Source organism: Chiloscyllium punctatum, chromosome 22, assembly GCF_047496795.1.
Source record: "Chiloscyllium punctatum isolate Juve2018m chromosome 22, sChiPun1.3, whole genome shotgun sequence".
In the NCBI taxonomy this organism is placed as follows: Eukaryota; Metazoa; Chordata; class Chondrichthyes; order Orectolobiformes; family Hemiscylliidae; genus Chiloscyllium; species Chiloscyllium punctatum.
In genome coordinates this window covers 51,743,663-51,815,751 of record NC_092760.1, presented here as the reverse complement: position 1 = coordinate 51,815,751, position 72,089 = coordinate 51,743,663, and the positions used below count along the sequence as shown (strand labels likewise).

The 72,089-nt window shown below is 40.7% G+C and overlaps 1 protein-coding gene across 6 annotated transcripts; it reads right to left on the bottom strand.

The window, feature by feature from the left end:
• Nucleotides 1-25,662: 25,662 nt before the first annotated feature.
• sinhcafl (SIN3-HDAC complex associated factor, like) lies at nucleotides 25,663-53,520 on the bottom strand. Of its 6 annotated transcripts, XM_072592292.1 has the most exons (8): nucleotides 52,300-52,598; nucleotides 51,320-51,475; nucleotides 46,178-46,277; nucleotides 43,781-43,904; nucleotides 38,521-38,671; nucleotides 32,825-32,974; nucleotides 28,212-28,271; nucleotides 25,663-26,879 (listed from the first exon to the last, which is right to left on the bottom strand). In XM_072592292.1, exons 2-7 carry the CDS (start codon nucleotides 51,445-51,447, stop codon nucleotides 28,238-28,240), a joined length of 687 nt encoding a protein of 228 aa, XP_072448393.1. In that variant the 5' UTR covers nucleotides 51,448-51,475; nucleotides 52,300-52,598; the 3' UTR covers nucleotides 25,663-26,879; nucleotides 28,212-28,237. The 6 variants fall into 6 exon arrangements, with proteins under 6 accessions (XP_072448393.1, XP_072448389.1, XP_072448390.1 ...); XM_072592288.1 differs by lacking the exon at nucleotides 52,300-52,598 and adding an exon at nucleotides 53,195-53,520 and having other exon boundaries at nucleotides 25,663-28,271; XM_072592289.1 differs by lacking the exon at nucleotides 52,300-52,598 and adding an exon at nucleotides 52,790-52,960 and having other exon boundaries at nucleotides 25,663-28,271.
• Between the last annotated feature and the right edge of the window lie 18,569 nt (nucleotides 53,521-72,089).

The following is a 72,089-nucleotide window of genomic DNA, read 5'->3' as shown; positions in this document are numbered from 1 at the left end:
TGATGGAAATGCTATAACTCTAGTACGGTGGATGGATCAGTTTTTGTCCAATGTGTGCAGGAGGGTTTCCTGACACAGTATGTCGAAGGGCTGACAAAAGGGGAGGCCACGCTGAATGTGGTATTTGGTAATGAACCAGGCTAGGATGTTTGATTTAGTTGTAGGTGAGCACTTTGGAGAGAGTGACCATAATTCAGTTAAGTTTAATTTAGTGATGGAAAAAGATAGGTACATTCCACAGGGGAAGAGTTATCGATGAGTCAAGGGCAATTATAATGTGATTAGGCAAGACTTAGGATGCATAGAATGGGGTAGCAAAATGCAGGGAATGGGCTCTATCAAAATGTGGAGCTGGTTTAAGGAACAGAAATTGTGCATCCTTGATAGGTATGTCCCTGTCAGGCAGGGAGGAAGTGATAAGGTAAGTGAACTGTGGTTTACTAAAGAAATTGCATCTCTTGTAAAGCAGAAGAAGGACGCGTATATGACAATGAGACAAGACGGTTCAGATGAGGCGATGGAGAGTTACAGATTAGCTAGGAAGGATTTAAAGAGAGAGCTAAGAAGAGCAAAGAGAGGACATGAGCAGTCTTTAGCAGGTAGAGTAAAGGAGAACCCGAACACTTTCTATAAGTATGTGAGGAATAAAAGGATGACTAGGGTAGGAATAGGGCCAATCAAAGATAGAAGTGAGAAATTGTGTGTGGAACCTGTGGAGATCGAAAAGGTGCTAAATGAATATTTCTCATCGATTTTCACTCAGGAAAAGGAGAATATTGTAGAGGAGAAAACGGAGATATGAGATATTATACTAGAAAGGATCGAGCTTAGTAAGGAAGAGGCGTTATCAATTCTAGAAGGAGTGAAAGTGGACAAGTCCCCTGGGCTGGAAGGAATTTTTTGAGGATTCTTTAGGAAGCTAGGAAGGAGATGGTGGAGCCTTTGGCTTTGATTTTTGAGGTGTCATTGTCTGCAGGTTTAGTACCAGAGGACTGGAGGATTGCAAATGTTGTGCCCTTGTTCAAGAAGGGCAGTAGAAATGGCCCAGGTAATTATAGACCAGGGAGTCTTACATCTGTAATAGGAAAAGTTTTGGAAAGGATTATAAGAGATAGGATTTATAATCATCTAGCAAGCAACAATTTGATTTCAGATAGTCAAAATGGTTTTGTCAAGGACAGGTCGTGTCTCACAAACCTCATTGAGTTTTTTGAGAAGGTGACCAAGCATGTGGATGAGAGTAGGGCAGTTGACATGGTGTACATGATCTTCAGTAAAGCCTTTGATAAGGTTCCATGTGGTAGGCTATTGGAGAAAATGCAGAGGCATGGGATTCAGGGTGATTTCGCAGTTTGGATTAGAAACTGGCTTTCTAAAAGAAGGCAGCAAGTGGTGGTTGATGGAAAATGTTCAGCCTGGAGTCTGGTTACTCGTGGTGGGCTGCAAGGATCTGTTTTAGGACCACTGTTCTATGTCATTTTTATAAATGACTTGGATGCAGACATAGGTGGATGAGTTAATAAGTTTGCAGATGACACTAAAGTCAGTGGAATAGTGGACAGTGTGGAAGAATGTTGCAAGTTGCAGGGGGACTTGGATGAACTGCAGAATTGGGTTGAGAGGTGGCAAATGGAGTTCAATGAAATGTGAAGTGATTCACTTTGGGAAGAATAACAGGAAGGCAGAATACCAGGTCAATGGAAAGATTCTTGTTAGTGTGGATTTGCAGAGGGATCTTGGAATCCATGTACATAGATCCCTGAAAGTTGCCAGCCAGGTTGATAGTGCTGTTAAGAAGACATATGGTGTGTTAGGTTTTATTGTTAGAGGAATGGAGTCCTGGAGCCATAATGTCATGCTGCAACTGTACAAAGTGCTAGTGCGGACTCACTTGGAATACTGCATCCAGTTCTGGCCGCCCCATTACAGGAAGGATGTGGAAGCATTGGAAAAGGTACAGAGGAGATTTACCAGGATGTTGTCTGGTTTGGAGGGAATCTCTTATGAGGAAAAGCTGAGAGATTTGGGTCCATTCTCATTGGAAAGACGAAGGCTAAGAGGGGATTTGATAGAGACATACAAGATGATCAGAGGATTAGATAGGGTAGACAGTAAAGGTCTTTTTCCTAGGAGGATGACGTCAGTTTGTATGAGGGGGCATAACTACAAATTGAGGGGTGATAGACTTAAAATATTTCAGAGGCAGGTTCTTTATTCAGAGGATGGTAAGGGTGTGGAATGCCCTGCCTGCCAATGTAGTTAACTCAGATACATGAGGGAGATTTAAACAATCCTTCAATAAGCACATACATGATGATGAGATAGTGTAGGGGGATGAGCTTAGATGAGTTCACAGATTGGCACAACATCGAGGGCCAAAAGGCCTGTTGTGTGCTGTATTGTTCTATATTCCATGTCTCAGTTAAGTCACCTCTCAATCTTCTTCTGTCTAATGAAAACAGCCTCAAGTCCCTCAGCCTTTCCTCGTAAGACTTTCCCTCCATACCAGGCAACATCCTTAGTAAATCTCCTCTGAACCCTCTCCAAAGCTTCCACATCCTTCCTATAGTGCGATGAGAAACCATTTCTGACAATTCTACGACCTTCTAAGGTTTAAAGTTAACGTAGAGTCATAGAGATGTACAGCATGGAAACAGACCCTTTGGTCCAACTTGTTCATGCCAACCAGATATCCTAAATAAATCTAGTCTTATTCGCCAGCATTTAGCCGGTATCTCTTTAAATCCTTCCTATTCATATACCCATCCAGATATCTTTTAAATGTTGTAATTGTACCAGCCTCCATCACTTCCTCTGGCAGTTCATTCCATATATACATCACTCTCTGCATGAAAAATCTGCCCTTTAGATCCCTTTTAAATCTTTCCCCTCTCACCTTAAACCAATGCTCTCTAGTTTTGGACTCCACTGCTCTGGGGAAAAGACCTTGACTATTTACCATGTCCATGCCCCTCATGATTTTATAAACCACAATAAGGTCACCCCTCAGCCTCTGACCCTCCACGGAAAGTAGCCCCAGCCTATTCAACCTCTTCCTACGGCTCAAAGCCTCCAATCCTGGCAAGATCCTCGTAAATCTTTTCTGAACCCTTTTAAAATTAATTTACAAAATTGATATTTGATGCATTTTTGTAACATCAAACTGGATTTAATTAGTGAAACTGACTTCTATTTTCCACAAAAATATTCTTATTTATATGACTTCACTTGAAAGACAGAGGCTGAGGGGTGACCTGAGAGTGGTCTACAAAATTATGAGAGGCTTAGACAAGATAGATAGTCAGAGGCTTAGACAAGGTAGATAGTCAGAGGCTTTTGCCCAGGTTGGAAAGTTCAACTACAAGAAGGCACAGATTCAAGGTGAGAGGAGGAAAGCTTAGAGAAGTGCAGGGAAAATCTTTCACTCAGAAGATGGTGGGGGCCTGGAATGCACTGCCATTGGAGGAAGTGGAGGCAGGCACATTAGTAACGTTTAAGGCTCATCTTGATAGACACATGAACGGGAGCCGCATATGGTCAATAAATAGCAGGTCTAAATAAGGATTAGGAATTGGTGCAAGCTTGGTGGGACCAAAGGACCTCCCCTGTGCTGTATTGTATTGTATTATGGAATTGGAATGAATTATCTTGATTTTCAAGTGTTATTTCGACGAAATATTAAGTTTTTCTTTAAAAATGTCCATAATAATTTTCAGTAGATTTTAATAATTTTTCTCATTAAATAGGGTCAACGTGATGTGTACAAATACTGTAGTCCTAAAATATGGTTTAATTAGATGACCAAATACATTAGCACTCAGTCACAGCTAATCTGCAATAATTCTTGCTGAACAAATGTGGCTGGAGCAGCTCAATTGCTCAACACCGCATGTAAATAATGAAAAGTGGTGTAGCATTTGATCGTGTCATACATGTCCATTATTGAATCAGTAAAAATGAGAAAAGTCTTCACTTACAGGGTGGAATCTCTTGTGTTCATGACAGTTCAGAGACAGGAACCGTATTAAATTAAGTGAGATTTGAACACTCCGACTTTCTGCTTCCACCAGGATTAAATTCTGGGCAAAAAAGCCCACAGTCACCCTTTTTGTTCTGCCACCAATTGAGATGCTTAAATGGACAATTAATAATCACTTAAAAGCCTCATCTTGCCTCCACTGGGATTAACCCAGCTGCAATTGGGCATCTTCCCATGCAACGCAAAACTGTGTGGGCTGTTTGTCACCTTGAGGAAATTATGCTGCTATGCACAAGAGCTGCTAGCAAGTGATTTGTCAGCAGCTCTCACTAGGCATGTCTTCTATGCTGGGATATTGTTACCAAGGAAAGAGGTGCCATTGGATCTGCCACTGCCTTATTCACTTATGCTTCAACACACCTTTCCCCAAAAAGAGGCATTGTGGGTCTCTCATTTGTTTTCCAGCTGGCAGACAAAACTTCTGGTGCAAAAACAAGGTTCCATCACAATGCTCAACATTTGCACTTGCATAATATTACTCATATCTGTTCCACCCTCAACCCATCTCTGCTGAAATTCTTAAACATAACACTGAAAATTATTACTGAAAGACAGGCTTAGATGAAAAGATCCAGATGTAGAATCAGTTTGGCTGGAGCTAAGAAAGAGAAAGTGATAGCAAACATTGGTTAGAGTTATTAATTAGCTACCAAACAGTTGCCGTCATGTGGTGCTTGGTACAAATGATTAAAGTAGGGGTGCATGCAACAAGGTGTGGGCTTTTAAAGAAATAAAATGCTTTTCCACAAATATTCATTTTTTGAGGTACAAAAGTGCTATTGAAAAAGTGATCCAATCGTAGCTAACAAGATAAGTTAAGATTGAATTAGGTCAAAGGAAGATATATATATGGTTCACAAAAAATACTAAACCTGAGTGTTAGGAGCATTTTAAAAATCAGTAAAGGATGATCAAGAAACCAATTTAAAAAAGAGAAAATGGAATATGAAAGTAAGCTTGTGAGAAACAGAAAATTAGATTGCAAAATCACTCTGCTGTAGGTTTGTAAAAATGGAAGACATTACTAAAGACAAGTGTGGGCACTTTATTGTTAGAGGCAGGGGAACTTATAATGGGGAATAGAGAGATAGCAGAGACACTAAACATTTTTCTGCTACTTCCCTATTCCCTTTGGCAGTGATTTTTTTTTGGTTAAGTATCAGTTTCATTGAGTTTTTTTTAGGGTTTCTCACTGCAAGGCCCAGCAAAACCTCCAACGAAGCCTCATTAACGACCTACTCCACTGCTTGTCACTCCTTTTGCTTAATTCTAGCATCATCTTAACATGTGCTGTTTGTGGAACAACTCGCCACTGCTGAGATATCCCAGAATTCACAGTCATCCCCAATGCCAGCTCCATCTTTAAAAGATTGCAGTGCGGCTGAACAGACAATCATGGTTCCTAACATTTGCCTTGGATATGGTAGACAAGGGGAATTTGACACCAAACTTTGTGGGCAGGGGCCTGAGGTGGTGCAGAGCTGGGATGTCCTCTTTCCCAGGACCAACAGTGGAGGGCACAATACCAGACCATACCAGCCTGGACTGAGGTTGCTGCCAAGTCAGTGCAGTCTCAGCCACCTTGAAGAATGTGCAGCAGTGTAGGGAGAAGGTCAGTGAACCTCTTCAATCTGCCAGCATTAGTGCCACTATCCTCTCTATGATACCTACATTATTTCTCTGTAACTGTAACCATTTCCCAACAAGGCTTATGCTCTACTGCCTCACCAGGGCTTGCAGCATCTTCACTCACTCCCTCACCTACTACAACCCTTACATGACTCATCCTGAATGCTCTCTGTATTGCTTACTCACTCAGGCCACCTCCGAACCTGCATCAAAAGTAAAAACTGTGTCGCCCACTTTCATTCCCGTAATATCTTCCTCTGTCTCATTCCAGGAGGAAGACAGCCCACAATAGGTCTGGAAGAGTCAAGGCAGATTGTGGGCTGCCCAACATTTGGCCCCTCACCCATTATGAGGAAAGGATCCTGATTCTGATTCTGATTCCAATTCTGACTGCCCGCAGTGACTGACTAGCCATTTACAAGCCCCTGGTTGGGTATCAGAGGCTGTCCTTGACTTACTCTGCTGAGACCCACTGAGCGAAGGCTATCTCTCTTGACTTAAATGGGACTGCTGACAACTATGACAAGCTTCCTGGTTTTGTGTCTGTGCTAAGTGACACAGTAATTCAGCAGTACTGTGAGCCTGGTATAACTCTGGTTGAGGAAGAAAAGCATAAAAGGGCAAGGCAGGATTGCTGAGAGCATCCAGATTGGGTGATGACAATGATAGAAAACAAACTGTCTGGAGATGCAGCCTGATTCAGTTTATAAGCTGCTTGCATGTCCCTGAGTACACAGTGTCCTTGCAGCAGCGTTAAAATGATCACTGCAATTGTGCCCTGAGGTGAAGAAGTGTATTGTAAGTGGGTGGAGATGAGTGTTTAGAGTTCTTAGAGGTTAGAACATTTTGGAAGGCAATGTCCCTACTCATGGGGATCATGGAGCTTGCTCTGAGATAGTAGTGCCTGATGTTCAATGTGGGAGTCCATTGGAAGAAGTGATGAGCAGAGGTCTCCAGACTCTGCCTTCCATGTCAAGAATTTTTGGCATCTAGTCATTGAGTCATAGAGATGTACAGCATGGAAAGAGACCCTTCAGCCCAACTTGTCAAAGCTGACCAGATATCCTAAATTAATCTATCCCATTTGCTTGTATTCAACCCATATCTCTTTAAACACTTCCTTTTCATGTACTCTTCAAGATGCTTTTTAAATGTAATTGTACCAGCCTCCAGCATTTCCTCAGGCAGCTAATTTCATACATGCACCACCCTCTGCATGAGAAAGTTGTCCCTTAGGTCCTTTTTAAAACTTGTCCCTGTCACCTTCAACCTATGCCCCTCATGATTTTATAAACCTCTGTAAGGTCACCCCTCAGCTTCTGACACTCCAGGGAAAACAGCCCCAGCCTATTCAGCCTCTCCCAATAGCTCAAACCTTCCAGTCCTGGCAACACCCTTGTAAATCTTTCCTGCAACCTTTCAGGTTTCACAGCATCTTTCCTATAGTAGGGAGACCAGAATTGAATGCAGTATTCTGAAAGTGGCTTAACCAATGTCCTATACAGTTGCAACATGACATCCCAACTCCTGATCTCAATGCACTGACCAATAAAGGAAAGCATTCCAAACACCTTCTTCACTACCCTATCTACCTGTGACACCACCTTCAAGAAATTATGAACATGCAGCCCAAGGTCTCTTTGTTCAGAAACACTCCCCAGGACCCCACCATTAAGTGTATACGTCCTGCTCTGATTTGCCTTTTCAAAATGCAACACCTCACATTGATGTGGTTTTCCCATGATGGGTGCTAATATACTTCCTTAAATGTCTGCCACTGTTCCTCAATCACCTTTCCAGCTAAACCCCTCTTCTCAGTCCATCCAGCTACTCTGCATCATTTCTTCATAATAACTCTTGTTTAAATTTAGCATTGGTGTCCCCAACCCAAGCTTCTCACTCTCAAACTCATTGTCTCATTTTACTTTGAGATCATTTATTAAATCTGCTTTAATGCACTTTCTTGTGACTATCTCTGCTAATTTGATTTTTCCAATCTAGATGAAGGTTAAAGTCACTCATGATTAGTGTACAGCCATTTTTATATGCTCTTGTTCCTTCCTAAATTATTCTATGTCCAATGGTATAGCCACTGTTCAAGTTCCAATAAACTATTCACCCCAGTGTCTTATTCTGTATGCTGTTTCTCACCACTACTCATATGGATTCTATCTTTCAATACAAGATCATTTCCTGTGATCGTAATTACTCTATCTTTTATTAATAAAGCTATCCCAAAACCCTTTTCTTCCTGCCTGTCCTTTCTAAAGGTCATGTATTCTGGAACCATTAGTTCCTAGCTTTGATCTCCTTCTAATCAATTCTCTGTAATGGCTATAAAATCAAACACTATTTGTGCCGTTAATTCATTTATTTCATTCTGTATACTATGTGCCATTAAGTAAAGAGCCATTAATTTTCTTTTTTTTAACAATTTCCTTTCTCCTTTGGCCCTTTTTGCTGCTTTTATTAACGCTTGTACACTTTGTCTCTTCCTGTCCCAAATCATCAGCTAAGTAGCTGCCTCACAATGCCACCGTATCATTTTGCTTTGTAAATCTTTGCTTTGTATCCTTTCTTCAGAACCCTCTTCACTTCTGTTTCATTTTAAGCGCTCTCTAGTGCCTAATTATTTGATTCACCAGGAGGATGATCCCAGCACGGTCCAAATGGTCCAAATGAAGCCTTTCCAACTGGAACAACTTCTTTCTACTGCAGTACTGATGCCAGTATGTCAAGAACTAGAACCCATTCTTCTCACACTAGCTCACACTGCCCTTGCTCCTTACTAACTGCTGCAGTTTAAAAATCCCTTTCTTATATTGAGCTTTCATGAGTCACTTTTTAACTTTACTTCATGTCTTTGCTAACTTTAGATTTGTAGTGTTTAAGTCACAACCTGTCTTCACTGTTTTGGCAACAGAGTCCAACTTTATTGTTTACTGTTTTGCATTGACTGGACATAATTATTATCAATTTTTATCACTTACATTTCTTCTGAGGTGCAATATTTCTTCATACATTAAATTTCATTTGTCAGTGTTCAGTTTCCTGAAAGATTCATCTAAAAAAATCTACAATTCTTGGGCTAATTCACACAATCACTGTATCTCTCCTATTCTACTACTGTTCGCAGTTTTGACTGCATATAATTATATTTCTTTCTACTGCCAATTAATTCAGTGACCTTTTATAAACTGATGCCGAAAATTCAAAATGAAAATGCAATTATACCAGCAATTTGCAATTATATAACACCTTTAACATGATGAAAATGTCTGGCAAATTAAAAGGTAAAATTCACATATGGGGGGATTAGAGTCGATGGCCAAAGGTATGGTCAAGGTAATAGGTTCTAGCTGTGCTTCAAAGAGGATAAAAATGAGGTAAATAAACTAAAATGTATAGGGAGGGAGTTCCAAACCTTAGGGATTAGTCACCTGAAAGCACAGCCACCTGTGATGGAGTGAGCAAATTCAGGGATGACTGAGACTAAAATAAGACGAGCCCAGAAATCTCAGTGGATTGTGGGCCTTGAGGAGATTGCAAAGGCAAGGAGGGGCAAGGTCATGGATGGTAATGAAAGCATGGATGAGAAATTTAAAATCAAGATCTTGTGAAACTGCAGCCAATATTAGTCAATGAGCACAGTGCTGATTGGTAACTTGGACTTGATGCAAGTAGATCATTGGTAACAGAATTTTGGCTGATCTTAAGTTTACAGAGGATATAATGTAAGAGAACAGCCAGGCATAATACTCAAATCTGGAGTCAGCAAAAGCATGAATGAGGGTTTCAGCAACAAATGAGCTAAGTAGAAGCAAAGTTGGGTAATTTTCAGGAGATAAAAAGAAAGAGATAAATCATTGGTTAAAAATTACCTGTTTGCTTCAGCCTGGAAAGTCAGCAAACAGAAGGATGGGATAAGAAGCTTGTAGAGAGAACTGAAAAAGTGAATTCAGTCGTCAATATTTAAATATTTAATATATATTTATACATATAAAATCTTTGCAAAAGTGCTGTCTTACTTTTCTAACAAACAACATCCTTAAAAAAAAACTCAACACAAATGCAGGCAGTGATATTACTATGTTTCTGCATCATCGAATCTAAGAGATAGTGGGACTGAGAAAGAAAACCATGAAAATCAAAAAATATCCCTTTGGAAAATTTCACAAGAGAAAACCCATCCTGATTCCTGCTTGGGAATGGATGGTCTCCTACTTTCACCGAACACAAAATAAACTGAACCTCAGATTTGGGATGGGAACAGCAAACAGAAGTCCTATCACATCCATGTCTACTGACTTGGGCTTCAGGAGTTTTAGGGCAAAATTTTCTTTGCCATTGAAAAACCGAGTGTACATTGCAAATAGCAAGGTGGTAGCAAAGATCACCACCAAACCTGAGCACCAGTGACTCCTGGCATTTGCAACCTTCATCAAGGCTGGGAATTAGCAATAGGGTAGTGGCAGATCACTGTGATTGCAGGGGGGTATCCTTAGCCTCAACAAACAAAGCTTTGGTTGGCATTGAGGTTGATGTGTAAATAGTCCAGTCCCAGGTCAGGTTTAGTATCAGAAGGAAAGAAAGGTTGCTTGGTGCAAAGGAACAGGCTGCCTCTGGCTCCTTCGAAATGGCTAAGAAAAAAACCCCTGGGCAAGTGGTTAAAAAAAAGATTTCACCAGATGGGAAACAATCAGTGAAGGAAACAGGAGCTAAGAAATAGAAAATTGGAATTATAGAAACCCAAATCCAAAGGCTTTTCTCAGAGCCATCAGTTCTGTCTGAACAGGGCTGATCCCCATCTTGCAGTCACATAGTTAAAAATCACACAACACCAGGTTATAGTCCAACAGGTTTAATTGGAAGCACTAGCTTTTGAAGCGCCACTCCTTCATCAGGTGGTTGTAGGAGGATGATGGAGCGGTGGTCCGAAAGCTAGTGTTTCCAATTCAACCTGTTGGACTATAACCTGGTGTTGTGTGATTTTTAACTTTGTACACCCCAGTCCAACACTGGCAACTCCAAATCATCACAGTCACGTACCATTCTCAACAGAGATCATTTCAAATTAATACAACAGCCAAATGTTGATTTTCACTTGAATTTAACATTTGCTAGAATCCTGGTTTCTCCATTGTAATAAAGGTGTGTGGGAAATATTTAGCTTGATCACCTTTTTGCACATGTGCTCTTTGCACCACCTACAGGTGGCATTTATACAATACACGGTCATGCTAAAATCCCTCAAGCCTATTACAACTAAACACCACCATCTACTGGAAAGGTGCATTTACACAACAGTGAAGAGTGTGGCGCTGGAAAAGACCGCAGGTCAGGCAACATCTGAGGAGCAGGAAAATCAATGCTTCGGGCAAAGGCCTTCATCTTTCCTGATGAAGGGCTTTTGCCCGAAGCGTCGATTCTTCTGCTCCTCGGATGTTGCCTGACCTGCTGTCTTTTCCAGCACCACACTCTTGACTCTGATCTCCAGCATCTGCGGTCTTTACTTTCTCCGCATTTATTCAACAGACCAGGAACTACTTGTGGGAACCAACGAGTCACTACTAAATTAACTCATTGGGCAGAATCCTCCCAGTCCCTGGACAACATGGGCCTTGGAGACTTAGTTTAGAAAGTATGGTGAGATTGGCAGAACATAATTCTCAACATTGAGGAAGCAAAGTCTGATTTTTCAACCAAGTGCTGACCAGTGAGACATGAATCTCAACAGTAAGAAATGAGTGGTCTATTTGCTTTCATTTGAATGAATTAGCAATGCCCAAAATACCTAACCTCACGTCAATAATATTCTCCCAATGGTCAGGTAGAAACTAGATGGCAACAATTCCATCTCACTGCTTATTCTTCAGGGGTGCCATCTTGGACAGTAGACCCCAGCTTCTGAGGACATGCTGCATGGACAGCAACTGCCTGCTCCCCCTGTCCACAAAGGTTGACATCAGATATGTACTAGCCTCAGTATACCTTCTTGGCCCACCTCTCATTTACTTACCATACACCTCCATATCTCAAAGGTACACTTTGGAAGCCACTGTAATCTTTCATTACAATGTTGCTGCTAGGAAACATTACATGTATGAACAGGCAGCCAACACATGGATTCAAACAAGCTGTATCTCAGGACTTCTCAAGGGCTCTCTTAGGGGTCATTTACTTTGTGCCTATTTCACTGTTCATATTACCCCTGCCTTAACTTGTCTTTTTGCCAGTTATTACCTCTGCCATAGCACTTCTGTCTTGCCTTCCTGTTTAACACAGAATCAAAGCTTGTCATAGTTGTCAATAGTCACCAGTCAAGGGGGTGGACATGCTCTACATTTCCATGGTACTATTATCTCACAGCTTCACAGCTGTATCCTTCTAATGCCATCTAGATTGCAAATGCCCAATGGAGATGAAAGTAGCTGCTGTCACACTGAGAGTGGGTGGAGTAAGTGCTTCATTCTCTGAGGGAAGGGGCTCCGCTTTCATGCAATGTGAGACCCTTCAAAGGGCAAGAGCTTTGAGCAACACTAACACAGAAAAGTTGAAAAAGACCTATGATTACTAAATGCTGTATGTGAACCTTGCCCATTGACTTACTGTATCAACTAAAAATCCTGGCCCCCAAGTGCTTTTGACCATTAAATATTACTAATCTGTCCTGCGAATGGTTGTGATGCATAACCCATGGTTTATGATCTGGAAGGATTCAGCCTAGTTGACAAAATAGCAATCAGCTTCAAAGTCCTGTGATCTGCACAAGGTGCAGGAGATGCTCACTTCACCATTACCCTGTATGCCATGTCGCTTTTCTTAGGGACTGGCGGCTAGGGGGAGAGGTCCTCATTCTTGCTGCCACATTGTCTGTGTACCAAAAGGTTTAAGCAACAGATGTCTGAACTGGGACAGTGATGATGCAATGTCCCCGTACAGCAGTAGTCTCCAATGTTTTTAAGTACAAGATAACTTTTCAAATTCAAGAGCAAGACATGGGCTACCTCAAAGAAAATGTAGAAAAATATGTAGTGTACTTTTCATGCTAAACAAATCTAAAACATACATATAAAATTATTCATTTTGTCCTCTACTCACCAATTCTTAATGTGATATCTGTAACTGTAGATTATCTGCCAGTATCTTGAGGTCTGGGTTTTAATTGAGACTGCTAGCTGTATACAGTTCAAATAGATATCTATGAGGCAAGTGTGATATTTGATCTTGACTATCTTCATATGGGAGAATGCTGTCTCTGAGAGGTATTTGCAGTCAAAGTAAGCTTTAACTTTAAAAGCACAGGATGATGGGAGTGCATTTTTTTTCATTTGTGAGTCTCCAAAATTCACTTAACTAGTCTGACTTCCAGCTCCATGTCATTTCAGATAATAATGATCTCCATATCAGTTCCACCTGATAGAATTTGGAAGCCAACCCACCAATGGCTACTTGAAGGAATAGATTTGAGACAAACAAGATGATTTGTTCCATCACATCTATTTTCTGAAATTGCCTGTTGGGTTCCTCCACTAGGAATGCAAAGTTTTCCAGGTGCAACAACCTTTCTTTGTATTTGATATTTTTCTGGTATTTTCTCCAGACTCCAATTTAATTTTCAATTTAAATGCACTCACAGCACTGATCATATGTGTGAGATCTCTGTCCTTTCCCTGCCAACCCCAATTCAGGAGTTGTAAGGAACTCATGTCGAATAAACATACATTAAACTCATTCCATATTTCATTCATTGGCGGAAGAAAAGTGATGATTTCAGGCATCAAATCTAAAACTCTTTGCAGAGACTTTCCCTTACTTAACCATCTCATATCGGCATGAAGGATTAGTTCACCAGAGGCAGCATCAATTAACAATTTAAGCAAGTGGTGCTGAGGGTTCTTGCTCAAATTAAGTTTACAATCTTAATAATAACTTTCATTCGATGAGCGAAGTCCATAACGTTACTCGCTGATACTTGCTGATGGATTACACAGTGATAATTGATAAAAGACAGTAAATCAAGATAATTTCTGCAAAGTACAATAAAGCCCACACTTGGGCCAAGCACAGCTGGTGCATGAACAGCAATGATGGAAATCTTTCTTGATTGGAATGTTTTTCTCCACCATGTACCTTTTGATCTTGTTGTAGATAGCCTCACCCCTTATTCTGTCTTTAAGGGACAAAAGGGTGGTTGTTTTATCTTGTAAAACCATGCAGAAACAAAGAATCACTGTGCTGTGTTGGTCATGTTGATGGATTCATTGAACTGCAGTGAGAAACATTCACAGTCCTACAGACCCTGCTGAAGTTGCTGAAGATGTCTCGACAACATTTCCACCTGTTGTGCTATTGTGGAAGCACCAAATGATATGCTGTGGATTGCTGAAATTATTTCTTCTTTGTCCTTACAGTCTCTGAAGAAAGAGACAATGACCTAGGTCATTGATTCTTTATTTACTTCACCATCTATGAATGATTTCTTGTGGTTTGTCCAGAGATGGCAAACACAAAATGATACTTCAGTGCAGGCCTTACCTTTTGCTCCTGGTTAAGAAAAAAAACAACTGTTGAACTTCCAAAACAGCCATCAACTTGCCAACCTCTCTGGTGCAAAGCGAAAACTATCCTGAATTTACTGGGCATTGCTGTGAGGTGTTATTCCAAATTCCTCTTTTTATTTATTAATACACTTTGGTGACATATAAGACAAATGCTATTTTATAGTTGTGACCATAAATTTATTTTCCCACGCCACGTGGAAGTTCTACATTTTTCTTTTTTTTTTCAGATGGCCCCAGATGCATCACACATCATTATTGTTTCACCTTGTGTCTTGTGTCTGTGATGTCACTCTGCCACGAGCCCCCTCTGGATCCATGCCTCTGAAATGTCAAGAACATTGCTGCTGTTTTCAGGTATGCAGGCACAGGAGGTTACTTCTGTGGTTGTGATTCGTTTCTGGGGCCTCTTGTTGGCTTCTGTTTGTTGCTTAAATGTGGGGACTGAAAGCGTTCCCTGAAATTTTTCTTTTTTTTGTACAAATCTCGTAGATAAGATGCTGCAAAAAAACAGTTTCAAGTCTACAGGCAGAGGAATGCGACCACCTGAGCTTCTCTTGGTGAGAGTCTGCATGGACAGGATGGGCTGAATTGCCTCTTATTCTCAAGTGATGTAGTATACTGGCATCACACATCAGTTACCAGTATATCTTTTATTCAGTCATTTAGATTGTCACCACAAAGCTGTCTTTGCCATGCAATGATAGTCCATCTGCACGATACTGAATCATGATGGAATGATCTGGCAAAGCCCATTAACTGTGACACTGTTCTCTAGCTGAGCAGCTTCCAGAAGTGGAAGTCTTGTAGTGATATGGTAATTGATGTGTGAATGGCCAAGGAATGCAGGTGGACAATGGGATCAACTGCCAAAGACTCTGTGATTGACCAATCGATTGTGATTTACGTGTTGGTGACAATGGGTGTCGAAACATCCTGCTGGCTTCCCATTGACTGTCCTTTTAAATAGTGAAGGAAATAGAAATGATCTCTTGTGCTTTGATTGGAGAAAGGGGGTTACTTACTTAATATATACTCAACATTTTGAGGAAAATGTTTTTTGTGCATGTTGCATCTGCTGAATGACTACATGAGTGAAGGGCTGCTTTGTTTCTGACATTGCCCAGACAGGCTCATTGTGACCATTTCCAATGGCTGTTGTATGAATGGGTGAGGAATACATGTATCCAGCAGATGGGAAACCAATTCCTTCTGTGGAGATTGCAGCATTGTACCCTCATGATGTAACGAGAAGACGCAAGAGCCAGAGTGGCTCACCTTCCATGGAGTGTCATGCAGATGAGACAGACGGTGAGTGGTGCTATACTCTGCCCAGAGATGGAGGTTAAAACCCATCATGATGTCCAGCGTATCTGCAATAAAACACCTTCTTCCACTGGGGTCAACATGAGACACAGATGGCCTCTTGATGTCAGGTTTCCATGCAGCTCACTCGGGCTTTGTATCAGTACTGTCTAGACAAAATATATGACTTGATCCTCGAAATCTCTGCTCCAGACAACCGAAGGATTGATCAATGCTCTGAGATGGATGATGGTGGTCTATGAAAACTGCAGCATTGCAAATTAATGAGACATGTTTCAGACAAAACAGCCGCTTTCTGTAGCATTAGCCACAGCAATGCAGGAAGGACTTCCTTGTGAATCTTGTTCAATGGAACTGAGTTGCATGAAATCATTTTTCTCTGACTGTAAATGTTTGATGCTGCTGAAGCCAGCATTTCCTATGTAGTTTAATGTTTTGATCTTTTCACATGTTCATTTTGTTTAAGAAAAGCCAACGCTACAAACAAATGGAAGTCTTCACAACAGGCAATGATCCTGCACTATAACCTGGTGTTGTGTGAGTTTTAACTTTGTCCACCCCAGGCCAAAACTGGCACCTTCACATTATAATTCAATCATAATAAAGCTTCATACTAGTATGGTCACTACAACCAGGATAGCTGTTGCTCAAACTTTATAAGAACATTGTTTCAAGCAAGGATGGTGAATCGCTCTACACTCATTCTTGGAGTTGTAGCTCAATGACATTCATTCACAGCAGATGATGAAAGGTGAACATACATTTATAATTGATTGTTTGATTGATTGTTGTCACATATACCAAGTTACAATGAAAAGTGTTGCTTTGTATATGGGCAGATCATACCACACAAAGTGCATCTGGGTAGCAGAACAGAGTGCAGAATATAGTGTTACAACTGTGGAGAAAGTGCAGAAAGAGAGATCAGAATTAACATTTGAGAGGTTCACTCAGAAGTTTGATATCAGCAGGGAAGAAGCTGTTCTTGAATATGTTGTACGTGTATTCAAACCTATTGATCATCTGCCTGAAGGAAAAAGGTAGAAGAGAGTATAACCGGGTGGGAGGGATCTTTGATTTGTTGCTTTTCCGAGGTAGTAGGAAGTATAAGTGGAGTCAATGCATGAAAGGCTGGTTTCCATGATGGATTGGGCTGTGTTCATGATTCTCTATAGTTTCTTTCAGTTTTGGGAAGAGCAGTTGTCAAACCACACTGTAATGCATCCAGATAGGATGGTTTCTATGGTACATCTGTACAAATTGCAAATGTGGCATGATTTTTACAATGTCACCTGTGCCATCTATGTGTCTTCAGAAGGTCTTATTCTTCTTTTCCCCCTACTATGTTTAGGTGCAGTCCTAGTCTCCACAGCTGGGATTGGGGGGAGCCTGTGCTATTATGGACCCTGTTAGCCTTGGAGATTTGGCCAGGGATGTTTGTATCTAGAGGGCCCAGATATGCTGAGAATGCCCTGCCGTAATACAAATTCATCGTCCTTACTCTGAACTCCCACAAGGTTGGTGGGGGGTCAGGGTCAGACAGGGTTAAACTGGATGGTCTGGTCACCTCTACAATGCCCTGAAAGGAAATTTCTGGTAGATTCTGTGTATGGTTCCTCCTCTGGTGTGGTCCTGGCATATTGCATCCAAGATCTCTGGTTGGAAAGAGACTGCAATTACCAGTCTCTCATCAAACACCAGCAAATTATCCACAATGGTAAAATACTTCCTTTGCTTATATCAGGTTTTCACCCCCACTTCACTAGAATGCTGTAGTGGTCATACTTCTTTGTAATATTGGTAGACATGGATGAATTCCTCAACCTGAATCTGCACATAATAAATTCCTTGCAGCATTTTGAACTTGCTGGCCTTTGTGGTGTAACTAAATGAGTCTAAGACTGTATCTTAGCTGTTTTATAGCATGGCCAACGCTGGGTCTGAACAATGTATGCATTGTCATTTGCAGTTTCTCTAGAACCTGTACAGCTTTACATATGAATTTTATTAATCGCAACTGAAATCAGCGATTGCCAGAGATCAAAATCATGAAAGTACTGGACAGAATAGACAGGGAGAAACTGGTCCTGCTTTAAGAGGGTTGATAACCAGCAGGCACAGATTTAAACTGTCTTGCAAAGAAAGAAAATGCAAAATCATGTTTTTCACACAGAATGTAGTTAGAGTCTGGAATACAGTGTCAGGAAATGTGGTGGAAAAGGTTCAACTGTGGCATTCAAGAGGGCATTAGGTAATTATTTAAATAGGAGTAATATGCAGGATTGTGGGAAAAAGGCAGGAGATTGTCACTTAACCAAAATTGCTCAGTGAACCAACACAGACTAGATGAACTGAATGGCTTCCTTCTGCACTAAAACAATTCTGTAATTCTTCCAAGTTGAAAGTTAATATTTGATTATTATTGTCCTTAAAATCTAATTGTACCTGGGAAAACATTATCAGTGGTAGAATAAAAACAAAGCACTGCAGATGCTGAAAACCTAATTAACTTTAATTCCAATTCCACTCTTCTCTCTCCTTCCTCAACTCCTCTGTCTCCCTTTCCAGGGGTAGACTGTCTACTTAGGCCCACAGAATCAAACAATTATTTTGATCTCACTTCCTCACATGCTGCTTCCTGTAAGGTCTCACTTCCATTTTCCCAGTTTCTCTCTCTCTGTCACAAAAGTACTGCAGATGCATACCAATCCCTGTTAGTAAACGATTGATTCCCCTTCATCTCTGTGGAAATGCCCATTTAGCAATTGCATTATAAAATGAAGGCTGCACTAAGGTGGTGGTAACACATCTCTGCAATTAAAACTTTCCTTCACATATCAGTTAAGCCATTCACTAAACTGATAACACAGTTTAAGTGTTCTATAACTAAAGGATATATTCCTGTATTTCTTCCCTTATCAAGCTATAGATCTGTATTATCAATTATCAAAATGTGGGCCTTCAGTATTGTCTACAATAAAAATATTTATGAATATACAATGCATGACATTTAATTTTCCATCATAGAGTAGAATATTGAATAAGCTGAAATCTGAAACGTTACTTAATTTTCCAAATGATTTCAGGAATTCCAACGTTTGCTAAGAAGGTGCTGATGATCATATCAATACACAATTACCTTTCTGGATCGCTTCCTAGGTCACCACAGTGTTCCTGTCTTCTCCAGCACTATTCATCAATGTAATATCCAGAGTATTCAGGAAACTGTCCATTCTTATCCTTACATCAAGTTTGAGCTGCACTCCTCAACTTGCATAAATGGCAGCAGCCCAAAGTAAATATTTTCCCATGTTTATTCACTAAAGCTTAGAGAGGAAAAGTTACCTTCCATAATACCTGAATCAGCTGTTTTATTTGCATTTTTAGATTAAAGAGCAAATATGAAAGGAAGAAGGCAGCTGATGCATTTATTGGGGGAATGTTTGGAGTTTATGGAAGGAGCAGCAAAAAAGGTTAGGAAATAGGATGCTGGAAAGTAGAATCAAATCTGGGACTGGAAAAGGGATGGGTAACTGTTTCAGTGACAAGATAGGAAAGTCTTATTCTGAAACTAGTTTATTACTTACTAATTTCATAACTGTTTATAGCTTCTTGCTGTGTACAGATTGCCAGAGATATTTCATAAAAACAATCATTGCAATGCAAAGTAATTGACTGTAAGGTGTCATTTATTAAGGAAAGCATACCAGATATTTTCAGCACTGTAGTTAAAACCTTATTTTTGTTTTCTTGTTTTGAAAGGATCAATCTTCTTTGGCTACTATTGCAATAATTCCTGAGGTGAAAAAAATGACAGCTTTAAAAATAATGAAAAATCATTTTTATTCCCTTTATGAAGAAGAAAACAGAATTGAAATGCTTTTGTGAATACTTGCCTAAGGAGTAGAAAAGAAAGACTGTTATATATAATTTTAAAATGGATTAGTCATGGGCAATCACAACATTTAAAACGCTTTCAGGCTTTTTAACTGAAACCTCTAAGGAATGGAATAATTTTCAACCTATAACTGTGATCATGATTAATAAATTAAAGTGTTGTTTACTAGATATAGAAAAATACCTTCAATTACATACTCAAATCTGATTTAGACAGCTCCCCTTCAGGATCAATAAGAAACAATTTGCTCATCTTCATTTGTTCATTCATACAGGCAAAATGCTATCCTGAAAGCTGTTAACATTCAGAGACAATGTTGCTCCCCACAAAATGGTTCTTAGAAAGACACAAAATTGCATTGGTTTTTCGAATGTGGTTTTGGGACCACAAAGAGTCAGGAAATAGAAAAAAGCCTGGCCCCTATTTTCATCTCTGGCTATATTAAGCAGAATTGGAAAAGGGGTCATTAGAAATGTTCTAGACGTGGGGATTTCAGAATGTCTGTAATTTTTAGCAGGGAAGCTGGGCTGTGGAAATTTTCACAGTCATACATACAGAATGGAGCAGTTTTTGTAGTTCAACATGAAATATCTTAACTAAGTTATATGTATACTAAAATGAGTGATGATAGTGCTGTGACTGGAAATGGTAAATAACCATTAAAAAATGTGGTTGCTAGTTGACACTTCTGACAACTGGTGGGCTGTCAAATGAAGGATCAGCACTGGGTACAATGAATAATACACACCTGGTTATTTGGCCCTTCATTTTAAATGTACCAGAAGTGGATTAATATCCTGTTGGTGTTCAACTGTTACTAGATGCTCTCCTTAAAGTCATTCAACATGGAAACAGACCCTTTGGTTCAATTAGTCCACAATGACTATTTTCTCAAACTAATCCCACTGTCTACATTTGGCCCATATCCCTCCAATCTTTTCCTATTCATGAACTTATTAAAATGTTTTTTAAATGTTGTAACTGTACCTCCATCCATCACTTCCTTTAGCAGTTAATTCCACACACTAACCACTTTCTGTGTAAAAAAGTTGCCCTCATGTCATTTTTGAAATGTTTTAATTTCACCTTAAAAATATACCTCTAGTCTTGAACTCCATCCACCCTAGGGAAAAGGCCTTCACTATTCACTTTATCTATGCTCCTCATGATTTTATAAACCTCTGCCTTCTACATAACACTGCGAAACACATCCCAGCCTATCCAGCCTCTCCTTCTAACTCAATCCCTCCATTCCCTGCAGCATACTCGCAAATCTTTTCTGAATTCTCTCCAGCTTGATAATACCCTTTCTCTTACAAGGTGATCAGAACTGCACACAGTACTCCAGGAGAGGCCTCACCAACGTCCTGTATAACCTCAACATGACATCCTAACTCCTTTATTCAAAGGTCTGGACAATGAAGTTGTTAAACACCTTCTTAACCAGCCTGTCTACTTATAATGCAAATTTCAAAGAATTATATATCTGAACCCCCTAGTTGAAAAAGAACCCTCTACCACCACCAAAAAGCCAATTTTAAATCCAATTGGCAAGCTCACCCTGAATCCCAAATGATCTAACTTTACTAATCACTGGATTAGTGGTGCTGGAAGAGCACAGCAGTTCAGGCAGCATCCAACGAGCAGCGAAATCGACGTTTCGGGCAAAAGCCCTTCATCAGGAATAAAGGCAGTGAGCCTGAAGCGTGGAGAGATAAGCTAGAGGAGGGTGGGGGTGGGGAGAGAGTAGCATAGAGTACAATGGGTGAGTGGGGGAGGAGATGAAGGTGATAGGTCAAGGGTGGAGTGAAGATAGGCAGGTCGGACAAGTCCGGACAAGTCAAGGAGACAGTGCTGAGCTGGAAGTTTGAAACTAGGATGAGGTGGGGGAAGGGGAAATGAGGAAGCTGTTGAAGTCCACATTGATGCCCTGGGGTTGAAGTGTTCCGAGGCGGAAGATGAGGCGTTCTTCCTCCAGGCGTCTGGTGGTGAGGGACCGGCGGTGAAGGAGGCCCAGGACCTCCATGTCCTCGGCAGAGTGGGAGGGGGAGTTGAAATGTTGGGCCATGGGGCGGTTTGGTTGATTGGTGCGGGTGTCTCAGAGATGTTCCATAAAGCGCTCAGTCTACTCTGCGGATCTTTATCAGAGTCCAATTAAACAATGTCTACCTTCTACCCTCATCAATCTTTTTGGTTACTTCCTTAAAAAAACTTAAACAAGTTTGTGAGACACAATTTGCACAAAACTAATCTTTGCAAGGCATGTGGTTTTGAGCAGCAGCAGCCGGGAGGTGGGGAGGGAGACAATAAATCAATAAGCCTATAAATCTAGTGCTGTGCGGATTTGGGCCTGGACTTTACAGGGCACTTATCTTGGAGCAACAGCAGCTGCCAGGAGGGCAGGGGGAGAGGGAGTGGTATTGGTAAAGAAGTTCACTTTTTCAGCTGCAGCCACAACACATTCAGCCTGCACCAGTCGACTGTATTCAACCTCACTGAGCTGCTGCAAAGATCTAGAGGCTGGCTGCTGGGTGGTGAGAGACAGCTGCTTTATATTTGGCTCATCACAGCAATGTACCAGCCAAGTGCACACAGACATCACATTGACATACACATTGATAAACATGCAACCTGTAACGTTGTGGAGCAAAATCATTGACATGCTGAAACAACAATTTTGTTGCCTGGATGAGTGCTCTCCAGCATGAGATGTACTAAGCATATCCATGTTTGTGATGGTCTGTTACATCTTCCACTGGCTGACTCTCATAAGGACATAGCCCTTGCTAGCAGTCTTTCATGGGCCACATCATGGGGGGGATACGAAGAGATACCTGGATCCTTTCACTCAAGACTGGCTGGCTGTGTGTAGATACACACAGCCTAGTTGTTGTGAGATGTCTTTCCCAGATCAGTTGCTCCAATTTTCCTCACCTGTTAATCTACCAGCTACAGATCACCAAAGCCTTCTTCACCAATATCTTGTAATAAAAGCTACCAAGAAAAAGCCATCACATAACTTAATCCAACAATTCCCACAACAAATATGAAACTGAACTATTTGGTACCAGGAGCAGTGTGCCGTAAGTCAGTGTCACTGTGAGGTGGACTGGGAAGAATGTGCAGTTACTCAGCATTGGTATGAAGGAGACTGACCAATTGAGGAGCTGTAATTTTTAACAACACATTACAGGGTACTGACAGCTTCATTGAGACAGAGTCCTAAAGGGTGTGTTGCCTATCTGCAGCCAAGGTACAGGACATCTCTTCCATGTTGGAAAGGAACTTGGTGCAGGAGGGAAGGGATCCAGTTGTCATGTTCCACATAGGTACCAATAGGTTGGTTAGGAAAGAGGTACTGCTAAAGGGTTATGTGCAGCGAGGTACTAAATTAAAAGGCAGAACGACAAAGGTGGTGACCTCCTGTTTACTACCTGAACTGCATACAAGTTGTTGCAGGTCAAGTAAGGTTAAAAGCTTGGCTCAAAGATTGGTATTGGAGAAATGGGTTCTGTTTCTTGGGATGATAGCAGTGATACTAGATTAGGGGAGAGCTGTTCGTTGGAATGAGCCTCACTTGAACAATTTGGAACTAGTGTCCTGATAAATGATATAAGTAGGATTGTAGATAGGGACTTAAACTCATTAATGCATGAAAGAAAGCTCAATTGAAGGTTGAGTTTTAAAACATCAAAAAGAAACAAGTCAATAATGAAAGGGGTAGAAAATATCCACAGAAAAGTGCAGCAGAAATTAGAACTAGGGAGGGTAATATGATAAAAAGTTCAAACCTTAAGGCTCTTTATCTGAATGCATATGCATTTGTAACAAGGTAGATGAGCTGACAGCACAAATAGAGGTATGTAAGTATGACTCGATAGTTGTTCTGGAAACATGCATAAGGCCCTTAGGGATGCCAAGAAGCAAAACCAAACTATGTTAGAGACCCAAACTAACCACATGGACACCCGTCCTTTGTGGTAAGGCCTATATGACATAACGGCTACAAAAATGAAGCAGAACAGAATAGCAGAGAAAAATACAGCCCCCTCTCATCCACTCAATGCATTTTACGCTTGGTTCAAACAGAAGGTCAGCCAAACAGTGTCACCTGCCTCACCAGCTCAGATGTACCTGTTCCTTTAGTCACTGCTGTTGATGTCAGATCGGCCTTTTTGAGAGTGAACCTACAGAAAGCCATTGGCCCAGATGGAGTCCCCAACTGTGCAGACCAGCTGGTGGGAGTACTTGCAGACATCTTTAACCCTTCCTTACTTCAATCAGAAGTCTCCACCTACTTCAAGAAGACCATCATCATCCCAGTAACAAAGAAAACACATGCAATATGCCTCAATGGCTACTGCCCGGTGGCTCTGACTTCCATAATTATGAAGTGTTTTGAGAGAGTAATCATAACTCATATCACCTCCGGCCTCCCAGCCTGCCTGACCCCTTGCAATTCCCCTACTGTCACAACAGGCGCACACACACCTTCTCCCTAGTCCTACACTCATCCCTAAAATATCTGGGTAACAAGGAAACCTACATCAGGTTTCTACTTATTGACGACAGCTCCACCTTCAACACAATAATTCCAGCCAATCTAATCTCCAAACTCTGATACCTAGGTCTCTGGTCTGCCCTTTGCAATTGGATCCTCAACTTCCTGATCCACAGATCACAAGCAGCGGTGTTAGACAACAGGACCTCCACCTTAACAATCCTCAACACCAGTGCCACATAAGACTGCATACTCAGCCCCTTACTCTACTCCCTGTACACTCAGGACTGTGTGACCATATTTCGTCTACAAGCTCACGGATGACATCCCCATTGTAGGTTGGATCTCAAACAAGACAGAATACAGGAATAAGATAAAGTGCTTGGTGGCATGGTGTAATGATAACAATCTCTCCCTCAACATCAGCAAAACTAAAAAACTGATCATTGACTTCTGGAAGCAAGGTGGAGGACACAGTCCTACCTACATCAATGGAGCTGAGGTGGAGATGGTCAAAAGCATCAAGTTCCAATCACCAACAATCTGTCCTGGACCAGCCACATTGATGCAATGGTCAAGAAGGCATAATGACGTCTCTACTTTGTCATGATGCTCACAAAATATGGATTGTCTATAAGGACTCTTTCTATGATGCATCTATAAAGGTTAGGAAGTATTTTATCCAGATGCATCACGGCTTGTTATAGCAACTGCTTTGCCCCGGACCATAATAAACTGCAAAAAGTTATGAGCACAGCCTAGACCACCACACAAGCCAACGTCCCATCCATTGACTCCATCTACACTTCTCACTGCCTCAGAAAGGTATCCAACATCGTCACAAGCCCCTCCCACCTGCCTATAATCTCTTCTAACCTCTTTCATCAGGCAGAAGATATCGAAGCTCAAACACACATACCAACAGGTTCAAAAACAGCTTCTTCCTCACTGTTATTAGACTTCTGAATGGACCTCTCAAATTTCAAATCTAATGTTGATCTTGCTTTTTGGGCACCTTCCCTGCAGCCATAACGTTGTGTTTATCACCCTGTTCTATCACCCTATGATCTTTGTATGTTATGATCTGCCTGTATTGTACACAAAACTTTTCATTGTACCTATGTACATGTGACAATAACAATAAATCAAAACAAGTGATTACAAGGTGACCGAGGTTTGGAACTCAATATTTATGGGTCTTCCAGAAGTATAGGCAAAAAGGAAAAGGGGGTGGGCTAGCTTTGTTAATAAATGATGGAATCAACGTAGAGGTGCGTAGTGACATAGGTACAGCAATCATGGAATCGGTTTGGGTAGAAATAAGAAATGACAAATGAAAGAGGTCACATGTGGAAGTTACCAAGGCCCTTGAACAGTGGCCTCACTGTAGGACAAAGTATATAACAGCAAATAATGGAGACACCTAGGATACTGTGCACAGTTCAGGTCACTGTAGTTGAAAAATGAAAAAATGGCACTGAAGATAATTTGCAATAGATTCATTAGTCTGATTCCTGGAATGAATGGATTGACTTATCAAGAACTGCTAAACAGTTTAGAAGAATTAAGGAGCAATCTTATTGAAGCATATAAGTTTCTGTAAGGGCTTAACTGGGTAGGCATTTAGAAATCAAACATCCCAAACTAAAAAGATGATTTAACCATCCCAAAACAGAAACAAAGACAACTTTTTTTTTCTTCTTGCATTACATCTTTATTTAAGTACAAAAGTATCACAAATGACTATAAAATTGCAGTCATATGAAAGCTGTCGATCACAAAAAAAAGTCTCATTTGGTAAAAAGTGCACAAGCTTGAAGACTTTGGAACAAGTATTGGATTCTGATTAGTAACAGTATATTCATGGAATGTTCAAATAAATAAATAAATAACAATGGACAAAACAGTGTCTGCCAAACATCTGAAAGGAAATAAAACCTGAAAAATGCAATCCTACAAGCTTCTTCATTGGTTTTTTTTATTAAGGCACAGCTTCAAAAATGTCCATTTAGCAGTTTTATCAGAAAACCAGGTAATGGCTGATATGACAGAAGCATGAACTATTTATATTCTGTCCAAAGATATAACTGAACTTTAAAAATATTTTCTTGAATACAGTCAGTTCTGATACAAAGTGATAGCTCCGTTCTCATGCGATCTTGCGTTATAAGAAAAATTGCACAATAGCTGCACCATTTAAACTAATGGGACCAGAATCACACTATAGCCGATACAGGTAAGGAAAGTTTGCATTCTACAAATAACAGTCCAAATTCTTCAATTGCATTAAAGTCAATTCACGCTGAAGCAGCATGTGTTGTAACAGAACTGACTGTTATCAGCATCAGGGACAAGGCATCACAATTTGCAAACAGTTAAGCCTTTAGCTGCAAAAAGAGAAATAAAAATCCGAGACCAGAACCATAGTTTATTGTAATGTAGGAATTATTTAATCCCTGAACTTGGGAATTTTCATATCCTAATTTAAAATTTGTAAAAGTATCTGCATACTATCTAGAACCGTTACATTGGGAATCTTTGTAAACCTGCATATCAGAAGCTGAAAAAAATGAGGACTACAAGAATTGTATTCTGTCTTTCTATAAAGATTTTTTTAATTTAAAGTATGCAGCTCACAAAAATGAATTGCTACTATAAATGAAAGGATTTGTCAGTGCCATTAAGTGCAAAAGGGCACTGTTCAATGTCTAAATCTTTACTGTAACAACCACACTTTAGATGTTGGAAAGCAAACCACTTCAGTATTCCAACAAATGCCATTTCAATTGGTATTGTCACTTCAGACTTTGAAGCACGTAAAGTTAAATGCGGCCATGCACCCATTCAATTTATGTCAAGGATGCTGAAGTATCATCGTGTTAACTGAAGCACTCAGTAAATTCCACTGGATATGTACTTTTACACCTGAATGTGAGAACAATACAGAATGTTTATTGTTTTAAGTTTCACAAAGGACCTTTTCTCCCCAGTTTCTCCCTTGCAATCCCAGCTCTCACTATTGCCTTCTGACCAATTTTCTCTAAAAGGCATAAACTTACATGGCAGCATAATTCCACAGATGCCAGTAGATCATCAATATCTTGCCCAAGTTGTTTTTTTTAATATTTGGCTAATGACTATTGGCTGAGAGCACCATATTTGAGTTCAATCCTATTTTTCATAATGCACACAAGTGCACCCTCCAGCAGCTATTTTTAAATAGCAAACAAATCACTAGAACCCTAGTAATTTCTTCCCTCATCCTACTTCAAGAGACTTCAAGCTCAAAGATGCACCACAAAATGTTACCCCTAAAGTAAACTCACTCAGCACTGACCAAGGGTCAAACTAGAGGTATTCCTGCACAGCTCCATATTTCACAAGTGGGTGCATTTACCCACAAAGCAATTAGATATGCTCCTTGCCTGATATTTGGCGGTTACAAAGTTATTCCTCACTGGTCCAGTTTCTTTCCACGAGAAAAGAAAACGATTTTTAACAGTTGTATTTACTGCACTCATAGTTTTCTCTGAATTTCATTCTTAACTTACTGATAAGAACTACAGTGTAAAATAATCAAAAAGGGTATAGAGGAACCTCGATTATCTGGCATTCGATTATCCGAATTTCGGATTATCCAGACAAGATCACAAGGTCCCGATGTTTGGCTAAACTGAGTTATCCAGCATTCAATTATCCAATCAAAATACTCCCACCTGTGTCATTCAGATAATCGAGGTTCTTTGTATTTGGTAGATTTTCAGAACTAGTTTAATTAAAAGATAAATATGGGGGCACTACTGTCCAGTCTTCAGACCAATTAAACTTAATTATTGTGATAAATGCCTATAAGTAATTATTTCTTTAAAACAGAGGTGATTTGATTGAAAGTCAATTAGGACTAAAACCCATTTCATTCCCCTACTGAGGCCAGTTCCTATAAGATGTGAAGAACATACTTAACTTTTTTTTATTTTAAAAAATCAGAATCTATTTAAAGTTTAAATGCTTAAAATACATAAAGGGTCCATTATATCCAATCTTTTCCATTTTACAGTCATATGAAAAGGTATGGTACATCAATCAACATATTTTTCAAATGATACATTTAAGATTAATTTCTGTATCTATACATACAATTCAAACAGTTAGAAACATTTTTCAGCCAAACGTTTGCATGGTGCTACTGAGTAGCAACAGTTTACATACAATTCACCAAACACTCTTGTGCACATATGGAAAGATGTATGCACGTACCACTTAAATTGGGAAAAATATAGACACTATCCTTCACTCCAATCAATGGGGTCATCCACGCTGTGTTGATGAGGCAGGAGAGTAAGACAGAAAGAAAAAGGAAGAACTTAGTTATTTGTCAATAGACAAATAGATGCATAAGAAGTGGTTTGATCACCATTTCTAAGTGTCAATCCAATTCAGTGGCAGCATTCTCATCAAGACACTGGTTCAAGCCCTACTAAAATATGAGCATTTAATCTAAGAAGACAATTTCAGAATGGAGGGAATACAGTACTTGAGGTGATTTCTTTCAGTCAAGATGCTGAACTGAGTTCCCATCTGTTCCCTCAGATGGAGTTCAGAACATAAATGACACTCCTTTATAGCAGCTGGGGAAATATTTTGGGGTCCTGGCCAAAATATATTCATTAGACAATATCAAAAACAGATAAGCTTGTTATTATCTCATATCTGCTTACAAGACCTTGCTCTGGAAAAAAATACTTTATGCTTATCAAACAGTATGTTATAAAACACTGATTACATTTTAAAAGAACTTAATTAGCTGTACAGTGCTTTGGAGTTGAACAGGAGATTTGAAAGGCACTGGGTCAGATGCTGAATGACCTACAGAGTTTTTCCAGCAGTTACTGCTTATCAAAGTTTCTTTTGCATGTAATAGAGGGGCTTATACAGGACTTTGAGAGGGAAATGAGAAATCTCAAACCAAAAGCATGTGTCAGCATTGCATAACTTCACTGTCCCACTTAGGGGGAAGGTGAGAAGACGGGAAAAAGGAAAAGTAGTACAAAATCAGAAAAAAACCCACTTTCTTTGGATGTTTAAGATCTGCCACTAATGATGATAACAGAAAACAGTAATCATTCTAGATCTGGAAACTTCAAGATCTGGACACACAATGATATTTTGGCAAAAACCTACAAAACCAACTACCTGAAGCTATCAATTGGCAATGGAAACAGCTGAGTGTTTTAGCAGATGGAAGTGCGGAGCATAAGAGCTCCCAACTCTAACAATTTTACATTGGCTTATGTGATGGTGAGAGAGGGGAGTAAGAAGTGAGTATGTTACCCTGGTCACTGCAACAGACAACCTAGAGATCAGATTAGCATTAGCAATGCCTGATAATTGAGGTTGCTGTTCTCCGGAGTGAAACAATTCATGTCTTAAAACGCTTCTTTACAAAAATTGGATACCACAATGTGCTGAGTATGCTAATAATATCTACTTTATGATAAGGTCAAATCCACAATGATTTTTACTGACTAGATGATTGAACAGATAAACTGAAGACATCTCCTTAACATTTTAGAGTTTTTTGATTGCTTTTACTGCTTTCTAACAACTGTGTAAAAAGGAATACAGTGTCAAAATACCACCATTTACTTCATAGAAATGCATTTGTCAAATTAAGAGAAGGAATAGAAAAACTGACTTTCCTCAAATGGTGACAAGTGGATTTAAATATTTTCTATCTTCAAACAAAAGGTAGGAATATTAATATTTCACTTTCAGTAATTTGGCCATGTCGATTTTAAGGGAGGTAAGAAGATCAATTTAAAAAGGTGATAAATATTGATTATTTGACAAAGTAAAATCTCAAAGAACTTTAGATACTTCAGCTTTGTACACACTGGCATTGCCATCAAGAGTTGAGTCAGCAAATAACCACTTATATTTAACTGATAAACAGAATGATTAAAACAGAGAATGCTACATTCAGCAGATAATTTTAAGACATTTTCGATAAAAAATAAACTGGATCTCAAATTGTTCACACATGTATTTATAGAACATGGAAATTATTTTGTTTGGAATGTTCCTTTTGATTCATCGGAAATTCTGCTCAACCTCCCAATAGTTACATGGTTTTGAAGAACATTGTTTCTCAAAGCCTGTTGTAGCTCAATTTTATTTACAAGGCAATGTTCTTGCAGAATTTACTGAATATGGCAACAAATTGCAAATCTTCCCAATAAACATGTTGCATTGAATTGAATCAGTAGTTTGTTTTGTTTTATATATCTATAAGTCTTCAATTTAGTAAGACATGTAAACTTTTGAATTTTAAGTCTGACCAATTAAATATTTCCAGTAAATTATTACGAGTAAATGAACGCAGGAAAATAATCCAAGCAGACCAATGGCTGCAATGAAATGGCACACATTTTTAAAGGAAGTTAAAGCCACAAGTGTCCATCCATTGTTGTCTGCTGAGAATTATAGTCATGACAGTTTTTAACTGACAAGTGGGAATCTGTGATTTTACTCTAAAAGAATATGTTGGACTGTTATATTTGATCAGAATGAGCTAACATGCATTTGTAAAGAATAGGTGATGCCTGATGAACCTGACTGAATTATTTGAAGAGAGTAACAGAAGTAATGGTCAGGGAAGTAGCTGCAGGGTTATTTTAGACAGCAATCAATGAAATCGATCAAAAAGAAACTGTTCGCCAATGCTGAAACTCGTAGAATTGAAGCCATATTCAATTTGTGTTGGGGGCTTATCTATTCACGACATTTATTCATGATTTGGATGATGGGATAGAAACTCACTTATCCAAATTTGCTTGTGACAAAGATATGCAGCAGTGCAAACAGTATAAATTTAAGCATAAATTTCAAATCTATTCATAGAATAAATAATAGGCAAAACTATGAAACTATGTACATAAATGTGACATAATCCATTTTTGACCTAAAAATCAGAGAACCATCTAAATGGTGAAAAGCCAGAAAAGGTGATTGTCCAAATACAATGATTATTAAAATGTAATGAGCAGGTTTTATTATTCATTCATAGGTGTCACTGGCTAGGCCAGAATTATTTGCTCATTCGTATTTGGTCTGTGAGGGTTTCTTGAACTGCTTAAGTCCACTTGTTGTAGGGAGACCCACTATGCCATTGAGGTCTCAAGAGTTCTAGGATTGTGACCCAGTGACAGAAGGAAAGCAATATATTTCCAAGTCATGACAGCATGCAGCTCAAATGAGAATTTGCAGCTGGTGGTGTTCCCATGCTGCTCTTTTCCTTATAGATGGTCGTGGTATGGAAAGTGATGTCAAATCCGCCTTGGTGAGATTTTTGCAATGCATCTCGTAAATGGTACACACTGTTGCTGCCTGGAAAGAGTCACCTAGGGAGAGCATGAGTTTTTAAGGATATGATACCAATCAAGGCTGCTTTGTCCTGAATTATGTCAAGTATTTTGAGCTTTGTTGGAGCTGCACTCATCCAGGTAGTCAGGCAGTATTCATCACATTCCTGACTTGTACCTTATAGATAGTGGATAGGGAGTCAGGTTTCTCATCAGACAAGCAATAAATGACTCGTGTTAGTCAAAGAAAATAATGCAAAGTTCCCAACATAAGTCCAAAGTTTGGCTTCTGACATTTGTGAATGTAAGTTCGTGACATGCAAGTTTGCTGTTGAAGGTAATCTAATACTTGCAATATTCAACTGAGAAGTATCCAAAACCATTTTAAAACGAATGAATGCAGAATTGTTGATGAACAGCAAGAGTAATAGACTGAAGGGAGATGTAAAAGATGCAGTCAAATAGAAATTAAAATCTGAAAGTTACCTAAGAAACTGAACAGTGTTTTGACTAATTGATATAAATTTCTAAAACAAATTCAGCGGAGTTGGCAAATAGCAAAACATTTATGTCCACGTGTAAACTTCCTCCAATTCTTCCTTTTTATCAAGACAAAAAAAAACCCAAGGATCTTTGTTGGGTAAAATTCCCTCCTCATTCACAAACAACCACATTCAGGACCAAAAAGACAACCAAAATGTTTCTCTATGTAGTTTTGTAATATAAAGGATTCCCTCCTGTCCATCTTGATGAATATAATTTGTTGTTGAGGTGAAGGACAACCTGACAGCCGGTTATTTACTTCACAGTGAAAGCAATTCACTTTGACTATGAAATCAAAAACACATTGGATGAATGTTCCAAAATACTTCCCATTTTCCAGTGAATTAATAGACAATAAAGAAGTCTGCATTGCTGTTGCTCATATGTTGCTCATATTAAACTAAACAAAAAAGTTACTATTGCACGTCCCAGAACAATTCTGCAACCCCAGTTATTGTGAAAATAAGATATTAGGTAGGTTGAGCACAGTTGCAGGGATCAGTGGTAATATGAATAGTTGAAACTAATAATGAACAACTATATGCTCTATTTGTTAATAGGACATCTAATTACAGGATAGAAATGATATACCTTTAAAAACAAAATATCTACAATTTAAACAACAGCATAAGCATATAACTCATCCATTACATACAAAAAAAATTACAGCAATAGAATTCATTCCATCAAAGTATTTTATGCCTGGAGGTCTCAAATGAATAAATGATTCATCAGCCTACTTTTTCAATAAATGCAAAAACAGTGAAGAAGTATAAAAGTCAAATCGCTATTTTGAGTAGTCATAGGCCAATAAATATTTATCCCTTCAGTGATTTGGCTTTTGACAAAATGATATCAAATAACATTTTTAAAAATACATGTCTGCCACTGGAGACAAAAAGATGTAAATACAGGCCAAATAACCTGAGATGAATGTTAACTTCCAGCTGTTACAGTGTACATTACCAATCTCCTTCAATAGCCTGAAGTGGTGTTTCTGCCTGTGCTGCAGACTCATCATCCTTTTTTGTGCTACAACAAGGCTTAAAAAGTCGAGGATCAATCAGCACTTCTCCAAAACGGCCCTTGTAAATAATGCCACAACAAATCTTCTGCCTGTATCATAGAAGAAAACAAAAATGAAACAGTTGTAACATTATGAAGTTGATGTGCTGAAATGTTTAGAAAACATTGAGATTGATAAGTCCCCAGGGCCAGACCAGATTTATCCTAGGCTGCTCTAGGAAGCAAGAAAGGAGGTTGCTAAGCTGCTGGCGACGATATTTGCCTCCTCACTCTCCACAGGAGTCATACCAGAGGATTGGAAGGAGGTGAGCATTGTTCCTCTTTTCAATAAGGGTAATAGGGAAATCCCTGGCAATTACAGACCAGTTAGTCTTACGTATGTGGTCAGCAAAGTTTTGGAAATAATTCTAAGGGATAGGATTTATGACTATTTGGCAAAGCATAGTGTGATTAAAGACAGTCAGCAAGGCTTTGTGAGGGGCAGGTCATGCCTCACAAATCTTATTGAGTTCTTCGAGGAGGTGTCAAGACAGGTCAACGACGGTCAAGCAGTGGATGTGGTGTATATGGACTTCGGCAAGGCATTTGATAAGGTTCCCCATATGGCCCATTCATAAAGTCAGAAAGTATGAGATACAGGGAAATTTGGCTATCTGGATTCAGAATTGTTGACTGACAGAGAGTATTCTGCCTGGAGGTCAGCGTTGAGTGGGGTCCCGCAGGCTCTGTACTTGGGCCTCTGCTCTTTGTAGTTTTTATAAATGACTTGGATGAGGAGGTTGAGGGGTTGGTTAGTAAATCTGGGTGTGCAAGTACATAGATGCCTCAAAGTTGCCACCCAAGTGGATAAGGTTGTTAAGAAAGCATATGGTGGTTTGGCTTTCATTAACAGGGGGATCGGGTTTAAGAGCTGCGAAGTTTTGCTGCAGCTCTACAAGTCCCTGGTGAGACCACACTTGGAATATTGTGTCCAGTTCTGGTCGCCCTACTATAGGAAAGATACAGAAGCTTTGGAGAGGGTTTACCAGGCAAAGAAGGTTTACCAGGATGTTGCCTGGACTGGAGGGCTTGCCCCTTGAAGAAAGGTTAAAGAAGCTCAGACTTTTCTCTCTTGAGAGAAGGGGGAAGAGAGGAGACCTGATTGAGTTGTACAAAATAATGAGTGAAATAGATAAGAGTCAATAGCCAGAGACTTTTCCCCAGGGTAGGATTGACTGGTACAAGGAGTCATAGTTTGAAGATGTTAGGAGGAAGGTATAAAGGAGACGTCAAAGGTAGGTTCTTTACACGGAGAGTTGTGAATGCATGGAATGAGTAGCCAGCTGTGGTGGTGGAAGCAGAGTTATTGGGGACATTTAAGCGACTGCTGGACATGCACATGGAGAGCAGTGAGTTGAGGGGTGCGTATGTTAAATTACTATATTTTACATTAGGATTAAACCTCGGCACAACATCGTGGGCCAAAGGTACTTTTCTATGTTCTATGTTCTATTTGTAATGGTGTGGATTTTAATGATGGAACTCCAATTTGCAACTTAACTAATGTTCAACAATTATCAATCTCAACTGACTGCATGTTGAAATCAATCCATTTTTACTCTTGCCAAAATTGATACGAGTTTTAAAATGAAAAGTAACCATGTTGTTTTGCTTGTTTATTTATTGCACCACTTACTTTGCATGCGTTTTTGTCATGTTACCACAGCTGAATTATCGCAACAGGTTTTCATGTATCATATTACAATAGTTTTATTAGATAATTCTATTAAGGCATTGTGGGTGCACCACTCTAAACTGTCTTAATATCCTTCAGACATGTTTGACAACTATTCTAAAGAACAGTCAAGATTCAAAATGTTAATTGTTTCTCTCTTCACAGATGCTCACATACTTTTTTATTATTGCTTGTCTGAGCAAACTATAGCACATTGTATACTCGTTATAGCCACTGCAGTTTTAAACAATGGATGCAGATAACATCTCTTGCTCACTTGTAAGGAAGGGTTTGGTTAGCTCAGTGAGCTGCACGACCAGGTTGTGATGCAGAGCATGGGTTCAATTCAGTATATTGAGGGATCAAAGTTCAGCACAGATCAGCGATGATCCATCTGAATAGTAGAGTTAAATGCCCAATTTCTGTTTCCGTGGGTAATTTTTAAAATCCTGGCTAGTCTCTAAATTTGGCTGGAGGCCAATTCTCCTCTGATCTCAGGAAATCCAAATATTGAATCATACTGCACCAGAAACAAGTTGTTGACCATTAATATATGTTTTCAAATATGTTTCTGGGGCCCGAAGACTAAATAAAATGTCAGCATTAAAAACATGGCATTGAAAAGGGTGCTATTTTGATGTGGTATTTTTCCTCTCTGTTGTTCTCACAATCCACCTGGCAAGCAGTTCCCTTCAAAGGGTATTTGTAAAAAGAAGATAATTATCTGTATACAGGCGATGCTCACACAGAACATTGTTAACGCACAGTGATCGCTAAAACTTAAAAACTAAAAGACCTGAAAGCACAAAGTTATTATTGTGACTGGACATTAGAATAATAGAATCATACAGTACAGAAGAAGCAATTGAGCACATCAAGGCAGTACCAATAAGAACTATTCTAAATCTACACTCATCCTATTTTCCAGCACTTGCCCCATAGCCTTGAATATGACAACATTTCAAATATTCTTCTAAGTACTTTTTAAAAGATTGGGAGGTTACCCACCTCAACTACCAGACAGTGATTCCAGACCCCTATCACCCCTCTGGATGAAAACATTTTTCCTCAGATTTTCAAATCTCCTCTAAACCTCCAACCTTTCACTGCAAACTTATACCCACTTGTTATTGACCCTTCAATGAAAGCGAATGCTCCTTTATATCCATGCTCCTCATAATCTATATCTCTCAGCATTCTCTGCTAAAGAAAATAATGTGTGTTTATCCAGCCTCTCTTCATAGCTAAAAATGTTCCATCCCTGACAACATCCTATTGGGTCTCCTCTGCATCCCCTCCAGTGCAATCAAATCCTGCCTATAGTACAGTGAGCAGAACTGCACGCAGTATTCCAAATGTGGTCCAACCAAAGTTTTGTACAGCTCCAACATGATCTCCTGAATTTATAATCTATGCCATGACTGATAATGCTAAATGTCACATATGCCTTCTTAACTACTCTATGAACCTGCCCTGTCGCCTTCAAGGATCTATGGACAAACACCCGAAGATCCCTCTGTTCCTCTGAGCTTCCTACTGTCCTACCATTCATTGAGTACTCACTTGACTTATTACTTCTTCTGAAGTGCATCATCTCACACCTGGCAAGGTTAAATTCCACCTGCCATCTGATGAATCCATCTCTATCCTCACTGTCAAGCACACAGCCAATCTCTATGCCATTTATAAACTTAGTTATCTTCCCCCAACAATTTACATCTATTGTCTATTATCTCACAAACAATAAGTGACGCAGTCTCCAGTCACACAAACAGGATTCTACCACTACTTGTCTCTTGTCACTAGCCAATTTTGGATCCAACTTGCCAAGTTACCCTCGATTTCATGAGCTTCCATCAGTATCCCATCTGGGACCTTGTCAAAGGCTTTGCTGAAATCCATTAAAACTACCATCAACTATACTAGTCTCTTCTAAGCACCTGGTCACCTCCTCAAAAATTCAATCAAATTTGATAGGCATATCCTCGCTCTGACAAAGTCATGTTGATTATCTCTGATCAAACATTACCTGTCCAAGTCAAAGTTAATTCTCTCCTTCAGAATTCTCTCCAATAGTTTCTCTCCCACTTATGAGAGACTTACTGGTCTGTAATTCCTTGGTTTATCTCTACCACTCTTTTTGAAAGGTGAAACATTAGCTGTCTTCCAGACCACTGGTACTTTCCCTGTGGCCATAAAGGAAATTTGGGTCAGAGCTCTTGTAAATTCCTCCCTCGTCGCCCACAGCAGCTAGACATACAACTCACCTAGACCTGGGGATTTATCCACTTTTCTGCCAAACCTCCAATACCTCTTCACTGTCTATGTCAGGCTTCTCAAAAACCTCATAATCCTGCTTCCTGAATTCAGTACCTATATTCTCTTCCTCCAAAGTGAAGACAAGATGTGAAGTATTTGTTTAACGCTACCAACTTAATTTCATGCTCAAATTGCTTCCTTGGTTTCTAATAAGCCCCACTATTTCCCTGGCTATCCTCTTCCACTTGACATACTTCCAGAATACCTTGGAATTCTCCCTAATCTTACCCGCCAGTGATTTTTTTTCATGCCCCCTCTTTGCTGTCCTAATTGCTTCCTTAGGTTTAACCCTGCACTTTCTATACTCCACAAGGGCCTCCATTGATTTGCTACCTTTGCACCGTAAGTAAGAGCCTTGCTTTTCCAGTCCTGAAAATTCATAGACATTTGGGGTTCTCTGGACTTGTTCCTTCGATATTTCAACCTAAAGGGTACTCTCACCAATTCAGTATTGAATTGTCCCCATTATTCTGCTGTAGATTTCCCCAGAGGTATCTGTTCCCAACCTACTCAGTCATTTTATTTTAATAAAATCTGCCTTCCCCAATCCAAAATCCTTTTCTGTAGACTATCCTTTTCCTTTCTTTAGGACCTCAAAATGTATGTTGTTGAGATCATTATCACTAAAATGCTCTCTCACTGCCACCACTAACACCTGTCTAGCTTGGTTCCTCAATATTAAACCCAGCACTGTACTGTTCCTTGTTGGTCCTTCTACAAGTTGATATAAAAAGCTCCCTTGAATACATTTCAAGAAATCTGTCCCTTCTCAACCCTTTACACTATGTCTATCCCAATTAATCTGTATGAGAAAATGTAATTCTCTAATGTAATTACCCTACTTTTGTCTGACACATCTCAGTGAATTGTCTGCATATCTGCTCCTCTGACTGTTTGGGGTAGCTGCCGGTCGTGTGACTGCCCCCTTTTCATTCCTACGTTTTACCCACAAAGCCTCATCTGAAATCCCTTCCAAGATATCGACACTTTTTACTGCAGTAGCCAACTCCTTAATTAATGCAACACCATCTCCTCTTTTATACTTTCCCCGTCCTGCCTGAAGATCCTATAAACTTGGAATGCTGCGTTGCCAGTCCTGATCCACCCTCAATCATATCTCTGTAATGCAACAACATCGCAATTCCACATGTCAATCCATACCCTTAACTCATCCTTTCTTATCTATAATAATCCTGACATTAAAGTACAGGCCATCCAGCCTCACCTTCCCTTAGAAGCCAACATCGCTGAACTCTCTGTGCCTTGGTTCCCTTACTAAATAAAATATGCTATGTCCTTATTGTGCTAATGATCTGAGTGTCCTCAGCCTGCTGAACTAACTTAAACTTCTTCCAAAAGCACTAGAATACTGACCCACAAGGATGTTGGTCCCATTCTGGTTTAGGTGCAGACCGTTCTGCTTTTAAGGGTCCCCATCTTCCCTAGAAGCAATCCCAGTGATGCAATATACTTAGAATATACATACCAATGTGAAAAACATGAAAACATGATGGGTTCCTCAAAAAGTAATTTGGCATCATTACTGACAAGTCGGGGTATTTTAAAAAGCTGTGCACCAAGATGACTGAATCAAAACACTCACCTTTTCCAGTAAGTCAGATCAAGGAATGAAAAGACTGGTTGTAAAGGCAGACTTTTCTGGGTTTCTGTATCTGAACCTTCATCAGATTGGTTGCTGTGGCTAGGTGACTGGGAAGGAGAAATACTGGACGTTGTGCTATGTGCATCTGAATCTGTACAATAGAGAACAAAGATTGATACTGTCAGAGCTTACAAATATAGGTCACACCACAAATACTGGCAAAATGGGAGAAACCGATGGATTAATTATAGATTTCAAGATAACCAGGAGGACTTCAGTAAAAACTGTATAATTGAAAATATACATTTCAGTCATCACTTACTCTGTCAGTATATCTGGGTGGTAATATCATATTTGTATAATTGTGATTAACATTTGAGGTGGAATCGTCCCTGTCCCTGAACAACTTGGGCACTGGCAAGTCAGTTAGGAAAATATGACAAAATTAACAGAAGTTCGATTCGTGAAGGTGAAAAAGTCTAATTCTGTTACTAAATGTTGAAGAGAGAGAGAGAATAATCTAGTGAGCAGTGTGAGGTTTATTTGCATTCCATTAGTATCTAATTTTGCCTCAGTGACATGCATTTCCCTATTCTCTCACAAGCAGGACTGAAAGTGAATGGCAACATTTCATAACATGAAGGTTAGAGTGGGTGCCTGAATTCTGCAACATGGGCAGCGGCCATCTGCCCAATTCTAACACCATCTTCCCTCCACACAGAAGTTGGCACTGAACATGATCTAACCTCTCCACATCCACATGGCATTTTCTCACCCCCATATAATATAACTCTCCAATTTGGACCACACTAACACCTATCATTGTAACACTGCTGCCAGGCCTCTTTACACATAGGGACAGGATATAACCAGGCTGAGTCTCAGCACTCCTCAATTGTCCTTGCTCACTTTGCACCTTCTCAGATGCACGCAGCACTACTGCCTGCCTCTTTGTACTCTGCCCTTTCATTCAAATGCTCACAATTTGTCTTGTCTGCCGTTTTAGCACAGACAGAAAGCCAGGTAGCTTGTTATGGTTGGCAGTAGTGATCAGTCTATGGGATGGGCATATTGTGATTAGCACCATGCTACGTCTGCATCAGATGTGAGCAAATATAGCAGTAAACACATTGCATGCGGTTCAACCAAATGGCCATGTCTCAAATCGTCCTCTGTCAAAAGGAGACAGGCTTCAGTCAGGGGGATCTCCGGCATGGTAAGTCAAAGGTGACATCTGATATCAGTACAAGAGTTTGGACATAGTCCATTGGCCTCTGAGGCAGTCAGCGTCAAAGGGTCCGTATCACTACAGTCCGGGGAGTGGACCATGGTCAGTCCTGCAGGTCCAACGTAACCAGTTCAGGGATTCACTGCAATCAGTCAGAGAACTAGAGAGATCAGTGAGGGCCTTAGTCACTCATCAGGTGGGGTGTCTGTATAAGTCAGTCCTGGCAATCAGCTCTATGAGAATAAAGGGTGATATTAGTGAGTACTGCTGTTGGGAAGTTGGGATAATCAATTCTGGGAATTAGAAGAAGTCTGTAGACTGCGAAGGGGACAATAATTGTGAAAGTGACCAATGAATATGTAAGTGGGGGAGATGCTGGTGCACTGAGGATATGGATTTTGCTATGGGGAGGTTGGGGGGCAAATTGACATTACCACAATTCCTGGCTTTGATTGACACAATGGCTGGCAATGATTAAGCTGTGGGCTCTGGGGTCATTTTGGGAGATGAAGTCAGAATTGAAGAAGTTGTGTTGGAATGTGTGAAAGTTCAGCACAGGTCGAGAAGATAGAGTGTGTAAGGAAGAAAGGAGTGTGGAGGTTTGGTGGTGATCGTAGTGGGGGCATCTTGATTACCAGGCTGATCCTACCTTCCACACTCACGTGCATCATAAATAGGCCCTGAAAATGGGAAATAGTTGTGGCAACACATGGAGCAAATATTTTTGTTCATGGATCCTACTTGTGAGGGATCAGAGGCCTTTTAAGGGGCAATTGCATAAGCAGGCACCTACACTACACAGGGTGAAATCATCTGCACCCTGTACATGAAACGTACGCAGTGTCCAACAATGTGTGATATAAATTCTAGTGACAAGCAATCTTGACCATCTCACTGGTCATTATAAATTGATCACAGTCATCTCTGTGAAGCAGAGTAATCACAGGCAATCTTAAAAATCGCTCCTGTAGGTCACAATTCACAAAAACAACCCAAGATCTCACAGATTGCACAAGGGTGCAGAACCTTGAACTGCCAAGTATTCATCAAGAAGTTCTTATATGCAATGCTGCTTTTCTTGGGTGATATTGGGCTGGGGGAACAAGATCTCAGCAATCAAACTGCACTTATAATTTCTTACTGTATTTCCACAACATTCATTGAAAAAGGATTTCTATGTCAGTGGTCCCTATGGAGGCATTCCATGGCCATCCTTGTCAGAGACCTTCATATCCCATTGCATAGAGGATTAAACTGAACTGTCATTTGTGAGTAATGCGAATGTTAACTGCTCCAATTACTAAGAACCTGCTCTTTTTGCTATGTTCTCCAGAGGTTCATTGGAACCATGATGAATAGATCTGACCAGTGCAGGGGTGACCATCATAGTGACTACAGTGCTATGAAGACACAGAGAATTAAAGAAGGTACAGATGTGTCAGCAAGCTCAGGGCCAGTGGCTGCCTACACATGAAGAAACTGAAGCAGATGATTCCCTCAGGATGTGCTGTACTGTCCTATGTTCTATGTGTAGGAGCTACAAGAGGCCCAGAGTAATTCACTCTTGATGCCATTTGCTCCAATGAGTGAGGAACACTGACACATGACTGCAGACATCCTGAGACACTGGTACAGAATTATGGAACTGTTGGAGCAGGACCTGCGACATGAAGAGGTGTGTGGGCCCTCACAACCCTTGAACCACAGTGTACCAAGACTACTTTCAATGCAATTTGTTCCAGATCACACTGCTTCATCTCATTTCCACATGAGGCCAGGGCTGGACCTGGGCAGTAGGTTTTCCCAGGTGCTACTGTTTGTGCACGCATCATGTTGGAAGCATTTTATCATAATGCAGTTGACATCTATCAACAGACAAAACTTCCATTCCATTAGTGTACAAATCATCTGTAATCATTAGTACCACACCTCCGAAATCTGCACCTGGTACCCTGGGAGTGGCCATGTTGCCTTTAGCTTTGATAACTTTCACGTTTCATTTGTTTCAAGGGTTAGATGCCTGACAAAGATAGTTACTGGGAGACATGGACTATCATCTTCAACCATAGCTAATGACTCCATCACACACTTCCCAAGGCAGACAGTAAATACAATACAACCTGTCCTCCAACAAGGCCATGGTGGAGCAGATGACAGGCATCCTCAAGTTGAGGTTCCACTGCTGGGATCAGTCTTGGGGGTAGGTTCTTGCAGTACAGTCCAGATAGCTATATAATCCTTACATTCTGTGCTCTGCATAACGAGAGCAAACAAAGAGCACATGATAAACATTAAAGAGCTGGGCAAGCAGTGGCAGCAATCTTCTCAGGAGTAAGCTAAGGACATCGAACAGGAGGAACATCACCTTCAGCATGATGGAGCACTGCAGCATCAGGGGCAACCAGCAGGCAGGACTTAACTGACATTCGGTTCCCATAAGCAACTGGGTGCACTGATCACTCATTGACTGTAAATTTGTTGTTGATCAAAAAGCAAGCAGTTCCAGTTTGTTCTCTGAAGCAAATGCAGCTTTTGTTTGCTTTTCTTCTTCATTTTGCTGCTGCTGAATAAAAGTGAAGGTTTTCAACCATTTGAAGACTTTCCTATGTGATGCTCCCACATTGAACAATGGGAAGAGGTTAGTCTAAACAAGAAGCACTCCTTTAGTCAGTTGGGATTATACTGAGGAAGGGTAACCTATGGGGTGTAGTTTGGTTTCTACAGGTGCAATTACTTTGATCAGACAGGTAATAATGTAAAATAGCAATACATTTATGAAGTTGAACTAGTATTTGCAACAAAGTGTCACTGGTACCATCTATGTGCCTATCAAGTGTAGCTTTCTGTTCCCTCCCTCCCACTACATGCACTGATGGGCAGCTCCTGGTTGACAGTGCTTGACTTGGTGCATAGCAGCCATCACTGGAAAGCCTGGCATAACTGAGCAGGGGGCAGTGCAAGTAGGTGCCACAGGGATGTGGTGAATAGCTAATAAGTTGCAGAACACAGTGCCAGAAAACTCAGACATAAATTCTCCTTAAACTCCCGAAATTGACAAACAGCTGATTTCTGGTAAAATTCGTCTCAGAAGAGCAAAGTTTCCTTTAAGAAGGAATAAGTGGAGATTTCATAAGGAATAGTAAGGAAAAGTTAGGAGAGTATCTCATAGTGTCTCAATGTTCAGATTGCAGAAATAGCTAGAGAGAAAATGGATAGAATCTCCATAAGTGATCACAGAAAATCTGCAAGCAAACTTAAGGCTCAATTTTAAGTTTAAACTGTAACCAACCCACATGCACCCCCCCCCTCAATAATTAGATATTTTTAACGTGGCGCCAATTATAAAAGCAGATACTAAAGGAGGGTTTACTATCCACTGCACATCATGCTATATAAGAGTTTGATTTTTGCAATTCCAAAATATAAGTATCATGTTTTTTTTTTAAACACAATGCTCCATCAGCCAACGAAAGCAGATTTACTCAAGGAGAAATCCTGCAAGAGATCTCAATAAAACATATAAGATTTTGAGGGGACTTCAGAAGGCAAATGCTAACAGGTTGCTTACCTTGTGAGAGATACTAAGACTAAGAGAGGCAATTTGAAAAAATGGGTCTCCCACTTAAGATGAAGATTAGGTTTTTTTTCACTCTTCGAAAGTCAATAGTCTGTGAAATTTTCTTTCCCAGAAGTGAAGGCAGAGTCAGTGAATATTTCAAAGATAGACCCCTTGTTATTGAAGAATCTAAGATTAGAGGGGCTAGACAGCAAAGTAGAGTTGAGGCTAATATTAGATCAGCCATGGTCTCATCAAATGGCAAAGCTGGCTCAAGGGGTCAAATGGCTAATCCTGCAAGTAATTTGTATGTGAACATCAGTTACAGACATTCTTACTTCACTTCTTAAATTTGTAACTCAACAACACACATTATCTTTTAAAACACTCAATTAGGCTGGGGAAATGAGGGAAAGAAAGGGGCCAGTGCATTCAAAAAGCACTCACTAGCAACTGAGTATAAACAAAAAGCTTACTCTGTCGTTTAAGCTTTTGCTGGAGTCTCCGCAATTTGTTCTTCTTTTTGCCATCACAGCCAGATTTCATTTTCTTAGGTTTCACAAGTGTTTTAAGACCAGGTCCAGCTCGTGCATCAACCACCTGACATGGGAACAAAACAAATGCTTTTTTTTTCTGGACATATTAAATAAATTGAATATATTAAATAAATCAGTAAGGTGCTGTTTCAACCGGGTTAAATACATGAAAGAAAAGAGTATTCTATCCGATGAGATGTCAGTGGCAACCACAGAAATATTTAGATTACATGTATCACTCAACAAATGTACAAAACATTGCTGCTTTGTATTAGGTATCACAATTTTTGTTTTGTGACCTTCACAAGAGACATCCGAGTGAAAGGGTTACAGACATGAGCACAAACATCAGTGCATCACACTGAATCATGGTGATATTAGAAGAGTCCTTTCCTCCAATTTATAAACCCATAGTGCTTCCTTGGCCCGGTCAGCTTTCTTCAACCATACAAAATTGGAAAGCTATTTCATTGAAATAATCTCGTTCCTGATGGATCATACAGACATCAAAGCATAAGGAATTCCACAATAGGTGAGTGGCTTTTTCAAATCCAAATACTCTGGCCAAGGGCCAGAACACTCATTAGCAAAACCACTAAAGTATGCATGAGACACAGTCTATTGATGTGAAATATTCTCCACAATTAAAATTTGACCACCAAACTAAATTTGATTTAAAAGAATTTGCTGGTATCAAAAAACAATTCAAATTGCTCGAAAAGCATGTTCCAAGGCACAGCGGTTAATTACTATCTGACATACACAACTGAGAGAGAGAGAGAGTGAGAGAGAGAGAGAGAGAGAGAGAGATAAGTTTTGCATTTGAAATTCTTTTGATACACAGAAATGAATTTCTCTTCATTTAGACAAGATGGCAAATTTCACAAGCAGAATATACCACACTCTGAATGAATTATTTGGAGACGTGAGGAGATTTGTAGCTCAGGTTGAGGTTCAGGTTGTAAGTTTGCACACTGAGCTGGAAGGTATGTTATCAGATGTTCTGTCACCCTGCTAGGTAACATCATCAGTGAACCTCCAGTGTAGCACTGCTGTTAGTGAGCCACTTTCTATTTATGTGTCTTGGTCTGTTAAAGTGGGTGATATCGTTTCCAGTTCTTATTCTCAGAGATTGGTAAATGGGTCCAAATCAACATGTTTATTGATGTAGTTCCAGTTTGAATGCCAAGGCTCTAGGAATTCCCATGTGTGTCTCTGTTTAGCCTGTCCTAAGGTGGATGTGTTGTTCCCAGTCGAAGTGGTGTCCTTCATCTAAGTAAGGATATTGTTGATGATGACAGAACAAATTAGAGGAAATCTACAACATCATCAACAACATCCTTACTAGCATAACTTTCACAAAAGCGGAGGAGAACAACTACAATAACAAAATCCCTTTCCGCGATGTCACATTGGAGAACTGCAGGCCAGCATCTACAGGAAAGCAACACACATAGACCAGATACCTAACTACAGAAGCAATCATCCTAACACCCACAAACGGAGCTGCATCAGGACATTATTTAAACAGGCCATAACACACTGCAGCATACAGGAACGATGAGCAGCAGAAGAAACATACTTATACAGTGTATTCAAGAATAACGGGTACCCAATAAACACAGTCCGCCAATTCTTAAACAACAAACCCAAACAAGTAGACACAACATGCCCAGAGACTGTAGCCACTCTCCCCTACATCAAAGACATCTCGGAGATGACTACCAAACTACTCCAACCCCTTGGCATCATGGTAGCCCAAAAACCTACCAATACACTGAAACAGCAACTGATGAACCTAAAGGACCCTATACCAACAACCAGCAAAATGAATGTCATTTACAAAATACCCTGCAAGAACTATAACAAACACTACATCGGACAGACAGGCAGAAAACTAGCCACCAGGATACACAAACAACAACAAGCTACCAAAAGACATGAACCACCATCACTAGTATTCTTACATACAGATGTAAAAGGACACTACCATTGGGACAACACATCCATCCTAGAGCAGGCTAAACAGAGACATGCACGGGAATTCCAAGAGACCTGGCATTCAAACCAGAACTCCATCAATAAACACATTGATTTGGACCCCATTTATCAACACCTGAGAATAAGAACTGGAAATGATATCACCCACTTTAACAGACCAAGACACATAAATAAAAAGGGGGACAGAACACCAGTGTTTCAATGAAGGCTCAGTGATGGTGTTACCCAACATGGTGACACAACATCTGAAAACAAACCTGCCAGCTCAGCAACTAACTTACAACCATGCCTACAGGTGGCTGACAGGCGTTGTGTGTCTAATTGGCTCACACTTACATGATTCCAGTTTTTTTTTGATCCAGCAGGAAGTTTCTTCCATCTCTTCACCAAAAGCACACAAGCATTACAGATATCACCAGCACGTGCTTCTATTAAACTGTATGAAAACAAACAGATCTCAACTTATACACATGCTGCTGACTTTTAAGAATCACATTAAATTTTAAACATAAATGAAATTTAACACATCCATTTAAAAATGAAACTTTCAATTGCTGTTCCACCTACAATAAACACCTCTGAAAGCATCTAACACACATTCCTATTAAGATTTTACACTCTGAAATGTCCCAACTCAGTTATTTTGGTACTTACTGAAAATTCATTACAAATAGAATTCTAACATATCCCAATGCCCAATACTGACATAAGGCTTTTCCCAGATAAATGTGTCTCACAATAAAACCCTAGCGCAAAAGAAACAGTTAGGTCCAAATCATAATAGGGAGTCAAGAATGGTGTCTGTGAAATGAAAATTCATGTTGAACAGCAGAAGGTATAAAAGCATCCAATAGCAAGATTGTCCATCATGCCTGGGCTGACAGTTTCCCTATGTCTATAGGGATTGGAATTCTGTTCCCAGTTATCCATTCACGATTCTCTTAAGCATTATAATAGCCTGGGGATAAAACAACATTTTGTTCAATTCCTATGAAAAATCTATTTGTCCGAGAATCATAATGTATCTTTTGGTAGTTTTGCATTGTTCACGTGATAACATTTCCTTTCAGATTAATTTCAAACAGGTTCCAGAAGCATTACCATTTAATCCACTACTTCATTGTACCTTTATCGATGACTTTTCCAATCTATTTTATGTGCCCGGAATTGACATTGCAATTTTGCTATATGTCGGATTGGTTGCCTTTATCTGGTTTTCAGTTGTTAATTATTGATTCCCCCACTAACATACTTTTGAAAGCACAGAAGCATATTAAATAGGATCCAGAGTAAGCATTGAGGCTGCTCCACAGTTCAATATGATTGTGTCAGATCCACTATCTCAGGACCATTCTCTTCCTTTCTCTGATATCCTTTGATGCCTTTGGTATCTAGAAATCAACAACTTTCTTAAATATATTCAGTGATTTAGCCTCCACAGCCTTCTATGGTAGAGAATTCTACAAGTTCACCAGCCTCTCAGTGAAGAAATTCCTTTTCATCGCAATCCAAAATGGTTTACCCAATATCCTCAGAGTATGACCCCATGCTCAACACACCATTTGCCTTCCTAACTGGTTGTTGCACTTGCATACTTGCTTTCTATGACTGCTGTACAAGGCACCCAGGTCCCTTTAACATATCAACATTTCCCAGTCAATCACCATTTAAATAATACTCTACCATTCTACTTTTCCAACTGAAATGGATAACTTCACAGTTATGAGTATGGTGCTGGAAAAGCACAGCAGGTCAGGCAGCATCCGAGGAGCAGGCAAATCAACATTTCGGGCTGGAGCCCTTTGTCTGGAATGAGACTGGGTGCCTCGGGGATGGAGAGGTAAATGGGAGTGGGGTGGGACTGGGGAGAAGGTACCTGAGAGTGCAATAGGTGAATGGAGGTGGGGGTAAAGGTGATAGGTCGGAAAGGGGAGTGGAGCAGATAGGTGGGAAGGAAGATTGGCAGGTGGGACATGTCATGAGGATGGTGCTGAGCTGGCAGGTTGGAACTGGGGTAAGGTGGGGGGAGGGGAAATGAGGAAACCAGTGAAGTCCACATTGTTGCCATGGGGTTGAAGGGTCCCGAGGTGGAAGATGTCCCGAGGTGCAAGAAGGTGTCCAATCTGCCCAGTGTAGAAGAGACCGCATCGGGAGCAACGGATGCAATATCCCAAGGCTGGATGCTTTCTCGCAGAGTGCTTTAGAGAACATCTCCAGAACACCTGCACCACCCGTTGCCAAACATTTCAACTCCCCCTCCCACTCTGTCGAAGACATGCAGGTCCTGGGCCTCCTCCATCACCACTACCTCACCACCAGACGCTTGGAGGAAGAACGCCTTATCTGCGTGGGTTTCCTCTGGGTGCTCCGGTTTCCTCCCACAGTCCAAAGATGTGCAGGTTAGGTGAATTGGCCATGCTAAATTGCCCGTAGTGTTAGGCAAGGGGTAAATGTAGGGGTATGGGTGGGTTGCACTTCAGCGGGGCTGTGTGGACTTGTTGGGCTGAAGGGCCTGTTTCCAAACTGTAAGTAATCTAATCTTTCATCTCGGGACCCTTCAACCCCAGGGCATCATTGTGGACTTCACCAGTTTCCTCATTTCCCGTCCCCCCCACCTTACCCCAGTTCCAACCTTCCAGCTCAGTACTGCCCTCATGACCTGTCCCACCTGTCAATCTTCCTTCCCACCTATCCGCTCCACTCCCCTCTCCGACCTATCACCTTTACTCCACTTCCATCCACCTACTGCATTCTCAGCTATCTTCTCCACAGCCCAACCCCCTCCCATTTACCTCTCCACCCCCGAGGTTCCCAGCCTCATTCCTGAGGAAGGGCTCCGGCCCGAAACGTCGATATTCCTGCTCCTTGGATGCTGCCTGACCTGCTGTGCTTTTCCAGCAACTCTGATCTCCAGCATCTGCAGATCCCACTGTCTCCTAACTTTACAGTTATCCACACCACACTGCATCAGCTGTGTAATTGCCCACTCATTCGACTTGTCTCAATCACTTCAATGGCTTTTACATTCTCCTCATCACTCTCAATTACTCCTAGTTTTATGCTTGCAGCAAACTTGCAAATATTACGTTTGGTCCCTCAAATCTTTCATAAATATGGAGAATAACTGGGACTCAAGCAGTGATCTCAGAGGTATGCCATGAGTCACAGTCTTCCACTCAAAAAAAGACCACTTATTCCAATCTTTCTTCCTGTTTGCTAACCAATTCTCAATCCATGTCAGTGCATTAGCTCTGATCTCATGTACTTTGATTTTGTACATGAGCTTCTTACATGGGACTGTATCAAAAGCTTCCTGCAAATACAAATACAACAGTGGATATTGATTCTCTCTCATCTATTCTACTAGTTACGTCCTCTGAAAAACTCCAGATAGTTTATCAAACTTGATTTATCTTTCATAAATCCATGATGACTTTGTGTAATCCAGTTTCGAAGTGTCCTGTTATCATATTCTTTATACTAGACTTGAGCATTTTTCCATTTTTAATGCAAAGTTAACTAATTTATAATTCCCTTTTTTTCTCTCACCTTCCTTTCTTAAATATTGGCATCTACCATCCACCAATCTTCCAAGACTGTTCCAAGAATCCACAGAACTCTGAAAGATAACGATCATGCATCCAATATCTCCAAATGTCCTCCTCCTTTAATGCCCTACAGTTTATCAGGCCTGGGGATTCAGCAGCTTTCAGTCCCCTTACTTTCTTCAATAATTTTTTTTATTTTTATTAATACTAATTCCCTTCAATCCCTCCTTCCCAATAGATCCTTGCTTTGCCAACATCACTGGAAAGTTATTTGTGTATTTTTCAGTAAAAACAGTGAAGTAGTTTTTTAATTGCTCTACCACTTTCTTGCTTCCATTATTATTTCCCCAATTCTTCACCAATCTTTCATATTTTTACATACTTACAGACGCTTCTATAGTCTGCTTCTACACTTCTTACAAGTTTAATCTCAGACTCTATTTTTCCACTCTTAAACAATGTCTTGGTCCTTTTTTGCTGAATTCTAAACTGCTCCAAATCTTCAGGCTTGCCACTTTTTCTATCGCCTTTATACAACTCCTTTTGGCATCTAATACTATCTTTTAATTTATTTTATTAGCCAACTTTTCCTGTTGTGTTGTTTTTCCTGAAAGGAATGGATAACTGCTGTATTGCATGCAATCATCACATAAATATTCACCACTGCCCATCCATTACATGTCATATAATGAAGTTACTCCATTTATCACAACTAACTCACCCCTCAGCTTGGTAGTTTTCTTTGCTTACATTTAGATGTTTCAGATTGAACTACTTCACTTTCTGTCCCAATGAAGACTTCTATCACATTATGGTTGCTTTGTCCTAAGGATCTCACAATAAAATTATTAATTAACCCATCCTCACTGTACAAAATCAAATCTAGGATAGCCTATTCCCTAGATGATTTTTCAATGTATTGGCCTAAAAAATATCTTGTGCATATTCCAGAAATTCATCCACACAATATTATTGTAAACATGCTTTTTTCTAAGTCAACCATGATTACTGTAGTATTCTTGTAGCATGCATCTCTAATTTCATGGAAAATGCCATTGTCTACCTCATCACTACCACTCTGAGGCTTATAGATGACTCACACTAATGTTTTTTGATCCCTTGCTGCTCCTTAGCAATTTTTTGTATAAATATCCTTTCTCGCTAAATGAAAACCAAAAGACCTGCAGATGCTGTAAATCAGAAAGAAGAAAAGGAGGGTCACCAAACTGAAAACGTTAACTCTGATTTCTCTTCACAGTTGTTGCCAGACCTGCTGAGCTTTTCCAGCAATTTCTGTTTTTGATCCTTTCTCCTGGTTGCCCTGATTTCACCTTTACTCCAACAATACCACCCGCCTCCTTTTCTTATTTTCCAGATCTTCCCAAAGATTGAAGACCCTTACATGTTCAATTTCCAATCTTGGTCACCCTGCAGTCATATCTCCATAATCACAATCATATCTTCCCATTTACAATGTTCACTGCTGTTACTTGCCTACCTTATTGAAAATGTTCCATGGACGCAGACTTCTGACTTAACTTTTTAACATTTTGACACTTTTTTTATACAATGGTCCTATTTGCAGTTAGCCCTTGCTTCCTCTGCATAATCGCGTTTGATTTCCACTTTTCTGTCTTCCATTCCATCTTTGTCTCCCTCACTCAGATTCCCATTAGGAATAGCTCACTCTTTGACTTGTTAGTATTTAAATCATAACATATTGCAAACATAGGTATGTAGACAGGAGAATCTGCCACGTTTTCTTAAAATAAAGTATGCAACGTTTTATTTCTACGACGACAGTAAGGAAGTAAGACTCAAAGACCCAGTAGCAAAAGCGCTTCCGCAACTGCTACTGAATGTTATGTGGGTGATCGAGGGGGTGCAGGGGAGAGAGCGGAAGAAGAGAGAAACATCGATCGTCTCTTACCCAAAACAAAGTCTGAAGCTTTCCTCATACCGTCTGCTGTCAGTGAAACGAGAACTAGAAGATTTAGTCTTGCAAATACAACAGCCTGCCAAACTCCGATAGATTTTGGATTTATGGAAACCGAACATCGTCTTTCACCGTCTGTCAAAATCTCCCCTATTTAAAAAAATACACACGATATCAATGCACATGGATTCGAGTTTGCACAAAACAAGCGTCACTGTATTACGAAAGCCTCCACATTGGTAATCTCAAGTAATGTAGACGCTCGCGTTAATTCGAGGTTTTCACACAACGGGTAATATGTTTGCTATAATAATTCACGGATAGCGCTGGTTTGAAGTTTAGGTCAGTGTGCGAAATCACATTTCCGCGCAGTTCACCCGATGAACAGTGGCTGAAGGCTTTATCAAATGGCCCTCACTTCATTCAGTTTGTGAGCGGACAACCGATCAATCAGAAAACAATTCACTGAATTCACTTTGCAACAGGAAAGACTGAGAAAAGGCACGATTTAGATCGTTCATATGTAAGAACCCTGCGACATCACATGCTCCGTGAAAACTGACCCATTTTTTTTACACAATGTGTCTTAAGAGCAACAGCCAGACAAAACAAGACAGCCGACAACTCTCTATCACAAAGACATCTTGTTTGTTCCGGATGACCGTGCGGGAACGGAACCAAAATCACCCCAGTTACGTGTATTTTGAGCTTCCTTACGGACAACACCGTTATCTAACAATTATACCGAGCACGTTGGCTGCGATTTGACTTGATCTGTGCCATCGTGGTACTCGCCTGAATGTAGTCAGAACAAGGGCCACACACACACGTTTGCACTCGCTCTCCATTGAGCGTGGCGTGCTCTTCCCTCCCAGAGAATTCACCGAAAAGCGACATTGATTGAAAACCAGTTACAAAATCGGATTATATCAATTTTCAGGACGAAGAGAGACGTATTAAACCTTTTACCATACCTGCGGGCTCGGATCATAAAACACCACCAACACGTTGCGGGGAACGAATTCCAAACAATACACTTAAGACTGCAGCAGACACGGAACAACTTGGTAAACAGCAGACAGGAGTCGACGGAGCTGGAGTTAGTTTTGCCAGTGGGACCTGTGTGTGTGCGTGTGTGTGTGTGAGGATGTCCGCCACAATGTAACGCGTGCGGATATCCGAGTGTCTACAACGCAACAGTCTGGAAACTGAAAGTTGTGGCGCTCACTGCAGACACATTTTGTCGACTTTCTGTGAAATAGCAGCATTTCCCTTCACTTGGTTCCCCTCCCCCTCATATTCAGCGGGTCGTCAACGCCATCACAGCGGAGACCACTCGGCATTCCTCAGTAATTTAAATAAAAAAACATTTAAACAGACAGCGGTAAATTTGCAAACCCATTTCTGACATTCACTCGCCCAAATAGCTTTGTTCAAGATGCGTACATGCAATTTATAATTTACCTCTCGCTGTCACTGTATCCAAGACGCTGCAGTGCAGTGACCCACAAAAATAGGACCAACAAACATAGTTGAACCACTGAGTGGAATGCAGTGACAAAAGGAAATCAGACTCAAGATATTACATTCGTGCCTGCTATTTTGAGCTTTCTCAGCAAGAGTGATCTCGAAGGGAGGGAAGCAAATCTAAACCAGTCACACGCGATCCTATTGTCTCTCAATGTAAACACCTTTACTTCAAGCCTGTATGTGAGATAAACACATACTTAAATTTACAAACAATGTAAACTTAGGTAATGCACAACTCCAGAGCACCAAAAAGCAACTTGTACCATTACATGCAATTTTACCTTTTTTAATAAAAAAAGAAAACTTCTAAATATGTGTAAACAAACCAAATGTACTCACCCAGCAAACAAAACTTCGGGATACTCGTTGTTATTCTTCTGCTGGCCTGAGCATTTTTACTATTCATTCAGCATATAGCAGAAATTTATCATAATATTTACATATGAAAGCACTTATTATCGTAAGGCGCCCAACGCATGGAGCCCCGGTCTCCCCAGTGTAGCACGTTGGGATTTGTAGTCTATTATCGGCGAGATTCCTGTGAGGAAAATACAGACCGCGCCAAGTATTCAAACTCCAAATCCCAGCGGTGCCGGGGAAAAAAAAGAGACTTAAAAATGTTATTGCTTGAAATGGCGGGAATGGCGATAATCTCTATATTTGGCAGCTCATCAAACTGATTATTGTTACCATGTTGCTAAAGCAAAGTGCGATGTTGCCAATTAGATTGTGAAGTGCGATTTATTTGTTCATCATTGTTTTTCATGCCCACGAGTCGACGTAAGAGCACGCAAGCTACGTGCACGCTTAAAGGTAGACTGGTGTGGAAGGATCAGATCGCTATAGATCTGGAGGTTGGTGGCAAACGTGAATCAGTGCAGTCGGTGTTTAAAATCGGAACAGAAGTAAAATTACAAACTGTGAATCTTGTGCTGCATTCGGCAGCGGTGCATCCTGAATGGGGATGTTTCGCCTGTCTGTCTGTCTGAGATGATGATCCAGGCATTTCAAAACAAAGAAAACGTGCTGCTGGGAACAGTCACTGAGTGAAAAGCGAAATCACTAAAACAATCAGTTTAAATTTCTTTTAAAAAAGCATGCGTTTTGAAAGTTAACCGTCCAAACCACTTTGGTAGATACATTTACAGTATATCTTAAAAATGCAAACAATATTCCTATTAGCAGACTTGTATTTGGAGTACGGAAGACTTAAATGCAGTTTGGATACAAGTCATAGGATTAATTCCGGTATATTTTGAGCGCTTATGTAAACGTGGCATTCTGTATAAAACGCAGTCTCTTTGACCAAGAGTGGTATTGTCATCTTAAAAATATGACATTTCAAAGAAAGTCTAATGTAGGGTTAGATACTGTTGCCCAGTTGGAGTTGTCGCAGCGGCACAATAAAGGGCTGAATCCACAGGACCTTGTGTGACTGCCTATTTGCCTAAATTTCCAGCACAAATCCGATGTAAAACAGGAGAAATTCTTGAGGGTTTTTTTAATGCAAGCTTTGAAAAGCTTAATCTTGCACAAGAGTGAAGTAGTTTATTTTATATAGTAATCTCAGAAACTGATATCATACCACCTTTACACGTGAACCACAGGGAAAGACATAGCCTTTGTCTTTAGTCCCTTAAACAAACCCCATGCCTTAGCTGCTGACTCTCTCCTTCAGTGTCTGAGGCTGTTAACAAACTTAGTATGGTATTTGACCCTGAGGTGAGTTTCCAACTACACATCCATACTGTCAGCTATTACCACCACCATCACATCAAATTTTACCCTCACTCAAATTGTCTGCTGATGAGACCCATGCATGCCTTTGGCATCTCTAGATATCAACAGCTTCCCAAATTCTAGCATGCTGTTTATGGTCGTATGAAAATTACCTGTCCATGTTTTTAAACAAACAAGTCCTGTTCACCCATCACCCCAAATGCTCCCTAACCTGCTTAGGTTTCTGGTTATGCAGTGATCAATTTTAAAATTCTTGTTCTTTTTAAATTATTTCATGGCCTTGATCCTCCCTATCTCTGTAATTTCTGCAGCCCTTCTACTGCCTGATTGCATTCCTCCAAGTCTAACCACTTGAACACTCCTACTTTTAATTGTTGTGCTCATGGTGGCAGTGCCTTGTCCCGAAGCGCTGGAATTTTATTTCTCGGCCATTCTGCTTCTTTGCCTTTCTTTGCTCCTTTAAGATGTTCCTTAAAATGTATCTAATTGAACAGGCTTGTCACCATCTGCCCTAATATTGTTGTAGGTTGCTCAGCATCAAAATTTGCTTTGTAATGCCTGCAAAGCACCATTGGATATTTTACGTTGTTTTATGTTAATAGTATCACCTAAATAAAGTTATGACATAGAAGACTTAACACTTAATAATACAATGAGTATAAGTGTGGAGGACCAGGTTTAGAAGGAGAGGACAGTCGAAACACACTTGCTGGAAGATGATGTTGTATTATAACTGCAGTAAAGGGTCGAGGCGGAGGACCAGAATGTTCCTGAGGTATAATTGAATCTCTACAGTGGGTGGTGGCTACAAACATGATAGAAAATTTGGAGGACTCTACTTTCAACTAGTGTATGATCATTCTAGTGCCAAACCACTGCAGTGTTCGGGGGTTGATGTTGATTTCTATGCAGACCAAAGTGGGCCAGATATCAAAGTGATATTGGAATCAATGCCATCTATCAGAGCTGTACACTGTGATCATATAAGATCCAGGCTTCTTCATTTTCTCAAAATTGCTAAGAATCACAGATTTGTTACAACAATCCTCTGATCTCATTAGAAACCAGTCAATTTATTTTTTCAAGTAGAAATAACTCAAAGTCCCAGTTATTTACTGAAAGAATGAAGCTACACAATTCTATAGTTTAAAATAAAGTAAATGTTCCTATACAAGAATAAAACAATGCAATACTATTTTGGCTATCCACCCATACTCTAAAAGCTAGAACCAACATAAGTAAATCAGAATTAACATGTAAATTGTAATTGATTATAAACTATATGTATTTTAATGTAAGATACATTAAGACAAATATTAGGAATTGGCTCAGTAGTCCACACAGCTCATGGGTCAACAAACTCAGTCACAAAGTCCTTCAAATCTCTTATGAAGAATTACAATTCACCTTCTTTCCAGAACATACTCTCATTCCAAGCTGGACGCAGCATACAGCCAACTTGAGTTCCATTGACGTTCACCAAAAAAGACATGCATTCACAGTGGGAGGTGATGGTGTTATCACTTGTGACAATACTATGGCTTTAAGAGTCATAGAGTCATAGAGATGTAGAGCACGGAAACAGACCCTACGGCCCGATTCGTCCAAGCAGACCAAATATCCTAACTTAATCAAGTCCCATTTGTTGGTATTTGGTCCAAATCCCTCTAAACCCTTCCTATTCATCCACATGCCTTTTAACTGTTGTTATTGTACCAGCCTCCACCATTTCCTCCAGCAGCTCATTTCATACACACACTATCCTCTGTGTAAAAAAGTTGCACCTTAGTTTCCTTTTAAATTATTCCTCTCTCACCCTAAACTTATGCCATCTAGTTCTGGACTCACCCACCCCAAGGAAAATATTTTGTCTGTTTATCCTATCCATGCTCCTCACGATTTTGTAAACCTCTCAGCCTCTGAATCTTCAGGGAAAATAGCCCCAGTCTATTCAGCCTCTCCCTATAGCTCAAATCCTCCAACCCTGGCAACATCCTTGTAAATCCTTACTGAACCCTTTCAAGTTTCACAACATTCTTCCGATAGGAGGGAGATCAGAATTGCATACGATGTTCCAAAAGTGGGCTAACCAATATCCTGTACAGCCGCAACATGACCTCCCAGCTCCTATAGTCAATGATCTGACCAATAATGGAAAGCATAACAAATGCCTTCTTCACTATCCTATCTACATGCGACTCTACTTTCAAGGAGCTATGAACTTGCACTCTGAGGTCTCTTTGTTCAGCAACACTCCCCAGAACCCTCCATAAAGTGTATAAGTCCTGTTCGATTTGCTTTCCAAAATGCAGCACCTCACATTTATGTAGATTAAACTCCATCTGACACTCCTTAGCCCATTGGCCCATCTGTCATGCTCTGAGGTAACCTTCTTCGCTGTCCACTACACTGCCAATTTGGGTGTCATTTGCAAAGTTACTAACTGTAATTCCTATGTTCACATCCAAAACATTTATATAAATGACGAAAAGCAGTGGACCCAGCACCAATCCTTGTGGCACACCACTGGTCACAGGCTTCCAGTATAAAAAGTAACCCTCCACATCACTCTCTGTCTTCTACCTTCGAGACAGTTCTGTATCCAAATGGCTAGTTCTCTCTGCATTCCATGAAATCTAAACTTGCTAACCAATCTACGAAGAGGAACCTTGTTGAACACCTTACTGAAGTCCCTATAGATCACGTCCAATGTTCTGCCCTCATCAATCCTCTTCATTACATCTTCAAAAAATTCAATTAAGTTCATGAGACATGATTTCCCACACACAAAGTCCTTGCCTTTGCAAATACATGCAAATCCTGTCCCTCACAATTCCCTCCAACAATTTGCCCACCACCAATGTCAGGCTCACCAGTCTTTGGTTCCCTGACTTTGGGTGTATTTTGTCTTTTTTATTAACGAAGAAAGGTTGAGACAGAAGTAAAAAGGTAAAAACAATGACTGCAGATGCTGGAAACCAGATTCTGGATTAGTGGTGCTGGAAGAGCACAGCAGTTCAGGCAGTTCACTTGAGACAGAAGTGCCCAGTGCTCTGCCCAACGCCAATAAAGTAAACAGCATGTGAGGCCGTGTGTTTTTGAAGTTGGAACAATAGAAATAGCACAAATGGGTGAGGTCAAGCTGCCACAGAACAAGGATTTTAGTATAACTTTCAGTAGCTGTTGGGGTTTAAACGCTGCTACACATCTCTCCCTTCTATAGCAAACGCATGTGTACTGTCTCTTTCTCAGAGTTTTCTCTTGATGTTCTTTCCTCCTGGGCTGAAGAAATGTTTACTGAGACTGTCTATTTTACTGAATTTGTCTCTTTCAAAAGTAAGTTTATGGAATGTTATTATCTTGTAACAACTAATTACTGGTAGTTAACATATGCATTATCTTGCTATAGAGTTAGAGTTAAGCTTATTTCTATAAGTATCTTATTTTGTTTGTATTTTAAGTATAGGGTAAGAATAAAGTGTATTTGGTTCAAGCCTGATAGTTTGACCAATCGAATTGCATCGGAACACAAAATCTTACACTTGCTTTAAAAAATAAGAAAAGTTGGGGTCTAAGCTATCGTCTTAATATATTTTGAGGGGATTTGGTCTAGTCCATAACACACTTAACTAGCAATTCAGAGACCCAGCAATATTCTGGGTACCTTGATTCAAATCGCACCCCAAGAGATGGTGTAATTTAAATCCAATTTTTAAAAAATCTGGAATGATAAAGTCTAACAATGACCTTGAAACCATTGGTGATTGTCATAAAAACCTATCTGCTTCACTTTATGGAAGGAAACTGCTGTTCTTGTCTAGTCTGACCTACATGTGACTCCAGATCTATAGCAATGAAGTTGTCACTTAAGACCCTCTGGGCAATTAGGGATGAGCTTGCTGAACCACCCACAGGTGCTCAGTAGCAACAATGTGTACCATCTACAAAATGCACTATGGAAATTTGCCAAGAGCTCTTTGGACAGCACCTTCCAAACCCATGGTCACTACAATTTAGAAGGACAAGGGCAACAGATACATGGGAACATATGAAGAGCTTATGCTCGAAACATCAACTCTCCTGCTCCTCGGGTGCTGCCTGACTGGCTGTGCTTTTCCAGCGCCACACCTTTTGACTCTGATCGCCAACATCTGCAGTCCTCACATTCTCCTGACTTGGAAATATATCACTGTTCCTTCACTGTTGCTGGAACTTCCTACCACGAGCAAATGGTTAAAGATACTCTAGGGATGGTCCAGCCAGGGGCACCCACATCGCGCAAGTGAATTTTTTAAAAAACCCAACTTGGTTTGAGTGATGTTACCTTCAAGTAACAGAGACAGCTGCAACAAGTCATTCTCAGTTTCTGGATGTAGTTTCTGGTTGTTTCAGCTTCCCTGTACTGGTACATCAAATATTACTTCTGAGATTGGAAAGTTTTAAATCACTTTATAAAGCCTCGGCCACTTTCAGTGTCTCCACAACTCCCCTTTAAAGCCCCTGGAGTATTTTACATGATTCAGTAAGGTCTCCTCTCATTCTTCTAAACTGCAATGAGTACATGCTCAACTTACTCAAACTCTTCTCATAAAGCAGTCCCTCCATTTCCAGGATCAACTTAGTGAACCTTCTCTGGACTCCCTCTAATGTAAGTTTATCTTTCCTTAGAAAAGGGACCAAAACTATTCACGATTTGGAGATGCCGGTGTTGGACTGGGGTGTACAAAGTTACAAAGACAGGGAACACAGGGGGCTAACACCTTCAACACATTATCTGCGCTGACACCAATTGTTACAGTTAACCTGAGAATGTAACTTTTTAAAAAAAGTTTTGTGATTTACATATGAAAGAAGTGAAACTATCATGGTATTCTAACAGATGAAAGACTCCAACAAACAATCAAGGTATCTTTCAATGTATAATTTCAGTTACATCACACTGTAAACTTTTGCTATAAATTCTGTGTTTTACAATTGTGCACTTCACAACCACCTGATGAAGGAGCGGCGCTCCGAAAGCTAGTGCTTCCAATTAAACCTGTTGGACTATAACCTGGTGTTGTGTGATTTAAAACTATTCACAGTATTGCAGGTCTGGAGTGAATAATATCTTGAAAATGTTAAGCAAACGTTCCCTGTTTTATACCCCAATGCCTTTGAAATAAAAACCAAAGATCTCCCCTATTTCCCACTAAAATGGATGCTAGCTTTTTAAAATGTCTGTAAGAGGACTCCCAAATTTTTCTCTAATGCAGCTTTCTGGAGTCTTCCCCCACATAAACAATATGCAGCTTCTCTTCTTCTGAAAATTAACAATGGTTTTATGAACATGATTAGGTGGGATTCAAATACAAAGCACTGGTCGAGAACCCTTCACTATTTGCCTTCTTTCGTGCTGGATATCGAAAATTTGCAATAGAAAAGAAAATGGCTGTGATCCCACTTGGGATCTGTGAGAGCGGGGGCTACAGCATTCATTGGTGTTAAGAGATTTTCAAGGGAACAAACATTACACACACACACACACACATGTAGTATGGATGACATAGATCAACCAGCCCCTAATCCCTTGCCATCCTAATACATTGGTTGCCATTTGTGTTGCACCTGCTGGCACCAATACACCAACACTTTTGGATACAGAGGGTGTGAAAGAATAGGGATATTGTAGGAGGATGGCCTCTTCTTTGATGTGTCCAAAAGCGTTGCAGTAAATTAGTTATTCAACGATGCTGGAAGATGCAACACTCAGTCAAGGATTTTCAGCCTCCACCTTAACGTGCCGGTGAATCATCTAAAACATCCGGATCCCCTTCCAGATATCCCTTCTTAGAAACGCCACAGGCTTCACATCTCTCCAGGTCCCCACCCAAACCATCTACATGAGCCTGCCCTTTTTCTACCTGGTCTCTGGTAATATGAGGTGACCATGCCAACTGTGATTGTACATTGCCAGCTTTTCTGCTGAAGCCAGGTGTTTCTAACTGTGGATGACCCTGCACTCACCCTCCCCCCTCACAAGACCCTTTGATCCATCTGTTTTTCCTTGCAGATACTCTCTTTCATGATTATCATCCCTAACTTACCCCCCTCCCACCCCCCCCTCACCTGTGGCTCCCTGTACTGAAACATACATAAAGCCTCTTTCCCATGCCAAATCTGCCCTTGTCCCTGCCCAACCACTTTTCTCTTAATTTATGAGGACAGACCCGATGGAGTGACCATGACATATCCCCATAAGTGACCCAGTTAGCCCAAGATGAGAAGTTCCAGAGCCCTGACTGGTGTCTGTATAGTTACCTGACAGTGTTAGCCTTACACCCCAGACTGGCCACTATGGAACCACAGGATTGGTCTTTACCCATCCCCAAATTACTCTGCTGCAGAATATCTAAGGAGAAGTACTGATATGCAAAATGTTGAGACACCAGTACTCCATATACGTCCAAACAAATTTGGTTAAAAGGTTATTTTATTTTGGATAATAGGTTGTTTCTGGTTTTGACCTTTGCTGTTTTCTTCAGATGTTCTCAGAAATCCTAGGGTCCACCCCATCTTTCAGGTGGGGTCATACTTTAGTCTCTGACCCTCTGTGTAGATACGTTTGTTTTTGGCACTGGCATTGTGGAGATGGAATAATCTGAATGTGGTTTTAGAGGCATTCAGTTTGAGACTCCATGTGCTATTTTAGTCCATCAGCATTTTAATGTCTTCACTAAGGATCTGGTGCAGAAGGATGGGGCTTGGGTAGCACAACAGATATTATCAGCAGAGATGAACTTGTGAGATGTGGTTGTTCCAGATCACCCTGAAAGTGTGTTGAAAAGTATTGGGAGCATTACCAAAATCCATTGACCAATCTTCTCCACGCAGTACTACCTTGAGTAATACCCCATGACAATAATAAAGATCTTGCCTCTGATTTTGAGTAAAACCATTTCCCCGTGCTCCCATAGCCTTGACAGAAAAATACTTTTTAAAAAATTCATTCACTTAGCAATTATTTCCTTTATAGTGTGAGTGATACCTGGCTACCAGACTGAATACTACATCCTTGCACAATGCTTTGTAATTCCTTATATGTTTCTGATATATTTTCAGAAGAATCTCAACACAAAGAACTTTCAATGCAATTAATCTCCCAATGAAGACCAGCAACTTGTCAATGACATTGAGGAGTTTGCTATGTTCAAAGTACTGGCGTAGTATTGTATTGTGAAGTGCATAGCTTGGTTATCCTTGCAAACAATATTTCAAGATTTGGAGACATTTTTTACCAAACTGTTTGGCCTCTCATTCCTTCCCAGCTTCCTTTTCAGCAGCTGCTAAGTACTGAGTAACTTCAGATGGGTAAGCTTCAACCTCTCAATGAAAGTAAAATCTGTTTGTTCTGTCCCCATTTCATAGTGTCCTTGAGATGTTTTTGCAGTTGTTTGGTATTTTCCCTATACATATTAAACTGTTGAATCATAGCTCATGAGACTTAATCTGAACTGTTGAATTCTGGGTGGCATCTTGACTTTTTTTGTGTTTAGATGAGTGACCAACATATTATGGTTCGCTTCAATCAAGAATTGCAAATACAATGCATAATTGGGAAATCGTTCACATCTCTACTGCAAAAGATTTTTTCTCAACTGCAATGTAACACAATTCAATTCTGTTAATAATCTAGAAGCATACTGTTTTGCACTTTCCATCTTTCTGCACCTGAAGGATAGAGCTCCCAATTCTGTTAAAACGCAATAACTGTTACTGCAGTTGGTAAATGTGGGTCATAGTGTGTTCAGATTTCTAAGAGATCAGGAATTGCTTGATTTTTTGAACCATCACCATCACTGGCACTGATGTAAAATCTGTCTTACAGGCTCATTAACCTCTGTCATGATATTCCTAGATGGTGGATATTCTCTTATAGCTTTTCATTAAGAATCAATTGTGGTTCCAGTGACTTAAATGAGTTGCCTTAGAAATTGCAGCTTAGGTTTTCACCAGACTTTCATCCACTGTAGCCTTTTAGTGAATACTGTGTTCCACTGCTTTGTTTAACTGAGTTACAATCTGTGTAGATTTAATCCAACCGGTTAGTTTTGGTATGGTAGCCATACCTGAGCATCAACTTGTTGGCATAATGACTTATGAAGTCACTGCGAGTTGTAACATTTCCTGTATTCCTTTAATTTTTTTTCGAGAGTGGGTAAGGCATGTCTAAGCAGATTGGTTTAGTACCACCTCATGGTGATTGTGGAACTCAGTCTGCAATTTCCCCAAACCCAAAAATAATTTGGGAGCTCACTTTGAAACGTATTTGTTTCCTCTGTTTCTGAAATCTCACTGCTTTTACTGATTAATCTCAGTTTTAAATTAAGAGAAGAAGCTGATGGAGTATGTCACAGGAATCAAGAACCCCAGGCTAATGTTCTGGGGGATCATTTCGCAATAATCCCCATTCATTCCCCATTTCTCTCTCCACCCTGGAGGCTCCGTGCCTCTATTCCTGATGAAGGGCTTTTGCCCGAAACGTCAATTTTCCTGCTCCTCAGATGCTGCCTGACTTGCTGCGCTTTTCCAGCACCACTCTGATCTAAACTCGAGTTTCCAGCATCTGCAGTCCTCACTTTTGCCTAATGCTCTAGGGGCATTGGTTTACATTTCACTAGGGTCTGCTGGTGAAATTTAAATTCAGTGAATAAAATCTGGAATTTTTTAAGAAGACCGAAACTTGGTATTTAGCAGACATTGATTGAGACTCATTCTGGGGTAGGATGGTCTACATCTGAACCATAGGGTACCAATATCCTAGGTAGGATGTTTGCTAATGCTCTTCAAGAGGGTTTAAACTAATTCAGCGGGGGAATGGCAACCTAAATTGTAGTTCTAGTGTCCAGGAGGTTGAGTGTAATGAGATCAGAAATGAGGTTTTAAGGTCGCAAGAGTTCACCAGCAAGCAGGAAGGTGGTTTGAAGTGTGTCTGTAGTGTGTCATTGAAGTGTGTCATTGGCAGGTGCATCCGGAATAAGGTGAGTGAACTTGCAGCATGGGTTGGTACCTGGGACTTCAATGTTGTAGCCATTTCGGGGACATGGATAGAGCAGGGACAGGAATAGTTGTTGCAGGTTCTGGGATTTAGATGTTTCAGTAAGAACAGAGAAGATGGTAAAAGAGGGGGAGGTGTGGCAGTGTTTGTCAAGGACAGTATTATAGTGGCAGAAAGGACATTTGAGGACTCATCTGCTGAGGTAGTATGGGCTGAGGTCAGAAACAGGAAAGGAGAGGTCACCCTGTTGGGAGTTTTCTATAGGCCTCCAAATTGTTCCAGAGACATAGAGGAAAGGCTAACAAAGATAATTCTGGATAGGAACGAGAGTAACAGGGTAGTTGTTATGGTGTCTTTAACTTTTAAAGTATTGACTGGAAATACTATAGTTCAAGGACTTTAGATAGGTCAGTTTTTGTCCAATGTGTTCAGGATGGTTTTCTGACACAGTATGTAGTCAAGCCAACAAAGGGCCAGGCCACATGGATTTGGTACTGGGTAATGAACCTGGCCAGGTATTAGATTTGGAGGTAGGTGAGCACTTTGGTGATAATGTCCACAATTCGTTTACTTTGGCGATGAAAACGGATAAAAGCCCTTCATCAGGAATACAGGCAGAGTGCCTGAAGGGTGGAGAGATAAATCTCTCTACCCTTCAGGCACTCTGCCTGTATTCCTGATGACAGGCTTTTGCCGGAAACATCAATTTTCCTGCTCCTCGGATGCTGCCTGAACTGCTGTGCTTTTCCAGCACCACTCTAATCCAGAATCTGGTTTTCAGCATCTGCAGTCATCGTTTTACCTCGATAGAAACGGATAGCTATATAACACAGAGCAAGAGCTGTTGCAGGGGGAAAGGCAATTATGATGGTTTAGGCAATATTTAAGATGCATAGGATGAAAAAGGAAACTGCTGGGAATGAGCACAATTGAAATGTGGAGCTTATTCAAGGGACAGCTACTGCATGTCCTTGATAAGTATGTACCTGTCAGGCAGGGAGGAAGTGGTAAAGTGAGGGAGCCACGGTTTACTAAAGAAGTTGAATCTCTTGTCAAGAGGAAGAAGGTGGCTTATGTTAGGATGAGATGCTCAGTTAGGGAGCTTGAGAATTATAATTTTGCCAGGAAAGACCTAAAGAGAGAGCTAAGAAGAGCCAGGAGGGGACATGAGAAGTCATTGGCAGACAGGATCAAGGAAAACCCGAAAGCTTTCTATATGTATATCAGGAATAAAAGAAAGACAAGAGAAAGATTAGGGCCAATCAAGGATTGTAGTGGGAAGTTGTGCATAGTGTCCAAGGAGATAAGGGAAGTGCTAAATGAATATTTTTCATCAGTATTCACACTGGAAAAAGATAATGTTGTCGAGGAGAATACTGAGATACAGGCTACTAGACGAGACGGGATTGGGGTTCACAAGAAGGAGGTGTTAGCAATTCTGGAAAGTGTGAAAATAGATAAGTCCCCTGGGCCAGATGGAATTTATTCTAGGATTCTCTGGGAAGCCAGGGAGGAGATTTCAGAGCCTTTGGCTTTGATCTTTATGTCGTCATAGGACTATTGTCTACAGGAGTAGTGCCAGAAGACTGGATGATAGCAAACGTTGTCCCCTTGTTCAAGGAGATTCGAGAGAACCCAGGTAATTATAGGCCAGTAAGCCTTACTTTTGTTGTGGGTAATGTGTTGGAAAAGGTTATATGGAGTCATAGAGTCACAGAGACTTACAGCACAGAAACAGACCCTTCGGTCTAACCCGTCCATGCCGACCAGATATCCCAACCCAATCTAGACCCACTTGCTACCACCCGGCCCATATCCCTCCAAACCCTTCCTATTCATACAGCCATCTAAATGTCTTTCAAATGTTGCAATTGTACCAGCCTCCACCACTTCCTCTGGCAGCTCACTCCATACACGTACCACCCTCTGCGTGAAAAAGTTGCCCCTTAGGTCCCTTTTATATCTTTCCCCTCTCACCCTAAACCTATGCCCTCTAGTTCTGGACTCCCCGACCCCAGAGAAAAGACTTTGTCCATTTATTCTATCCATGCCCCTCATAATTTTGTAAACCTCTATAAGGTCACCCCTCAGCCTCCGACGCTCCAGGGAAAACAGTCCCAGCCTTTTTAATCTCTCCCTGTAGCTCAACTCCTCCAATCCTGTCAACATCCTTGTAAATCTTTTCTGAACCCTTTCAAGTTTCACAACATCTTTCCAATAGGAAGGAGATCACAATTGCACGCAATATTCCAACAGTGGCCTATCCAATGTTCTGTACAGCCACAACATGACCTCCCAACTTCTGTACTCAATACTCTGACCAATAAAAGAAAGCATGCCAAATGCCTTCTTCACTATCTACCTGTGACTCCACTTTCAAGGAGCTATGAATTTGCACTCCAAGGTCTCTTTGTTCAGCAACACTCTCTAGGACTTTACCATTAAGTGTATAATTCCTGCTAATATTTGCTTTCCCTAAATGTAGCACCTCGCATTTATGTGAATTAAACTCCATCTTCTCAGCCCATTATCCCATCTGATCAAGATCCTGTTGTAATCTAAGGTAACCTTCTTCGCTGTCCACTACACCTCCAATTTTGGTGTCATCTGCAAACTTACTAACTATACCTCTTGTGCTCATATCCAAATCATTTAGATAAATTACAAAAAGTAGAGAACCCAGCACCGACCTTTGTGGCACTCCACTGGTCACAGGCCTCCAGTCTGAAAAAACAATCCTCCACCACTACCCTCTGTTTTCTACCTTTGAGCCAGTTCTGTATCCAAATGGCTAGTTCCCCCTGTATTCCATGAGATCTAACCTTGCTAATCAGTCTCCCACGGGGAACCTTGTCGAAGGCCTTAGTGAAGTCCATATAGATCACATCTACCACTCTGCCCTCATCAATCCTCTTTGTTACTTCTTCAAAAAACTCAGTCAAGTTTGTGAGACATGATTTCCCATACACAAAGCCATGTTGACTATCCCTAATCAATCCTTGCCTTTCCAAATACATGAGATAGGATTTATCATCTAGACAGGCATAAGTTGATTAGGGATAGTCAACACTGTTTTGTGAAGGGTAACTCGTGCCTCACAAACCTTGGTTCTTTGATGGTGACCAAAGAGATGAATGAGGGTAAAGCAGTTGATGTGATGTATATGGATTTCAGTAAGGCATTTAATAAGTTTCCCCATAGTAGGTTATTGCACAAAATATGGAGGCATGGGATGAAGGTCGATTTGGCAATTTGGATCAGAAATTGGTTAGCTGAAAGACAACAGAAGATGGTGGTTGATGGGAAATGTTCACCCTGCAGTTCAGTTACTAGTGATGTACCACAAGGATCTATTTTGGGTCCTCTGCTGTTTGTCATTTTATAACTGACCTAGATGTGAGTGTAGAAGGAAGGGTTAGTAAATTTGCGGATGACACCAAGGTCGGTGGAGTTGTGCATAGTGCCGAAGGATGCTGCAGGTTACAGAGGGACAGAGATAAGCTGCAGAGCTGGGCTGAGAGGTGGCAAATTGAGTTTAATACAGAAAAGTGAGAGGTGATTCACTTTGGAAGGAGCAACAGGAATACAGAGTACTGGGCGAATGGTAAGATTCTTGGTACTATGGATGAGCAGAGAGATCTTGGTGTCCATTCACATAGATCCCTGCAAGTTGCCACCCAGATTGATAGGGTTGTTAAGAAGGCGTACGGTGTGTTAGCTTTTATTGGTAGAGGGACTGAGTTTCAGAGCCACAAGGTCATGCTGCAGCTGTACAAAACACTGATCACTGCATTATAGGGAGGATGTGGAAGCTTTGGAAAGGGTTCAGAGGAGATTTAGATTAGATTAGATTAGATTACTTACAGTGTGGAAACAGGCCCTTCGGCCCAACAAGTCCACACCGCACCCGCCGAAGCGCAACCCACCCATACCCCTACATCTACCCCTTACCTAACACTACGGGCAATTTTGCATGGCCAATTCACCTAACCTGCACATCTTTGGAGTGTGGGAGGAAACTGGAGCACCCGGAGGAAACCCACGCAGACATGGGGAGAACGTGCAAACTCCACACAGTTAGTCGCCTGAGGCGGGAATTGAACCCGGGTCTCTGGCACTGTGAGGCAGCAGTGCTAACCACTGTGCCACCGTGCCACCCACACGGTGCCGCCCACTAGGATGTTGCCTGGTATGGAGGGAAGGTCTTATAAGGAAAGGCTGAGGGACTTGAAGCTGTTTTTGTTACAGAGAAGAAAGTTGAGAGGTGACTTAATTGAGACATTTACGATAATCAGAGGGTTAGATAGAGTGGACAGTGAAAGCCTTTTTTCCTCAGATGGTGGTGGCTTGCACAAGAGGACATAGCTTTCAATTGAGGGGTGATAGATATAGGACAGATGTCAGAGGTTTCATTACTCTGGGAGTAGTAGGGGCATGGAATGTGCTGCCTGTAACAGTAGTAGACTCACCAACTTTAAGGGCATTTAAATGGTCATTGGATAAACATATGGAGGAAAATGGAATAGTGAAGGGTAGATGGACTTCAGATTGGTTTCACAGGCTGGCATAACATCGAGAGCCGAAGGGCCTGTACTGTGCTTTAATGTTCTATGTTCTATGATAATCTTCAAGCCTCACTGGGGACAAAACTGTAGAACCCTTTCAGGTTTTAGCAACATAGAGTCATACAACATGGAAACAGACCCTTCGGTCCAACCAGTCCATGCCAACCATAATCCCAAACTAAACTAGTCCCACATGCCTGCACTTGGCCCATATCTCTCCAAACATGTCTTATTCATGTACTTACCAAAATTTCTTTTAAACATTGTCACTGTACCTGCATCCTCTGGACGTTCATTCCACACATGAACTATTCTCTGTGTAAAAAAAAATGCCCCTCATGTCTTTTTTAAATCTTTCTCCTCTCACCTTAAAAATATGTCCCCTAGACTTGAAACTAAGGAAAAGACACTTCCCATTCACCTTATCTATGCCCTTCAATATTTTATAGTCCTCTATAAGGTCACCTCTCAACCTCCTACGCTTCAGTGAAAGAAGTCCCAACCTATCCAGCCTCACCTTATAACTCAAACCCTCTATTCCCAGCAACATCCTGGTAAATTTCTTCTGAATCCTCTCCAGTTTAATAATATCCTCCCTATGGAGAAAGTGAGGACTGCAGATGCTGGAAATCAAAGTCGAGAGTGTGGTGCTGGAAAAGTACAGGTCAGGCAGTATCCCAGGAGCAGGAAAATTGACATTATGGGCAAAAGCCCTTCATCAGAAATTAGGCTTGTGAGCCAAGGGGGTGGAGAGATAAATGGGGTGGGGCTGGGGGGGAAGGTAGCTGGGAGTGCGATAGGTAGATGGAGGTGGGGGTAATGATGATAGGTCAGAGAGGAGGGTGGAGCAGATAGGTGAGAAGGAAGATGGACAAGTAGGACAGGTCATGAGGGTGGTGCCAAGTTGGAACATTGGATCTACGGTAAGGTGGGAGGAGGGGAAATGAGAAAAATTGTGAAATCCATATAGATTTCCTGTGGTTGGAGGGTCCCAAGGCAGAAGATGAGGTGTTCTTCCTCCAGGCGTCGAATGGTTAGGGTTTGGCAATGGAAGAGGCCCAGGACCTGCATGACATTGGCAGAGTGGGAGGGGGAGTTGAAGTGTTCGGCCAGGGGGTGGTGGGTTTGATTGGTGTGGCTGTCATGGAGATGTTTTCTGAAGCTCTCTGTAAGTAGGTGTCCCATCTCCACAGTGTAGAGGAGACCGCATCGGGAGCAATGGATACAGTAACTGACATGTGTGGAAGTGTAGGTAAAACTCTGATGGATGTGGAAGGCTCTTTTGGGGCCTTTGACAGAGGTGAGGGGGGAGGTGTGGGCGCAGGTTTTGCAATTCCTGCGGTGGCAGGAGAAGGTGCTGGGAGTGGGGGTTGGGTTGGTGGTGGCGTGGATCTGACAAGGAAGTCGCGGAGGGAATGGTCTTTACAGAATGCAGATAAGGGTGGGGAGGGAACTATATCTCTGATAGTGGGGTCCATTTGTAGGTGGCAGAAATGACAGAAGATGATACAATGCACTTTCGCACGTCATTTACTGTGTCTGTTGCTCCCGATGTGGTCTCCTCTACATTAGGGAGACAGGACGCCTACTTACAGAATGTCTCAGAGAACATCTCCAGGACACCCGCACCAAACAACCCCACTGCCCTGTAGCTGAACACTTCAACTCCCCCTCCCACTCCGCCAAGAACATGTAGGTGTTGGGCTTCCTCCATTGTCAAACCCTAACCACCCCACGCCTGGAGGAAGAACACCTCATCCACTGACCTGGGACCCCGGGATCAATGTGGATTTCACCAGTTTTCTCATTTTCCCTCCTCCAACCTTACTCTAGATCCAACCTTCCAAATTGGCACCGCTCTCTTGATTTGTCCTACCTGTCCATCTTCCTTCCCACTTATCTGCTCCACTCTCCTTTCTGACTTATCACCATTACCCCCACCTTCATCTACCTGCCGCACTCTCAGCTACTTTCCCTCCAGCCCCACCCCCCCACCCCCCATCCCATTTATCTCTCCACACCCTTGGCTCAGAAGCCTCACTCCTGGTGAAGGGCTTTTGCTGAAAATGCAATTCTCCTGCTCCTGGGATACTGCCTGACCTGCTGTGCTTTTCCAGCACCACACTCCTGACTCCAATATCCTTCCTATGACTGGGAGACCAGAACTCGACACAGAGCTCCTGAAGTGGCTTTACCAACATGCTGTACAACGTCAACATAACATCCCAACTCTTGTACTCAAAGGTCTGAGCAATGAAGGTAAGCATGCTAAACAACTTCTTAACCATCCTATCTATATGTGACGCAAACTTGAAAGAATTATGTACCTGAACTCCTAGGTATTGCTGTTCTACAAAATTATCCAAGGTCCTACTTTTAATTGTATAAGTCTTGCTTTTGTTTGTTTTACCAAAGTGCAATATTTCACATATACCAAAACTAAACTCCAACTGCCACTCTTTAGCCCATTGACTCAGTTGATCAACATCTCTTTGTAATCTTAGATAACTTTCATCACTGTCTACTATGCCACCAATTTTGGTGTCATCCACAAACTAGCATAAGGAAATGTTGTATCTGTTCTTAGGTATCTGAAAGATGTCATTTGCCACCCAAAAAAGGGTTAGTGAAATCTGAAATGAGAATAAATGGCAGAGCAAATAAACAAGAAGAACTTTCCAGAACTTCAAAGAAGGCGAGGTTTATTTGGAAAGGAGAATCAAAAGAAATAGGTACAAGTGGAAAAGATATTGGAAAACTCAACAGGACTGAAAAGTTACAAATCTGCAGGATCTAATAATCTATATCCCAGGATAATAAAAGAGGTGGCCAGATAAATAGTGGACAATAGTTGCCATCTTCACAGCTCTGCAGATTCTGGAACAGTCCGGGCAGATTGGAGGGTGGCAGATATGACCCCAATATTTAAGCAAAAAAGGATGGAGGGGGAAAATGGGGAATTGTAAAGAAGGCAATTGCAGGTCACTTACAAAGTTTCAACAAGATTAGACAAAGTCAAAATGAAATTATGAAAGGGAATTCATGGATGGCAAACTTGCTAGAGTATTTTGAGGATGTAACCTTAAACTGATTCTTAGGATGATGGGTTTGCCATGATTGAGTCAACCAGACCTGTATTCAATGTAGTTTAGAAGAATGAGAGGGGTAAAAAGATAAAATTCTGAAAGGGCAGGATTGACTGAATGTTTACATGCTGGTTCCTCTGTTGGAGGTATTCAAACAAGGGGTCACAGTTTCAGGATACAACATGGGCTTCTTTGGACTGAGATGAGAAGACTTTTTTTCACTCAGAGGATCATGGACCTTTGGAATTGTCTACCATGGAACACTCTGGAAGCCAAGCCATTGAATATGCTTGAGAAAGAAATAGATAGATTTCTCGGAACTAAACATGTCAAAAGGGTATGACATTGTAATAGTGGATCAGATATGATCATACTGAATTGTGGAGCAGGCTCAATGGGCTGATATTTTCTCATGTTTTCTATGCTTCCATCCCAGTGTCAAGGTGTAAAAGTGGGTTATGCAGTAATGCCACAAGATGACAGAAATCTGACATATCCAAAGAACAAACAAGTAAAAGCTTGCATGATACTTTGAATAGTTTTACACAGCAATATAGTGTAAAACCTTAATTATCTACTGTATCAGCTCTGTGTGCATCTTTAATAAGTATTAATAATTACTGGCAGGTCTTTTTCCTGATCTGTCCATTTAATTAGGTAGCTCTCCAAAATATAAATATGCATAGGGTTTCCTTGCTGAAAACAAATGAACCAGTTTAACTACCTCATTTTGAATTAGCTTGCAGTCTTTTGACTTAGTCTGAGTTGTTATCCTCTGTAAATAATTGCATGTTATCTGTGAATTT

Excerpts from the sequence above, each read along its gene's own strand:
- sinhcafl (XM_072592288.1), bottom strand. The coding sequence starts at position 51,447 with ATGTTCGGTTTCCATAAATCCAAAATCTATCGGAGTTTGGCAGGCTGT. Across the intron at positions 43,905-46,177 it reads CAAAAAAAAACTGGAATCAT|GTGGTTGATGCACGAGCTGG; the intron begins GTAAGTGTGAGC and ends TTCCCATGTCAG. Across the intron at positions 28,272-32,824 it reads CAGGCTATTGAAGGAGATTG|CGTGGATGACCCCATTGATT; the intron begins GTAATGTACACT and ends TCATCAACACAG.